Source organism: Anarhichas minor, unplaced genomic scaffold (genome assembly GCF_050575085.1).
Source record: "Anarhichas minor isolate MPS153535 unplaced genomic scaffold, ASM5057508v1 ptg000003l, whole genome shotgun sequence".
NCBI classification, from domain to species: domain Eukaryota; kingdom Metazoa; phylum Chordata; class Actinopteri; order Perciformes; family Anarhichadidae; genus Anarhichas; species Anarhichas minor.
In genome coordinates this window covers 1,428,370-1,482,113 of record NW_027466449.1, presented here as the reverse complement: position 1 = coordinate 1,482,113, position 53,744 = coordinate 1,428,370, and the positions used below count along the sequence as shown (strand labels likewise).

General features: G+C 41.8%; 1 protein-coding gene across 1 annotated transcript; it reads left to right on the top strand.

The window, feature by feature from the left end:
- The first annotated feature begins 2,481 nt into the window (after positions 1 to 2,481).
- On the top strand, positions 2,482 to 49,429 carry cfap74 (cilia and flagella associated protein 74). Its single transcript, XM_076090617.1, has 38 exons — positions 2,482 to 2,575; positions 2,723 to 2,807; positions 3,073 to 3,237; positions 5,795 to 5,893; positions 5,987 to 6,091; positions 6,825 to 6,998; positions 7,446 to 7,556; positions 8,717 to 8,819; positions 9,711 to 9,868; positions 9,999 to 10,212; positions 10,322 to 10,477; positions 12,009 to 12,167; positions 12,324 to 12,442; positions 18,144 to 18,210; positions 18,911 to 19,000; positions 19,286 to 19,482; positions 19,692 to 19,788; positions 21,142 to 21,249; positions 23,230 to 23,352; positions 23,459 to 23,580; positions 29,603 to 29,731; positions 35,065 to 35,152; positions 37,872 to 38,045; positions 39,177 to 39,310; positions 39,453 to 39,729; positions 40,898 to 41,032; positions 41,366 to 41,499; positions 41,990 to 42,124; positions 44,114 to 44,223; positions 44,339 to 44,394; positions 45,158 to 45,277; positions 45,480 to 45,635; positions 45,817 to 45,955; positions 46,278 to 46,432; positions 46,636 to 46,768; positions 48,508 to 48,644; positions 48,868 to 49,002; positions 49,325 to 49,429. The coding sequence occupies exons 1-38, from the start codon at positions 2,482 to 2,484 to the stop codon at positions 49,427 to 49,429; spliced, it is 4,998 nt and encodes a 1,665-aa protein (XP_075946732.1).
- The last annotated feature ends 4,315 nt before the right edge of the window (positions 49,430 to 53,744 follow it).

The following is a 53,744-nucleotide window of genomic DNA, read 5'->3' as shown; positions in this document are numbered from 1 at the left end:
AGGAAAAGAAAAACTCCCGATCCGACCGCAACAACGAGCCGATCCAACGCTGCCGCCGCCGCCGTCTGTCCGCCGGCAACAGAGCAGAGAGAGGAGGGGGGGTGAGAGGGAGGGATGGAGGGATGGAGAGAGAGTTACTAATCTGTCAATTTCCTCCGTTGCTTGGCTTCTAAGCGTCAGATTCAATCTGGCCAGGGGAGGGAGGGGCCACGAACACTATATTATATAATGTTAAACACATTCGAATCAACCCATTAGGTAATTACTGTCTCCAATAAAGTCGTATTTCACTCTGGTGGAGAAGAAAAGCATAGTGAGGGACCCAATGGGGCCCAAAGGGTCACTCAGAGGTAATTGAGTTGGTCTGGGGGACAGTAGCACTCCCACTCCCAAATATATAATAGATTATGAAGCAAAAGGAAAAACAAGGTAAAGTCATAAACCCATCTCACATCTCCGCACGTTCATTTTTCTATGAATTTCCAAGTGAATTATTTCACTATAGAGATATAATGAGTCCCAGAGGTAAGCCTAAATCTCCTTTCACATTGATTAAAAAAACATATATAGGATTGATAGGAAATGTATCCTCCATTCTATCAAAATGTGCAGGCTTTTATTTTCTCCTTATTAAAAGTAACCTCTTTTATGTGCTGTGTGGAGAGTGCGTGTTGCAGGAGTGCACCTGCCCTGATTTCTGCTGCCTCTCCCTGGGGAGCAGAGGCAGGCCTGGAGTCGGTGGTGGTGGTGGATTCAAACCACAGTCTCTCTCTCTCCCACCGGACCTTCCAGTTGGATTTGCACTGCAAGCTCTTTTGATATAAGATACCAGAATACGGTGCACACTACAATGCACTGCATGGGACTTTATTCTGTGTGTCTCTCCAACACCATTTCTCATTCCTTTTATTCCTCTCACCCTCATGTATTCTCTTTCTCCATCTCTATCTGCTCTCCTCCAGTTGATGCATCCTTCATGTTAGCTGGAGTCTTTGTTTCGCTCGCAGTGCCTTGTCTTTGTCTTTCCAACAAAGCATGCCCTCTATTATACATCACACTCTCACACACACATACACTCATACTTTTTATTTATTCAGTCTCCCTTGGTGATCCAAAATATTCATGTATCACAAGTTTTTAATATGTTACGACACACTTCTGTCCTTCTTCTTCTTCTCATTTCCTCTTCAACATTATGATGAATTGAGCTTTAGTGTGTCAAATAAAAGAGAATCTTTCCAGTAAAAAGCCCATTGTGCCGGTGCAATACTGATCAACTACAAATCAACGTCTTTTCCCGTGTAAATCAGATAGCAGCCTTGCATGCTTGACAAAAGATTTTGCATAACTCACAGATTATCATTGTTCTTTCTGAACCAGCTGAGACATTTTCTGCTGAGTCTGGCATGACTGATATTAATCAGATGAAATAAACTAGTGTTTGTGAAGGAAATTATATTAAGAAGGTAACAGCAGACAGGAAGTCACAAAATGCAATTTTAAAGAATCATTTTAGAAGAACAACAGCATTGTAGCCTTATACTCAACCACTTATTCCTACTCAAACATGAGTAGGAGTGGCCCACAGTGTGATTTTAAAATAATAAAAACTCTTTTAACGTCCTTTTGGGTCATTTCAGTGGATTTATGGATCAGAATGACACGATATGTTGTCACCACAGTAGTCTTTCATGGTCATTTTTCTACTAGTAGGTTCCAGTTGAAAGTTCATTTGACAGACGTCCTTAACAGTCGTCTCGAGGGACTGCAAGGCCTCGCCCCTTGCGTCCCGTCTCCTTGGAAACACTAACAAACATGGCGGAGTAACTTTTGTAGTGAGAAAAAGTAATTTTGAGAAGATGTCTTACCAAGAGGTGGAAACCCTAGACAAGCGAGGTAACGGCTTAATGTTCGTTAAATGAAGTTGTTAACTCTAAATGTTGTACAGCCTAAATGTAGCATTAATTGTGCATTAACGTAGCTAGCTAACGGCTAAACTGTCTAGCTTCCCAAGCTATAGCTAGCCACTGTAGGGAAACGACACGCCAAATTCCATTCATAAATCTGGTCATTGAATGTTGTCTTACTCAGTGACAATGTCACACACCTCAAACATACGACTTAACATCTGCTGCAAATCACTAAGAGTCCATCTTTGAATCGGCCGACATAGCTAATCCACTAAACAACATTTCAAAATGACATTTCAGCTTTTTAACGAGACCAGCGGCCGTTGTGGACAAGCAATTAAGAGCAAAACGTCGAAATGATCCTAAAATTCAATAGCGTTACTGATAATTAATAAACTTAATTAAGTCTGCCGGATAAAAGCAGTTGCTTACAACAATTCAATGAGCAATGCCACGTTCAATTGCTGGATAACTGAAGAGGTTTGTTAGCCTTCAGCCCATTCTTGGGGACATGTTGAAGTTCTAGGTTTGTCTGCTAATATGCACCTGTGTCATTCATAAATCAGGTGAAATGTACGTCGAAGACAGGGACAGTCCATTTGATGTGGCGCCAGACAGATATGGACTGCTGAGTGTCCACCTCAGCACTGATGAGGACAGCGATGGTGAGTGACAACCCCTGTTGCTGCCTTGTTGTTGCTCAAATGCAGCTTGTAGTCTCAACTTGTAAGATGTGTACATATAACTGTCTATTTTACCAGGGTTTTAAGAGACTGGGATCCCTCACTATAATAAATACATGTTTATTTCAGAAGATGCTCCGGACCAGGAGACCTTTAACGATGAAGAGCCAGCCCTTCCTCCTCCTGATTTGAAGTGGTTAGAAGAGTTGTATGAGTGAGTGTTTCTTGCTTTTCTGTGGATCATATCATAAAAATATATTGTATATCAATCCTGTTGACTTAATGTGATTCTCAATATGATATTTTAATAGAAAATAGCAAAGTTAATTATGATTATGATAGTTTTTACATCGTAAAACCTCAGTACAAACACATCCAGGCATAATAGTGGTCTAATTTTATGCATGTACATAACGCATGACCAGATTTTGCATTAAACATGCAATCTTTCCAAAATGTCGTTTTCCATCTGCCCGTAGAGATGACCATGGTGATGTTGACCGTGATGGTGACCTTGCGGTTGCGGCCGTGAATGGTAAGAAGAGGCGTTGTGCCGAGACAGCACGGATGTTCAAGCTGAGACGAAACCTGGACCAGCTGGACCGCTTTCACCGACAGAAGGAGGATGACGTGCTGAAAGCCAGGTCTGGACCTGGCAATCAACAGACCTCTCGAGCCACAGTAGCACTAAGAAAAAGCAAACAATTTCCCACAATCTTTTCCGTTTCTGAAAAAGATCTTATTTTTCGGTTTTATTCCACTTTCCCAGGTCATTCCACTCTTGCCCTCTTCACTCAGAGCCAATCATTTCTATACCAATTGATTCAGCTATTTGCAGGAAATCATTTCAGCTGCGGAGAGAACAATTTCCCATAATGTCCTCTCCTGCACTGCGAGCCATTAAGCACCCGATGAAGTGTGATGCGGTCCCCAGCAAAATAAAATGTCTGTCATTTTCCTTTAGCAGAAAACATCAAAGGTCAGAGTAGAGCTGTACTGCGCTGTGATCAAACACAAGTTTAATGGAACCTAAGCACACCTGGCTTTTAACCAGTGGTGTATAAAGTACTCAAAAGCCATACTTGAGTAAAAGTAAAGATACCTTACTGGAAAATTACTCCAGTAAAAGTAAAAGTCACCTATTAGAATACTACTTGAGTAAAAGTCTTAAAGTATCTGATATTTATTGTACTTAAGTATCAAAAGTAATTTTCTGATATTAAATGTACTTAAGTATTGAAAGTAAAAGTACAAGTAAATGCTGTTAATAAAAAAGCAAAGGGTCAGAATTTTGAGAATTATGAAGTTTATTCTTTTAAGTGCTGTGGCCACCATGACCAAGGACATGGAGCTGTGTTGAAAATAATTGTGTTGGCTGTGATCCATCCAGGAGCAACAATGTTCAACATAATATATTGTACATAAGTATACTTTTGCATCTACTATGAACTTATCATCATAATTCTCCGAAAAGCAATATGACACTATGAAGGAGTTGTAACAGTGCGTTTATAAGTATGCTCATTCCGACTAGAGGATGTAGAGGGCAAATGCATAATATTGTGTTCAGCAAAAAATATCCACTTGATGCATCAGGTCAGTGTTTTGAGAAAGGACACCTGCCTTGTAAACTCCTATGGGCCTGATTTGATCACAATAGGCAAAGGTTTTGCTCAAGCTGAATCTGCTACCATCATAACTCCATCTGATCATCCACAAAATGACTCAAATATCAAAACATGATCAATACTAAAGCAGCACCGAAAGTAACAACCCAGTCATTACTGGAAACTGAAAAATGTCCTGTTCATCTTCAAAAGACAATTCTAATACAATGTAGCTTATTTACATTCTATGTAAAGAAGCTACATTATATTAGAATGTAAAGAAGCTACATTGTATAGAATGATTCTATTGAAGTTATTCCTTTTTTAAATGTTTTAGACGATCACTAATCACTTTAAAAGAGTGATTATAGCTGATTTAACTTACAGACATGAGATTGATCTTCTCATGTCACTCTCTTTATACAATGATATAAATTCATCCCCGTTTTATTGATATCTTACGAAATATTACTCCTCACTTTTCGTGCGTTTTTCCTGCAAAAGTCCAGCAACATGAGTCTGTTTTCGCTTGTTACATGCATACTGTCTTTTCAAAATAAACTTCCATCTTCACAGGAAACAACTAAGGTTTAGGCGATGAAACTACTTAGTTAGGTTTAGGAAAAGATCGTGGTTTGCGTTAAAATATCTACGGAAGTCACGTCACAAATAAATCAACATTGGCTTCTCGTTTCACGCACGGCACAAACTGCGGCCTCCTGGAGGAAACACCAGTGTTTGTTTGACCCATCCACCTCTCCTCATCCCACCCGTCCTGTGTGGAATTCTACTGGTGTTGTCGCTCGCTAGCTATAGCATGTAGCATCCTGGGCATCACTGGGAATCAAAACACCGCGGCTTTGAGGGCACTTGTTTGCAATTGCGCATTAACGTGATTAACCAATGATTTAACTTGCAAGCTAGGACCACTGATTCACCAAACCTGCTTGCTTGCAGTCTGTGTTCCACCACAGTCCCCGACGCTGGTCTCATGATTCATTTTGTTTCTAAAGATAGATTTAATTTTGTAACGAGTAACGAAGGTTTCAGGGGAAATATATCGGAGTAAAAGTATCAGTTTTCTTTGCAAAATGTAGTGAAGTAAAAGTAAAAGTCAACAGAAATATAAATAGTAAAGTAAAGTACAGATATCCAAAAAAACGACTTAAGTACAGTAACGAAGTATTTCTACTTCGTTACTACACACCACTGCTTTTAACCAATCTGCCGCTCTTGCTGTACCATGTGCCGTGATTTTCCTTTCCCCCGCTCACAGATCGTTCTTTTGCACACCATTAAACTGCAAAAATAAACATTAGGCAATTCAAAGCTGTTGAGGTGTGTGTGTGTGTGTGTGTGTGCCCACTCTCAGCTTTTAAATATCTTCATTAGATTACTTTGTTAGCCCACAGAATTGCCTTCCTTTTATTGCAATGGCCACAAGGAAATCCATTAGCTTGATGCTTTGTGTACATTGCACTTTCACAGCCTTGAAAAAGTTCTTTCTGATTGGCTTTGATCTGGGAAGTTTTCTATGTCTATGACACTTGAACTGGTCTGTGTAATTTCATGTTTCCTTTTTTTTTTTTTCTAGAGAAGAGCTTCAACTCTGTCATCAGAACATTGGAAGTTTGGTGGAGGACAGGGAGAACTTGGAGGACGAGATCGAGCGACAGAGAGCAGCAGACAACAGGTGAGTTGGTGACTGGCCTGTTCTTTATATTCATACATGAGATGTTTGTCCAACCCCCTGTGTGTTCCGCTCGTTGTTTGTTTTAATCTGCAGTGTGGCAGTGTTTCGTTTGCGAGCCCAACACAAGCATCTGTGTCAGAAGCTGCAGAGTGAGGAGGAGCTGGAGGGCCACATCAACACTGGGCTGAAGCAACAAGAGTGAGTCCGAGAGGGAAACAGTTTGACACTAGCACATTTATCTCAATGGGACCACTGCATTAACACTGGGGGAGCAAACACAGGGGGCTAAAAATAAAACCTGCATGGTAATACAGCCCAAACGTTTCAATGTGACGTCACCTGGCAACAAAGCAAACCACCAGGCAGCGTTTAGGTGTCTGATAAACCTTCAAACCCATGGATCTATTTCTCAAAACAGACTTCCTGGATTGTATTTCAGCATCTCGACGGTACTTGAAACAACACGCCTACACCAGTGCAGCCCCTTGTGTTTTTTTCTAAAACAGTGCTCTTTTTAGTCAGGAAGCCTGTTCATTTGACATTTTGTGCAGCTGCATCACAGTGATTATAAACGCTGCAAACCATCATCTTCTAGCTCGATGTGCAAGAAAAGCGGCCTCATTCTGTTTTAAGGAACTGCTTGTTTTTCTAAAGGAAATTGATATCCTCTAATAGTCGGAATGCTGTTTTGTAGGCGTTTCCAATTATCACCCGCTAAGTGTTTGCCTCCTCGACCATTTGATTCAGTTGATTGATCTCATTAATAAACTAAAAACTACAAAATAAAAGCCGCATTGCGCATCAAAACCCTAATATAGTTAGTTTCCTACCTCTGCTACAGTAAGTGACTTCTGCAAGATAATATACACCACCAGTCAGCGTTTTTAACTACATGTTACATCCACCTCATTCTACATCTTCTGCTTCTCAGACTGTTGCTGAGTGAGGTGGAGGTGGAGCTTGGCAGGTTCTCCTCGCTCCGGCAGGAGGTGCAGGAGGAGGAGCGGGTCTTCCAGGTCCTTCAGGACCAGAAGGCAGCGACAAGGCTGCAGCACCAGAGCAAAGCCAACCAGCACCTGCAGTTCAAGATGCAGCATCACAGGGAGTAGGGAAAACCACCGTCTTTTACGTACACACTGTATTTCTACGTGTGTGTGTGTGTGTGTGTGTGTGTGTGTGTGTGTGTGTGTGTGTGTGTGTGTGTGTGTGTGTGTGTGTGTGTGTGTGTGTGTGTGTGTGATAGCTACTGCTCTGCTGAGCATACAAAATTATTCTCTCAGTACATTAACAAGTAAGTAGAAGACATCTGATTTCAGCAAATTATCACTGATATGCACATGGTAAATGATTATAATTGGAAAAAAAGTGCCTTGAAGTATGTCCAAAGTATCACGGCCCTATGGAGGTCATGTTTGTCCTGTGACATTGTGCTGTAGCATTTTGTTATTGATTCTGTTATGAGAAGCCTGTATGGAGAATCAGTTATATCAACCTTGAAAAGGCCTGTGATGACTGATATGTTACATAAGTGTTTGGGATTGTGTTCTGATAGTAAACAGGCAGCCATGCTGAAGAAAGTGGAGGCTGAATGTCAGAAGAAAATTGAAGAGGGCCAGGCGAACCGCAAGATAGCTGCCAAGTACCTGAAAGAGACCATTAAAAGGTAATCAGCCTTAAAGCCAATGAGCAGGGCTTGGACTAGAACAAGAATATGGTGTTACTCAGAGGACTCTTTGGAGAGTTGACACATCCTATTGATCATTTGCTCACACTGGCAAAATATATTACAAGTGGGCCAGGCAGGAAACTTGAAAGCGCTAAAATACGTACAGAAAAGTCCTTGTTGCCAAATGCAAGAGTTTTTTTAAATCGGATACAGTCACCATAGTCCACCTCGAAGCCTAAAAGGATAAGGTCTTGCAATATTGTGTATTTTCTTATTGTTAAAAATACCCATTAGACCAAAACCAACAACAAACTGATCACTGCTAGTGTTCCCTGAGTAGCCCAGTCCTGATGTACTGTAGTTTATTGAGCGCCATTTTGGTGAAACAACTATTAAAAACACATCGATGAGCCACAACGCAGCAACGGGTCACATGTTCCTTCATTACCAAGACCATACGCACTAGTTTATTATGAGTCTACATGCATCGCACCATGCAGACAAATGCAAACACCAAATGTGTATTAATCAGCGGCTGAAAATAGTCCGCGACACAATCACTGTACACTCCTGTTTGAATAATGTTCACTGTACGCTACAATGCCCAGCTGTTTTGGGAAATTACTTGACCTTTAAAAAAATGAATGAATGAAGCTATATATTTTTAGGATTTACATTTTCATGAGGAACAATGGGCTTTGGGCTGAGTGCCACGAGTCAAATGATCAAGCAAAGACTGGTAACTAAAACCCTGCCTATATAACATGCCAATAAATATAATTTGTCTATTTATATAACGATACTCTAATTTTGATTAACATTCATTTCCTGCTTCGAACAGTGAAAGAAGCTATCAGCCAATCAGACGCCTTTCCTTCTGTCTCATTACTTCATCTGCTTGCCATACATAGATGTATATTTGTATGTATTTATTTTTATAAATGCATTTACGTATCTGGAACCTGGAACAGTGTTTTCTAACAGTATGCCACATAGAAAGCTTAAGTGAACGTTATTTTTTCGTATGATACTCATTTCTTCATGATAATTAACCGCAATGACGCGTGTCAATCCCAAGCAGTGACAGCCGATTAGTTTTTCTGTCTGTCCTGTATTTGAGCGTTCACGTGCTTTGGGTTTGTCCCCGTTTCATTCAGGATGCATCGGCAAGAGGCTGAGAAGGAGCAGCAGAGCAGGGAGCTACTGGAAAAGAGGATACAGGCTGTCAAGTCACTGAAATCTAACATAGCAGCCACCCAAGTGAGCAATACTGAAACTGTAGCATTCTTCTTCTTATTTTCGTAGTGATGAGAAACAAAATAATGTAATATTGCTTTTTTCTATAGCTACCATGTCTATAGTGTTATATAAGAAAGATTAAATCCAAAGGGAATGAGTAAACAACCTTTCAGTACAAACTATATTTAGTGATGCATTATGAGCTCATGAAGCTTTAACGACATAGTAGACAGATATACAACTTCGCTTTATTTTACTTGTGCTGAAATGTCAACGTAAGCACACATGTAACACGATGCGTGTATGAACCTGATGTTTGTCTGACAATTATTATGACAGCCAAGGGTCATAATTCATTTTAAGCAAAGCACCGCCATTAGTCCTGTGTTAACAAAATCTATTTGTTCTTCCCATGACACCCACTGGGCTCTGTATTTGTTCAGTATGAATAGCACTGTTTAAAAGGGAGACATGGCCGTGTCGTATGCATGATAATGCATTAATGTCATTCAAACAAGACTATCATTTGGTCAACTGCATTAGGAAGCCAAAGGAAATCATCGTACATTGTTTCGCCATTAGGACCTGGATTTATTTATTCCATCCACTCTGACCACGTTCTCCTCTTAGCAGGGAGAGATGTGAGAGACATTTTCATTTTATTGTCATTACTACACCCCCTCATGGATCCCAGAATGCAGTAAATTCAGCTCTGGGCTGTGTACGCTGTTTTCGCCAGTACTCGCATGCTCATCATCATGATCTACCAATGTTGTCGTCATCGTGCTGAGCGCTGTATTTTACAATTTCACCATTCAACAGGTGCATTTCATAGTTTAGGAGAAAGTAGCTCTGAGAGATTCATATGACACAATGTGGTCAAATGTAGCTTCATTAATCTGATTTCTTTAGGAGAGCTTACGGGTCCAACAAAGCAGAGCCAAAGCGAGTGCCCAGAAGAAAGAGCAGCGACAGAGACAACTGAAAGAATCTCTGGAGGCCCAAGGAATCAACAGTATCAAGCATATGTACCAACAGAAACAACTAGAGGAGATAAAACGAAAACAAGCGTACGTCCTCTCTCCTCTCCTCTCCTCTCCCACATGCATGTCCTCCACTCCCACTCCATGCAGCAGTGTGTGGGTGTTTTCTCGCGCTGCGAGGAGTATAATGCGGTGTTGTTGATTTGCCTTTTTTCAGGGAATTCGAGGAGAGGCAGAAGTCAAAGAGAGTGGAGATCGTGGAAAAAATGCTTCAGGAGGGACAGCAGGAAAAGAGCAGAAAGAGGCACCAGGCACTGCCGCCTAAGCCCTCGGCCACTGACAAGTTCCCATCTCTGGGGAGAGCAAGAGAGAAGCTCCTGCGCTACCTGGAACCCGGGCCCCCATCGGCCACCAAAGAGAGAGCCGCAATCGTGAGTGGTTCGAAACATCCCGGATGACATCTGTGGAATGACTGTTAAAGTCAAGTGTCAAGTGAATTTAAACAATTACGACCCACTGTGTATGTGCATTTTTTTTCAGCAGTTGAGACAGCTCAGTGACATCAGCAGCTCATCGTCAGCCTCCTCTGATGTTGAGGACCTGGAGGAAACCTTGCACCAGGAAGTGGACCGCCAGAGCCTTGCTGACAGCCTGGCTGAGCCTGAGTTCTCTGGGCTGTGGGACCAGAACTACAAGGTGCACTAAAACAAGCCACTGCCAACCAAAAGCAAAATCTTGCAAGCTGCTAAGTTTAAACACTCATAAATCATATCCCATTCACAGCAGCCACATCCTTTTTTTTCTTCATATTTTCCAACACTGAATTCCCCACCAACAAACTGACCGCACGTTGTATAGATAATTCCACTAAAAGCCATATTTTCGACGATTTCAAAATAGGTGCTGATTCGTCTGAGTTCTTCTTCACTGATTTAATCAGGCTGGCTGGAAATTGGGGTTGAGGTTGCATGCTTTGTTAGTGTGTCCCAATAAACACAGCTGTCAGTGTTTACGCCTGGGGAAACCAGTGAGGATAACGATGATACTTCTACTGATGATGACAGTGATGAAGACGATACAATAACAGTGGTGATCATCACCATCGTTGTCATCATCATATTAGAATCTGGTTAATGGGTACCAAACAGTTACTGGTCAATTTGTTTCACAAACAAAGCATCACACTGATATCTGTGTCCAGAGTACCGTATTTTCCGCACTATAAAGCGCACCGGATTATAAGGCGCACCTTCAATGAATGGCCTATTTTAGAACCGTTTTTATATATAGGGCGCACCGGATTATAAGGCGCATAGAATAGAAGCTACTACAGTCAAACGGCGAGTACGGCATCCAACATGCCCGGCTCCCTCTCGTCATTATCCGAGTCAGTGTCGCTGCTATTGCCTGGCAGTTCAGTGATTATTCCTGCCTTCGTGAAAGCTCGGACCACAGTTGAGACTGATATATCAGCCCAGGCATCCACGATCCATTGGCAAATAGTGGCATAAATCGCTCGGCGCTGTCTCCCCGTCTTGGTGAACGTGTGTTCGCCTTCTGTCATCCACTGCTCCCACGCAGCTCGCAGTCTAGCTTTGAACGGCCTGTTGACACCAATATCTAGCGGCTGGAGTTCTTTAGTTAATCCACCCGGAATGACGGAACCAATTGATCCATATATAAGGCGCTCCGGATTACAAGGCGCACTGTCGTTTTTTGAGAAAATTAAAGGCTTTTAAGTGCGCCTTATAGTGCGGAAAATACGGTAATACGAACACATTAGTATACAGTAGACTGAGTGCCTGTAGGCTACTGGAGCTGACTTTCTAACACAGTTTGAGAACACTGCACATTTAGAAATCCAAAGCTGGTATTGTTTTATTATTTCTCTCAACACATATAGGCTTAGTTGACCAATAGCCATATTTCCTAAAAATGCGGTGTAATTAAGAGCTTCCTCTATAGACGTAGTGTAGAATTGATAAGTTACAATAGTTACAATAAATATATAATCAATTTAACTCCATAACAACATAGTTTTACCGCCGCGACAGCATCAAATTCTGACCTTTCTTGAATCTGGAGATGAAGTGCCTTGCTCAAGGGCTGCTCCGTGGCCGTTGTTGATAGAGTGTGTCTAGCTGGCTGCCGTGGAGGTGAGTTGGGAGTCTTAGTATGTGATTGTGTGTAAATACTCAACCAGCTGTGCTTCCCTTTGTGGTTACAGACGCTCCTGAAAGAGAAAACAACATCGGTGCAGACAGACGTAAAGCAGGAAGAACCGGCAATGGCCAGTGGAAAGCTGAACATTCCTGCTAAAAAGGTTCATGGGAAAGAGTTGAAAGGGCCTCCATTCATCAGCAAACCAGAGGTCATCCTCTTCAAGGTACCTCACCACTGGTCTAAAAAGAATATTAATGAACTTGCGTGTGCATTTTTCCTCTTTAAAACTATGTATATCTAATTGACAGCTGATTTTTGATCTTTTGTTGATGAAGTTTAATAGTGACATACTGACATTACAGTGAATGTTCTTTGTTAGGACTTTGAAGTTGGCACAATGTATAAGAAGAAAGTTGTCCTGACTAACATCAGCTACGTCACCAACCACTGCAAGCTCCTTGGGGTCTCCGCCCAACTGAAGGATTTCCTCTCTATCAAGTAAGATTTTACATTGTCAACACATTACGGTAGTGGCCACGGTTACAGAGGTCTGGAACACTCTTTGTAACCCTGGAATCTGGCAACGGTAGTACTCCCCAAGACCTGTAAACCGACTTTGATGCATTGAATTGGTGTCCCCCTTTAATAGGCTATAATATAAAAGGGACTTTCAATTCTTCTTTTGCTACCTAAACCTTAACTTCTCCATCCAAATTCCATGAAAGTCTGGATGGAGGTATGCAGTTCCCCCCCTGCCTCCAGACTTTGCGATCACGTGACTTGGATCTAACTCTACTGGATGCACAGGGATTAAATTGATCTTTATTCTCTGAGTAAATACCACAGAGAGGGGCCAAAATTATTGAACTGTCCCTTTTTAAAGTGTCAATGTACCATCCTTACAGAGCTACCCATCGCTCCAAATGCCATAAGGAAGTTGCTTCTACATCGAAATTAACAGACTAGACTTTGAAAGAAGCCAGCAACTCCAGGTTGGCTCTGTGTATCACTGTGGGGCAAATCAATCTCTGTGGGGGCAAAACAACACACATACCATTGCATGAAGCAGCCTACCAGAACCTAAAATGAATCCCATCTGAGGAAAATATTGAAATACTGATCTTACAGAGATAAAATAGACACCCGAATAAACACAATTAAGCACAGTTGTTCAGTGTATTGCGACAACACTCGAGCTGGAGGTGTGTGCAACAACGAATGTTAAAGCTCACTATGATGCCACTATATGTTTGGTCGCTTCAATTATCACATGGAAACATCTGTCGATGTATCACCACGTAGGACTTCAATACAACCGCTTCTTGTCATTTTAAAAGATGTTGGAGTGGACGTGAAAGCAGAGCCTGTCCTCCCACATATTGACACCAGCTTGTATCACCACGATCGCAGCTCCTCTTATGAGACTCAGCGCAGTGAGTCAGTCTACGTCTCTGCTATCTCCTCTCTCGCTCTCAGGCTGCCACCGGCCCACAGGCCAAACAGAGATGCATTGTTCTCCGGGTCACTCACTGTGTATCACTTTCCCATCAGCTCCCCCGTGACTTGATGTGGTTTCTTCGTCTCTCTTCTTTCTGCCTGACTGAGTGAAGAGTCTCCCAGGCTACAGCAGGGTCAGCTGGAAACTACCGATGCTGCTCTTGAGCCTTCGTGCTGGACCACTTGTCTGAACACATCACCTTTAGTCCTCTGATCTGAGTGTACATTATACCCACTCAACTCCCTATTTCTTCCGTTGTTGTTAGGCGGGTGTTAAATAATAACAAAGACAAATAACGAAGCCAAAACAAGTTTTCTTCCTTTAAGGCATGCATCAATACAAACCATGTACAGTCGAAGATGGTGCAGTATTTATTCCTCACCCACGACTTCAGTGCTGCTCAGCAGCAGCAAAGAAGACTACAGTTGTATTGAGTATTATTGTTCAATACAGCACATTGTTAATTTGAATGGAAAGTAACTTTTTTAGTTTCTGTATTTCCGCCTGAGTGGTAGTCTAATCCTAAAAGTCTGTTGGAATAAATGCTAACCAACACATTTTATGAGCCGCTGAGTGACTCAAATATCTAAATTAGGATGATCCAGCACCATGATAGTACGTACTACTTCTGGGTCAGATTTAGTGGTTAATGTTAGAAAAACTTTAAAACGAGTAAACAGACCGTGCAGTACCTCACCGGGAGACATGTTTGTTGTTTCCTGCTTGTCATGCCGTTCCACTCGCTCACAGACAGGTCAACAACTGATGCTGTCAGGTTCACCTGACTTCTGCCAACACATTGGGTCCATCATACAGTCTATCTACTATTCAATTATGTCGTGTTTACATACATCTGACTGATTATTGACACAATATTAGAAGGAGTCGTGACCAATGGATTCAGCTAAAGAACAATAAAAAACAATTTCATTTATTTTCTTGAATAAAAACTCTCGCTACAAAAATCCCTGGGTTCAAAATAAGACCACTGCAGTACTGGTACTACTTAAATTGAATTGAATTGAAACAACCCCTTGTATGGTAAGGTTTTCCACCAATGGTGTAGTGGGTAAAGTTAACCCATTATTCCATTGGTGCTATATTGACTCACACTGGGCCTATTTCTAACCCAGTACGTTTAAGTGGGTTAGTAATAAGCCCAGCGAAAGATTGATTAAAAAAGAGTAAAAATAAGGATTCAATAAATGTTGTATCATGTTTACAGAATACTACTGTAAACCGTACATATTTAACTATTGTAACTGTAACCACCACCATATCTGCAACAGGATAACAGACAATAGTGGAGGAATCATATAGTTTGGTTTCTATTCTAGTCAGGAAGACTAACTAATTAATATTACTTACATCACATTTGATAGAGCAGGTGTCACTTCCTCGCATGTATTGCAAATGCTGAGAGTTAGACACTCTTCTGTCGTCTGTTTTCTCCTGAGCTGTGTTGTGAAATAAAAACTGTAGACTGTAGAAATGGTGGTACTTGACAAAATCTGAGGCTGCCCTCACACCTACAATTTTGTTTAGTTTGATCCAAATCCCGCAGCACATGGGAGAATTACCCCGACGTCTCTGAATTGTTCAGTTAATGGCCTTTCTTGCACGCTTGGGCTGCTGAATAAAAGTTTTGAATTCGATATGACCCCCTTGATTAACAAATTAATTTAACATATACAGCCTGTCTTCTCAATATCGGCCGACATTGTAGGCTAGTTAACTTTCTCTTTTAACCCCGGAGGGATATCTATTGTGAAATAAGTTGGACTATTAAGAATTGTGAGCTCGCAGACGGAGATTTGTAAACACCGATCAAATCCTGAGAGTGAGCAATGACTGAATTTCCATCAAAATAACTGTTTCAATCTCACAAAAGGAAACAAATCTCTAGAATTGAGTGGCAGCAGAGCTTTCTTTGCTTGCTATGCAAAACTGGTTGATCTCCGATTTGGAAGTCTGAATGCCTTGCATGCAAACTCCAACTGAGATCAGAGCAAACCCCACTTAACTTTGCCTCGAGTAAAGTTCCAGCCTTTTAGAACCATCTTCAAAGTGGCCTGTCAGCCTTTTGATTTGTCTAAAAGACTTTGTGACTGTCAAATAGATACAAACCTGACAGCCACAGTATGTTATAGCTGTGCCCCGGTGAAACATGTCAGCTAAAAAAAAAGTTGGTAAGGGCCTTTTCATTCATTCTCAAGTGCTTGTAATCTGTCAAAGGAAATTCCAATGACTGACATCAGAAAGCCGTGCTGCACTTAACTGTGCTTGTTGTTGTATTCATCGTCTCTGGTCGTCTGACTAAGAATCCACAAAGAAATAATTCAACAGGAGAATCAGTCAAAACTGCAGTGGAGCTCAATATTCTTTTTAATCTAAAATAATGGTAACTCAATGGCAGCTCATATACCACAGTTTGCTTAAAGATCCACCAGAAAGAAAACAATAAATCTCTGATTGGATGAATTGACCTAAAATGCTGCTCTTTGAAACACTTCGTTGTCAATACTTCATTGATTTCATATAATTGCTAAAACTACGGTGCAGAAATGTGCATAATATTGTAGCCACTCGATGTAACGAGAGCAAGATCTCACTTCTGTGAAATAAGTACGACAGCAAGATTATTCGAGTAATGTTCTCACATGTCGTCGGGGTTTTGATGCTTCGCTGTAAAGCGCTTTCAGAGTGTGAAGATGTTTAAGCTCTGTTGAGCTGAATAATAAACTGAGAGGGCTTATTGATTTACTGTACGAGAAGCCAATCGGCCTGAACTTAAAATAGAGCACGGCATAGTCAGTAACACCATACAGCCGCGGTCTCAGCTTCATCACTTCAGTCTGCTGCGATAGATATACTGTACAGTATGGCCTCGTTTGCAGCACTCTAAATAGGGCTCTAGCAGGCGTTTTCAAACTCTGCCTCACTCAGCATTTAATCCCAAGTGAACTGTTCTATTTTTATTTATTTTTTCTCTTCACACTCTTTTCATACCACCTGTCTTGAAGCTAGGAAAGAAGAGTTGTACCGATAAGGAAGGGAATTAACCAAATGAAAAATAAATTCTGATGAAAGTGCAGTGTGACGTTCATAATTACCACCAGACTTCATACACGTCCAGGTCACAGTGGTGAGCTGGATACCAGCTTCAGCCAGCCATCCTGACAGCTGCACCAGCAACTTCAAACAGTTAACTCTCAAGCCAAACATAATGGTCCATTGCACACGGGTGTTTATGATAGTATGCACAGATTGCTAATTATGTCACCGTTTTCAAGGTTACAAATATTATTATTTATTACAGCAATCTAACAATGGCACATAATGCACCTTTCAGGTTCAGCAAATGGTGCTATGTATATATCTGTATATCCTTGATTGTGAATTAAAGCTTGTGAATGTGTAATATTGGAGGAACCAGGAAGAGTACGCTAGATTTTAAAATGTATCGAACCGGAAAAAAACCCAGCCCAGAGCTACCAACTCTTTTCCGGTGACAGTAGCTGGCAGCACTAGCTCCAAAGGTTGCTAAATCTAGCGAGAGAGGCCTCCCTCCATCCGGGGATGTAAAGCAAATTTCAACCCACTAGCTTCAACAGAAGCAAAAACATAGAAATTGTGCTCTTTCACAGAGTTTGAAAAGTTAACATAAGAAAGAAAAACCAGAAGGGCACTCGGAGAGCGCACGTAAATCCGCTCCAAAATGTAAATGGCTTCTTGCTTGGCCCATGCTACACCCTCCCATGCTACACCCTCCCACCACACACCTCACTCCTTAGCGGAGGTAAATAGTATGAACCCTTCCCATTTCCGACGCTCGGCTTTCGTCTTCTTCCATCTGAAGGCTAAAATGTCAACTTTGGCACAAAAGATATCTCATAATCTACAAACGAGCTAACGCATGATTGCCATCAGATTAAAATCTGTCCAATTTGGTAACAAGATAATATCATTACCAAGACCTTATAACATGCTCGTTTGGTATACTTGATGTTCTGTGACTGTAGCCGCTTCCTAATTATGCTTATAGTTGCATGCTTTTTTGTTTATCTATTGAATTTATGACCATCCTCCCTCCTTCTCTGGCTGCCTGCTACATTCATATCGATCGGCTCTCTTCTTGTGTCTTTTTTGAAGGGCGAGCGAGTTGTGAAGCTCCTCGGGGGCAGCATCAGGGTCGGTGTAAACATGTGCTGTGAGATACACATGTTTTCTTTGAAATAGCTCCCAGTCCTCGTGTTTCTCTTCTTGTCTGGAAATTAACTTTTGCTTTCTGCTCTGGTTTACATTCCGGGATGATAATGAAATAAATCCATATGGAACAATAGCTTTTTCTTTTCTTTTCTTTCTTTTCTTTCTTTTCTGCGGCGTGCAAACTGAGCAACATGTTGACTCTTGACCTTTGCTTCTTACTTCTGCTTATCTTCTCTCCGGTCTCAGGAGATTCATCACACTTCAGCATTTCATCTGAAGCTGCTGATTCCCTTGTTGAATGCAGCGTCCCTCCTAATGCAAAGGCATGTGCATTCTGTGGTGCTTTACAACCAACGTGTTTCCACCGAGCCTTTTTTTTATGTCATTAATCTACCCACGTGTAAGGCCGTGCGAAGACCAAAATACACACTGCTTTTACATTATAATAATGCTGATTTTGTTACTCATAACTCATTGTGATTTGTGTTTCAGCTTTGAGTCTCCTGTTTCTTTATCCACCGGGATGTCCTGTGACATGCAGGCTGTTTTTCAACCTCTGGTTAGTGACGTCACCCCTCCTTTTAGACATATACAGTGCATACATCTTTGTCTCCAATTGGAGTAAAGCATGGTGCAGACTTTTAGTGTCGTTGCATAAACACATGTCTGTAACTGCATGTACATAAATGGTCATAATACTGAACACCACTCTGCTTCATTTCTGCTTTATTCTTCCTATAGCAAAGTTTATATAGCTTCGCAATGCACCTTTTAATGTGTTCTTTTCAAGATATTTAATACAGTGCAGTCAGTGGCACCTTTTTTCTTGAGTCTGCTATGTTCATTGGATTTAAAATGAAGTAATGCCTACACGGTCAAGGTTCTGGCTTTCAGCTTTAATTTGAGGGTTTTCACATCCACCTCAGATGAGCAGTGTAAGAATCACACAATGGAATATCTGCTTAATTATGTGCCTTTGTGTATTACCTAGTCTTTGACTGATCTGCTCCTTGCCATTATGAGCAGTGGAAGGCAACGAGAGGTACAGAGGCCTGAGATATTCCCCGCAGTGTTTGTTAACAAATCAGACATACGATGATAGTCAAATCCAAAAAACGTTACATATATATATATATATATATATATATACATCTTTCTACATATTCTCATCAGCCAAGTCAAAACTCATTCTCTGCTCGATGTCATTTCACTCTTTTTTTATAAAGCAACACATTGTCCCATTGTTCAATTCCTCTCAGATCAACGAGGACGTGGAAGGTGAGCTCCAGTTTGCGTCAGCAGTGGGTCGCTTCTCTGTGCCCGTCAGATGCACCATAAAGAAATGTGATGTGAGTAGTGTGCTGTAGCCAACCTAGAGAGAATTAGTGTTCCAAATGATTACCAATGTAATTGCAATATAAACATGCTATAGTTTGGGAGCGTATGAGTATATACAACATGGAGTTTGTTGGCCCATATAGCTGTAGCTTTAGATTGCTATAGTCATAATGATATATGAAGAATAGGAGCAATAATTATTGAATTGATGTGTAATCCCCGCATCGCGGATAAACAACCAAGTAGCTCTTCTTTGCTGCTGCTTTTTGCTGTATGTCAATGTATCCTCTCTCTAGCTGGAGGTAGACAGACAGTTCATTGACTTCGGTTCGCACGTGGTGGGCCAGACTATTTCATGGACTATCACCTTGACCAACAAGGGTGCACTACCCACCCTCTTCAGCCTGGACACCTCCACATGTCTCAGTCCAGAAACCAGCCAGGCCCAGACGGCTTCACAGGTCTCTGCCGACGCCTGCCGCCAGGTCAGACTGTAGAGCCGGACCTCAAAGAGTTGCCGGTCCTTTGGTTGCCTGATGGAGCAAATTTACAGCTACAAATGAGTTTAGAATTAGAGCATTTTACAGCACACACGATGAATGTGTAGTCAATTGACATTACCAGGTCAAAAGACATTTGAATAAAGTCTCATGTATAAGAATCCGATGTGTGTGTTGTTGTTGGCTGACAGGAGAAAAGAAGTCAAAACACAACGTCTGACGACCAGAGCAGCCTTGTTTCCATGGGCACCGGAGAACTCCAACCGAAGCAAGAGAGTCAGGAGCACCCAGGTAAAGCTGTGATACGTATGTACACATAATGCCAATTTTAACGACGCTACTGCCTAATTTTGGTACCATTTCTTTACTTTTTCCTGAACCCAAGTCCCCATCCTAAAAGAACCCTGTCCCCAGCAAAATATCTTTAAATGAAACTGTGTGGCAGTTTTCTTCTGCATTATGTTCTCTAGCAGTGCTTTGATAGAGGAGAATATTTTTCAAACATTTTTGTGAGCATTTAGCTCAGGTAGAGCCTCACAGAGCAGCTAGCATGGCTGTAGAGTCCTAGTCTTGTTTCATAATGCAGTAGGATGTAGTGACCTTTTCAATATCAACCAACACCCACAATCTTTCCCTAGTCTTAGCAAAGTGTTTTGAGTTGACTAAACAGAGCCATAATCATGCTTTAGTTACAAGAAGCGGTGTTGTAGGGGGAAATAATATATATAAATGAAAAGTCAGTATATACTTTTTGCTGCCATGCTGATGAAAATATAATCTGAGCAGCATTTCATTTCCTGCTACACATATTAACCAATGCAGTTGTGAATGAACATCGTTTGTAAAGGACAGTGTTTCCTAAAACAGCCTCTGAAATACAGGAAGTGAGGACTGACAAAATCTCCTCATTGTTGAGGATTTCTCTCATCTTTCTATTCCTGTTAGTACATTTGGTCCTGGTAAGAACAAAAGAAAAGAAAGGAAAGCGCACGCAGAAAGCGAAGGGTTCACCTTGCTCTCACAGCTGATTCCTCTCATCAAAGAGATGCATCTTCTCTTTAGTGTTCTCTCAGATCAGAAGTCTTCATCGCTGCACTCAGCACTTTTCCCCACTGATGCTTTGATAAGCTGTTCAGTCTTTTGCCTCTGCTCTGCTGGTTTGGAAAAGACTGTGTCTGTTTCTTCTATTCGCCAGTGTTGGGAGAGGCTGTCTGATTTAGGGCAAATGTTTAGGCTGCTGGCAGTAGTTGATGTTGTTTATTTTTTTAACCTTATTTGCTTTTTATGTCACCGATATCTCCTGAACTACTGGCCAGATTGCAGATTGATTTGATGTGCCCATTCATGCTCCGAAGCATAAGTGGTACTTTTATTTTCTCGGTCAAACTGTCAGGATTTTGATGATGAGATTTCCCTTAGTGCCACCATGAGGCCAAATTTTGGCTTATGGAACAATTATTTAATTCGACCACTGAACCACACAACAGTAGAAATGACCTAAGATCAGGTTTTGCCGTGTGTGTGTGTGTGTGTGTGTGTGTGTGTGTGTGTGTGTGTGTGTGTGTGTGTGTGTGTGTGTGTGTGTGTGTGTGTGTGTGTGTGTGTGTGTGTGTGTGTGTGTGTGTGTGTGTGTGTGTGTGTGTGTGTCAGAGGCTTCAGCTACAGGTCCAGACGTTATTCCTGAGACTTGTGTGTCCACCGATGTGCATGTCCAGATGGACCAGAGCCACTCAGACTCCGGTGACATAAGTCTAGGAAATGTAAGTATTTGGTCCTATTGTAAAATACTCAGTTACAGTAACACAATTGATTTGGTGATCCCCCTGACCTTTCATCTACTAACATTATTATTGTCCAAGAATTTAGTTAATGACCAAATCCCTGCAAAACTAATGACAGCCTCAGCTGTACTTTGTGTTTAGTGCTAATTTACAAATGGTCGCGTGCTAACATGCTAAAATAAGAAGGTGATCATGGTCAACTTAATACATGCCAAATATTAGCATGTTAGCATGCTGATTTTAGCATTCAGCTAACGGTACTTTGGCAAGTACAGTCTCACAGAGCTGTCAGCATGGCTGTAGACGAGGATTGACAACTTTCTCACTGCCAAATAAGGGACAAAAGGGAGCGAGCCACGGTGCTGCTCTTGACTGACTCAAGCAGTCCGTTGTCCTTTTTTTCACGGCCAGAGAGAAGTCCCTCGATGACAAGTCAGGGTTCACATATATTTAAAGTTCCTTTTTCTCGAGTCTGACCATTTGAGAGAAAATCTTCTCTAAAAAGGCATTTGAGCCTGGCATGCTGAGGACAAAATCCTGGACATGATGATCAAGTTGGTGTTCCCTATGCTTTGGAAAAATGACCATCCACCCAACAAAGCACTGTTGAGCTTAACAAGACACTCATTGCTGTTGTAGCTGAGTCCGTGTTTAATCATATGGTACATATTGGAGGCTTCGTTTTCCTTTGTAGATGTCATAAAGAACGCACCGATATTGCTTGCTTCTTCAGCTAGTGTGGCCTCTTTGTACATTTCTGAGGAAGCATATTAGGTCATGCTCACCTTGATGGCTAATTGAAAATTCTCGTTAACATAAAGTACTGAAGGCTTTCTACCAGTCACTGCTGACGGGTTTAACCCACGTTTCTTTTGGATTCCTATTATTTGTTGTAGCTGCACAGTCTTTTCTTTTGTTCGTTTTTTTCCATATTGGCACATGCCAAATCGCCATTATCATTTTGCAGGAATACATATGTAAATACTGTATATACGACTGAATGATCTCTCACCTGTGACGTGATTAACACATGATCTGCTACTGCTGTTGTACCAGATCTAGGATCTATAAGAGTGTCGGCTGCTGATCAGAGTAGAGTAGCAGTCAGTACGGAACAAGGAAGGTCCAATATGGGACAAACCAATCTAGCCCAACATAGGGGACGCTGCTAGCTGTTGGTATGCCAATGATCCTATTTGGAGATATTGGCTAGATGAATGTCTTTTAACAGATCTAACACAACAATATCATTATCAACCTGGACTAGCAGAGAGACGCTCGGTCTGTTTCTGAAGAGACAGACTATTACTGTAGACGATTTTTTCGCCTCTCTGTCTCGTTTTCAGCATCGATGCTGTGTGTGCCTTGTGGCCCATGTGAAGTTCTGGAGTTGTTCAGGGTTCATTACGTCTCTCTGGTGGGGGGCTAATGGTGCAACGCCTCTCCCTCTGTGCTTGTTCTGGCTGTGTTTGTGTGCTGCATGTCTCCCTGGATGCCTTCCGCTCGGTTATTGTCAATTTGATTGATACTTTCAAATCGTGCGGTTGAAGGCTTGTGTTTTAAATGGCAGATTATCCATCAAGCTATTACGGTGCTACAGTGTTGAGGCAGTGGCTGCACGAATGGCTTCCTCCTCTCTTTAAAGGCTCCCACCACCTTGGTGCTTTTGCAGCTGAGCAGACAATCCACACCGCTTTTCGGTGTAGTTTGATTGCATGCCATTTAAAGTTGCACTTCTGAGAGATTTCCACTTCCCCTACATGGGTAGAAATAGTTTTGTGTCGTGGAGAAAAAACGGTTAAACTAAAGTGTGTCCTGGTCTGACTTTGTGTTTATTGGGAATGTCCTGTAGATATTACTGGTCATTTTACTTTGTTTTGTAGAATTCTTTTAGAATGCACCAATTATTATTGACAAAATCCAATGTTTCCTGGTCCTGTTTGATGTGCCCTCCCTCAGGTTAGAGAAGGGGAGATTGGACCCTTTGAAAGCCTCAAACTGGAAGTTGTTTTCACTCCAACAATTCCAGGAGAGGCCAAACTGGACTTCCATGTCAAATTCTCCGACTTAACCTGCAAACCAGTAAGACACAATATCATATCAGGGTAGTGGTTTTAAAAGTTTACAGTGCAATAAATTTCATATTAGCGTCATTTCATGCAAACCATTTGTTATTACAAACAAACAGATACCCATCCAGGCGAGGGGTGTCGCAGTCAGTGTCCCTGTATGTGTGGTTCAGCCGTGCATTGACCTGAAGATCTGCATGTTCGACCGCCTCTATCAAGACAGTATCATGGTCCAAAGCAGGTTGGTCCCAGAACCTGAGATGGCTGACGGATTTGTCATATATGTAGACACCCTTGATGCAGAAATGTTGCTGCACAGCTGCACTGTGGTTCTTAGAAGTGTATTCATGTTTCGTGGTCGGCTCGAAATCAAAACCCAGAATGTAACGCGCGAGGCGTCTTAGAGAATCCACTCAACAATTCACTGATTGTGTCACTTAATTAAGTCTGTACAAACAGCACTTACAAACCTAACACGTTGCACTACTGTTTGTGTTCTTGATGAAGCAAGAAATCCTTACAGTACAGTAATAACACCTTTGTCAAATAAAACACAAGTTTTTATTCTTTAAATCTGAAGTAAATTAGGATGCAAAAAACACAAGCAAAAAACAATTATCTGCATACCTCGTTAGCTCATTTTCTATGACTTACTAAACACCAACAATACGTGTAACTCAATAGAGAAAAGTCCCTCTGCACCTATAATTGAACTAAACTAGTGTTCCATCCCTTGTTGATGTCCAATTGGTTTACACTTCAGAGTAGAGTGAGCCACTCGAACAAATGTCTTGTTAAACGACCTTGTTTGAACAGGCAACGCATCAAATTAAGAGACGCGAGACGTCATTTAATACCATATTAGTGTCACATTAAGTAATCGTCTGGTACTGTTGGAGACATTGGATCAAGGACGAACATAGTGTGCCAAGAAACTGTACAACGCCTTATTTCAATTCCATTAGTTCTCAAGGTGATGTGCACGTTGCAATTAAAAACGCATTGGCATCGGTATTATTAAAGGACTAGTCCCAGATTATGAGACCTGGGGGTAACCCCTTTATTTTACAGGTCCCTTCTTTCCTAATCATTTCCTTTAAATTAATCAAAATCCCTTTTTTTATTTTAGGATCTTGGACAAGCGTACTAATTTGGTACTGATTATAACAAAATGGAATAGGTGCACTTGGGGAGTGCCACCTCATTTATTTGAATTTGTAAGAGTGAACCAGGGAGTTCTATAGTGGTTGCATAATATAATCTTTGTTTAAACATTTTTATGTTCAACTGTTCATATTAATTATAAATAAGTTACTTTTGTGGAAGTTATTAGGAAATCGTATTCGCTGCAAGGTGCCCATAAAAGAAAGTTGTATCTTTGTAATCAGTGTTTATGAGTTGTAGTCATGCTAAAGATGAGTTCATGTTCACCTGCATGAACGTTGACAGCAAGGACACAAGAAAAAGAGTCGCTGTCAGTTTGGAATGGGCTGTTTTTTCATGTACAATTGGAGCAGATGGTCCACAACGCACACACACACACACACACACGTATGATCGTTTCCCAAAGGAAACAGCACAGTATCCACCAATTGTTCATTTTTCCAGGACTAGTTTTATCTTTTACAGGCAATTTACTAAAATGAGACCGACACATTTTCCACCACAGGTGCAGATTCAGACCTCTCTATTGTAGTCGGCCTCCAGGTACAATTTAGCCTTTGTAGACAGACAGTTGGGGCATAGCCATGTATTGTAAACCATTGGGGGAAACAAATACCAAAGCAAAGTTTCCATACGATACCTACCACCACCACCCAACTATGAATTTGTTTTTATTTCTATGCCAGTGAACAATGTCATTGTGACAATCATTACCAATGGTTTGTCAGAGCAACATGAGGCATTTTAAAGAGATCTAATAGCTGCTGTATTATTTGTGGAAGCATCACAAATATAAACTGTAATGTAGCAATGTGTAATGTGTGACTGCACATGCCAAACAAATGGATGGTATTGGCAAAGGGGGAAAGCGGTCACAAATCCAAGCTCATTAGAAGGGACAGAGAGGCCAAAAATAACTGCAGACTTGTTTCTGCTTAAACGTCTTGAACCAATACATCTCGTGAGAAAAGTAAAAAAACGATATCACCTTTTCAAGATGTACTGTATTTACTCTATTATAAAATATTGTCAATGTCTGTAAACATCTTCTATCCACAACCTTCTGGATATATGACAGCAACAATACTGAGGTAGTTTAAAGGCAAGAGTCCCTTGTGACTCTGGTCCACCCCGATTTGAGATGTCAGAGTACTTCTTAGTGCCTCTCTGACATCATGCTGGCATTTAATGTCGTCAATCTCAAAAAGTTTTTTTTTTTTTTTAAAACAGACAGACCTTTTACTTTTAAAGTTGTAATACTTTAAAAGCAGTGGCATCTAGTGGCGAGGTTGCATATTGCAACCAACTGAATGCCCCTCCGCTCAGTCCTTCCTTTCAAAGACTGCGGTAACGTGAGCCGCTGAGTGGTATCGCCATTCGCCTCGCTCAGATCGCGTCGAGAGCTACGGTGGCCTTCAGGTAGAGCAAAAACGTGAAAGGCTCTTGCTCGAGCCAGTGTTTGGTTTGTGCGTTCTGGGCTTCTGTAGAAACATGGTGGTGCAACATGGCGGACTCGGTGAAGAGAACCCACTCCCCATGTAGAGAACGGCTCATTTTAAGCTAACGAAAACACAACAATTTAAAGTTTCAGGTGATCATACGCTGATGAAAACATAATTATGAATATTATATTCCATTTCTGCTAACAGATCTCCTTCAATGCAACACACTGTATCTTTAAGAGTAAATGCTTTACCATGTATTGGTGTTATGTAATGTTGTAATATTGAAAACTCTACAGCCCAATTTTCACAGATAAAGACGTGAAAAACAAAACGTGGGCAAACTAAAAGCATGTCAGAATAGGCCAAGTCAGTATATGTCATTACCACAGAGTGCGTATTAAACAGTCTATTTATTATAAAGTCATTGTGGGTATTGTCTAATGCACCACACCTGGTAGAAAGTAGAAGAAGAGGATAGTGAACTTTGCAGTGTCAGCGCTTTTCACAAGTTTACTGAAAACGCAGTGTTTCAGTCATAGACCTTCATCAGGCATATTGACAACAAATTGCTAGGTTATTATAATGAGCTACACATTAGGCTGTTAATATTTAAGAGGCCGCCTTGAACCCCTCAGCCCAATGAGATTGCTGCAGAAGTGTGCGGTGCTTGTCATAATTCCATTTTATTTGTTGTCATGCTTGGAAACATCCTTGGAATAGAGTTTGGAAAGTGGCACGGACTGCTGATGTAGCACGCTGGCTTATCTGAATGCAATACTAAAACTCCCTCACGTACTCCGTCTCAGCCAAAACAGACATTTTCACAGAAAACCTGCTCATGGAAAATCCCTTAAAAGTGACAGGGCCAGCTTACTTTTCAGCTGGCCCAACATCAAAGTGTCCTAACTGCGCTCGGAGCCAAGTATTGAGAGATTCAACAAATGTGTGGACATAATAAAATAGAGATGCGTTGGCTGATGAATGTTCGTAAACATCCAGATGATGCAAGGGGCCAAAGCAGTAAGCCCACATCCCCACAATCCTCTTTGGTCCATACAATAACGCAGGACAAACGGTAAATCCCATTGTGATTATGGATGTGATACATTATGATGCACACACTCTGTAACATTTGCAGGCGTGCCGGCCACCACATAGCCAGTCATTGTGTCCCATGAGGGGGGAGGGAGTACACGTGTGGGGGTGAGGGATTTGTGACAACTGCCATCTGGTGCGCTGGCACACCAGCACATGTGACAAGATGACGATGACAGCATCAGTGTTAACGGCAGCTTTTAAAGTAAAAAATAAATAAAAAATGTTGTTTGCAACAGCAAACCATGCAACATGTCACTCTGCCTCCAAGACAGTAATTTGAACACAAAATAGCTTGGCAGGCTTTTTTTGGGGGGGGGGGGGGACAACAAGAGAGCCGCTGCTTTCATCACGCAATTTGTCACTTTTCCCTTTGAGTAGATGAGTAGATATCCCACAAGTCCTCCTTAGTCTCTGACAGATTTTTCAAGAGACCAGCACAAAGCATAATTGAATGTCTCTCTTGTCTCTGAGCCAGTGATTTGCATATTACTCCTACTAATTGAAAGATTTTTTTTAAGAGACTTTAAAATGCGCAGTGTTTTGTTTTTTTTAGCTTGTGAGCCAATGATTGGAATATTCTGCAGACGGTTGGCAGGGTTTTTCTTCTTTTTTTTTTAGTTCATTTCAAACAGGGAGCCTGGACTTTTTAAACCCTCCTCCACTGGCTCCTGCTGGGGAGTTGAGCATTCCTGCCCAAATTCTGGCCACAAAAACACATTCAACCAGCTTTTGTTCCTTCACAAAGCCTTCTGTCCTTGGTTTCTCTCTGTTCACTGTATTTCTAAAATGCCTACCGTGCATAATGTGCCGTCCAACCTGTGTCCTGTGTTGTTTTGGCAAGAGGGAATGTGAGTTTGTTGTCGTCGTTGTTCGGGGCCGTTTCTTCTTTTTTATTTTGGGGATAATAGAACCATAGTTGCTAATTAATAACCTTGGTCTTCCAGCTGGTTATTTTGAAATATCTATCGTATAAAGCAGACAGTGCTGCATTGTGGGGGACGGTTAGAAGGCTTGGTGTCCCATGAGGCTTTGCAATACAATATGTGGAGTAAGCAAGCACAGTCACCTGGCCCGTCTAAGAAAAGGGAAGAGGCGCTGCTGCTGCCGTGGGCATTCAGCGTGTAGACTCAACATGAGCAATTTCTCTGGAACATGTGCTGACACAATTGCCAAGAAACCTCAATGATGATTATGAGTGTCATTATCAATGTTGCTCTGACAAAGGTTTTTTTTAGGAATATTACAGAGGCAGTGTAATAGAGAGAAAGGGGGATGAAATGCAGCAAATGCTCCAAAGTCTGTCACAGTGAAACTCAAACGAACCCAGGAAGGGAATCACGTCAAGCTCAAGGCTTTGTGAATTGGGGGCATTGTCATGTTGTAACAGGAAAGAGGCCTTGCATTAAAATGGCACTAAAATGGCCCTTAATTGGAACCCTCGTTCAAAAGTAGACAAAAGGGTGTTAAGGGCTTAAAAATACAACATATAAACTGTAAGACAATCTTCTTTGAGATCCATTTCTTTAATCATCTAACACTTTGAGAAATTGTTTTCCTGAAACCGTCTTTTAACATGTCTACGACCAAATGAAACAAAAATATTAGTAAAATGTGATGGTTACATAGTCATGATTATTACCCTGAGGAAGCAAATTATGTGAATTACTGTGAAGTGACCTTTAAATCATTAAACATTGCTTCAGTAATAAACTGGTCGCAGGCAAAAAAAAAGGATCAGTTAAATGCCCCCGTTAATTAAAATGCCTAATTTCCCTAAATGATTATGTACCCATGAATACTCCTCCGAGAGCGATTTGAAGGTTATCATTTGGCCGGAATAAAGATAGCGGCTTAATATCCCCGAGTGTCCCTGAGAGTCCTTGCCTCGGGGAAACAACCATCTGGTTGACCTCGCTGTTCAAAGTGGGTCATTCCATTTGAGAGGGGAATCGAAAGGGTTCCCTCAATCTATTTGGCCACAGCTCGCTCATCGCTCACCTTTGTATCGTTTGAGGATGAAAGCAGACATGGCAAAATGTTATCGCTGTATGCGCATATCACCTCCAGCAAACAGACGGACTTTTTTTTTTCCAGCGTGTTTGTACTGTCATCGTTTTATGAAGCTGTTATGAGTGTGGGCTGTGGTTGGACGTGTTGGAGAATTCCCAAGGTGAAGAGCCATTTATATCACAAGCTTCGGCTGTAACTGAGGCTCGTGGCCTCAGGCGCGACCATCTGTCGAAGCTCCTGGAAAATTGGGTCACCGGATTGAATTGGACTTGGGGTACATCACTCCATACGAGGCAATTTCTGTGTCACTCAAACAAAAGTATTGTCTGTACCGCGTTTACCGTTTGAGATTGTCATCGTGTCTTTTGCGCCACCTGATAGACTGCTAGTGTCGGCATCATTTCCTGTGCATTATTATTCCCTCAGCGATATACTGCTTGTGAATTATTTAACAGGGCGGATCGCCCTGGATTAGGCGCATTTTTAAAGGAATGTACTGGGTGTGTTTAGTAGTAAGCTAATACAACCATATCTTTTGCATGACAGAGCCAGCACAGCCCTGAAGCTGACCTTTGAGGTGTGCCCGGAAATGAGGAAACACATGGAGATCCTTCCAAAGACGGGCTTCGTCCAGGCCCAATCAAGCTTCAACGCCCAACTCAAGTTCCTGCCGAGGTAAGAAGGGACACACAGAGGATGCAATGATAATGGAATCACTGGAGCATTCATCATCTATTTCGGACCATAACCTTGTTAAGATTCGATCAACCTTCTGTGAAAGTGCAAACTGTTTCAGAGACTTGTCATATGTTTTGAGCCAGGCTTGCGGTTTTGTGACTTCCCAGCCTCTTCTTCTTCTTCAGCAGAGAAGAAACATACAGTTTTCCTGTTGAGCAAAAACTGCTCTAGATTGTAAACACTATTCACAGAACAGTCTGGTTAAAGTGCTGATGGCGGTAGATAGAGATGTAGTAGTACACAATACACCATTATACCACATTCTTTGAAATATAGGTGTTAACTAGAACCATAAAGGGTTCTTTGGCTTGTTCCCATGGGAGAACCAAACTTAAAGGGTTATACCAAGAACCTTCTGGAAAAGGTTCCACCCAGAACCCCCAATGAGAAGTTCTTCAGAAAAACCTTCTATGGTGTAATGGTTTTGCCCACAACCCTCTTTGGAAGTTCCATCCAGAACTTTTCCACCTCCTCAGGGTACCAATAAGAACCCACCCAGGAACTCTCCCGTGAGCCCTTTAGTATTCAAAGGGTTTCATCTAGAAACCCCCCCAGGGTTCCTCATGAGGCTCCTAAAGGGCTGGGACTGATGTGGTGCAGCTAATCCCACAACAATCATGGTTTGAAATCACACTTTTTTTTGGGAGTGTGTGTGGGCTGGAACACCCACGCTTTTAACAATCCTTGAAGAACTCTCTCTTCCAAAACGAGCTCTTTGGATGAAAAGTCTTACAAAGAACCCTTAAAGGAAAACCCTTTAAACTAACTATTCAATTTCTGATCAAAAGGATATTATCGGCTGGATATATCTTTCACTAGTTCACTACAACTGATAGCTTACGCTTTTTAATAGAGGCGAGCTGTAGAGTCCTACAGATGTACAAATGGCAACGATCTATAGCCAGTCAACGGCCAGCGGGTATATAAGTGTCGCTTCCACATACCTGCACTCTGAGCGCGATGGTAATGGTTTCTAATGACTTTTAAGGACACGGTAATTCTTTCCACAACAACACAGGCTCTATATTTAGACGGAGAGGCAGGAGTTGAACCGCAGTGTGAATGCCAGGAGAGCGGACGGGGGACCCCCAGGGCAGATATGAGAGGCGTGCAGTATGTAAAAACCCAGCGTGGGCGCTAGTATTCTTCTGCCCACCCTCCTGTTATTTTCTCCCTTCACAGTTCAGCTTTGCGTATTGATGGCTGAGAGGATATTGATGTAAAGCAATAATAATAATGACAACAGGAGGATATTTTTATTCACACATGACAAAGGTTGGGGGCATGCAGTGGTCATCGTTCAGCAGGGGGGAAAGTGGGGAAATGTCAGTAATCTGCCTTAGTGAATCAGCAGAGGTTTTAATGCGAGGATTAGAGTACAGCATTACTCGCACTGCTGCTGAGATGGTGCAGCGTTCGCAAGCACTAACGCAGCTACAGCTACCACCCCCTCCCTACTCTCTCCCTATCACAGTTTTCCTCTCCGTCTCTCTCTCTCTCTCTCTCTCTCTCTCTCTCTCTCTCTCTCCCCCTCTCTCTCTCTCTCTCCTGCGCTGTCTTCTCCCACTCTCTCACACATACTTTCTCGTTTGCTTGGCCTCTCACCTCCTTGCTTAACTATACTTCTCTCTCTTTGCCTTTCTCAAATTATCTCCACAGCACTCTTATCTCCGGGCTCCTCCACTTCCCCTCTAACTCTGCATCCATTCTGCCTCTCTCCGTTACTCTCAAACTCCTCTCAGCCCTCTATGCATCCACCAGCCACCGCTGCTTATATGCTGACCCCGATTCCGCTTACGTAACCCGAGACACCAGACCCAGTTCCCCGCGCTCTCATTATTTGCTCTGAAGTTTATCTTATCTTGATCTTATTTTGTAGATTAGATCTATAGATTACGATGACGTCGGACTCACCGAGTTGGCCGAAGAGTTGCTTTTTATTGTGCTGGTGATGGAATCTTTCAGGCTTTGAGGATGCTGTAAATACCTTCCGAACAGAATGGTTGTTTAAATCCATTCTGTGTTATTAAAACATCATCAGGGATTATTTTTCAGACAAAACTAATGCTTTGCTCAGCGACTCGAGTGTAAGGATAATACTGAGAGACTCATGCTGGGGCTAGGTGAGCACAGTGCTGTCAAAACCAATAGAAATAGTGGCCAAAAGCTACGAATAAAAAGATCAGAATTATGCTTAAAGATGCCCTAAGTGTCCTCCACCTGTCCTCCACCTTCACGGAAGAATTCACACCATGGCCATGTTTCCTGCACGTCAGCAAGCTTGGTTCCTGCATGTCTCGTCTCTGTTTGCTTTTGTTTTATGCAGTGACAGTGTGTCATTTAAATTGGCACTGCCAAGTCCTCCTAGCCAAAGCCTGTGATTGGATTTCCAAATCCTCATTAGCAGCACTGCCTTCACTCACTGTTTCATCCACACACACACACACACACGGGCGCGCGCACACACACTGTTAAATCTGGATTCAAAATGACTCACAGCTTTCATTCTTTACACAGGTGTTTCGCTTCTTGCCTTCCCTCCTCTGGCTTTTGGGAGAGGGTGAGCACACTCTTGCTTCGAGCTCTGAAGGATTGTGCGCAACCTGCCCACATCTTTCACCATCTTCCCTTTGCTTCATCCCTCTCTGCCCATCTTCCTCCACTTTTATTTGTCACCGTGCAACCCACATGTTTCTCTCCCATATCCAGAGCAGTGTTCTATTCACTGCATAATCCCCCTCTCTCAACAACATCAAGGCCAGTGGTTCACACGTTTCAGATCCTGTGTAGCCAAGAGGAATTATATGAATTAAAATGGACACTGACAGGCTAATATTCTAAGTGAGTTGCCGTTGCCTACATTTAGCCCGATACTGTGTTCGTGTCAGCCAGTTTCTGTTTTAGAAACGGGGTTATTCTGTTATTTTGCCCTTCTCAGTCGACACTGAAGTTGTGCTGGTGGTCGCTTCGAGTGTTTTTCATGATAACATGAAGAAACGTGGCACTTTAAATGTCGTCGGCTTACAACAACCTCTACAGTTGAGTTGTGCTCATCCGCACTTGTCCGTCACTTTTTCATGGCTGTTCGGTAGCTAGCTATGGAGAAAGGTTACGTGGCTTTAGAATGTATTAACTTCTGAGACAATAGAGAAAGACGTACTTTACTTTCGAGGAACAATAGATCAGCTTCTTGGGTCAAGTGAAACAGTCGGCATGTAGACAGTTTCAATCTGGCACACAAGACCAGACGAATCATTTTAACCTGATGACATGATTATTTGGATAGGATTGCTTGAATGAACGGTTTTAGGTGTAATCCCTGAAGAGCGAGGCAATGTGACCCCACCCCCCCCCCCCCCCCGGCAGTTCAGGCTGATAAAAGGGAGATTACAAGGATGATTTACTACAGATTACACCAGACAGCTCGACCAGTACTTTCAATTGATAGTTCACTACTCACAGTAACGGGAACTTTAATAATGCTATGAGTCGCAAACATTTTTTTTCTGATTACCATGATTTTAAAAACATTTTTTCACAGTAATTTATTGTGTTTTTTGCCAATACATTTCCCCATATAGTGGAAAATCCCTAAGCCTCTTAGTCTGTTTTGTAATCCTTTTCATCATCACTTTTTAATGGTGATGAAATCCAAGCAGCAGTCCATACCGAAAAGGAATATGTACTTATATATTGAATTTGACCCCATCGGGTAAAAGGAACTACTACAGCAGCCACTTTCCTAAAATTAAACGCTCTTAAAGTTTCCTGATAAATATGTCTGAGTTTTTTTTTTTTAATCCTTGCCCTCGTCCTTTCGTCTCGTATCTTTTCTTTGACTTTCCAGGTTTTTAAGGAATGCACACCGAGATAAAATAGATATCTCGGTGTGCATTCGAGACACAGAGAGCAAATTGTACTCTGTCCTCTACTAATCTCAGAAGTGTCATTAAAGTCTACGAGTGCAGTGTCCCTTTGGCCGATTGCTTGGCCTCTGGTGTTGCTTGCAACTTTCTCCAGAACCGCTCATATAAACAACTTCACACTCAACAGTGCACTTCCTCGGGCCCTCAGTAATACATCCTGCAAGTTTCAAGTCATTCAGATTGTCAGTTGTCGAGAGACTCAAAGGACAGACAGACAGATTGACAGAGGCTCTTTTCATTTTAGTTAGATGGAGGAGAATTGCTTTCGGTCGAGGCTGTGCGGATAATCTGGCTCCAGAGAAGAAAAGCACCCAAGTAAATCTGTGCAGGACACCGACAAATCTGAAACCCCATCCATCCGCAAAATTCATCCCGAGCATATGGTCCTGGCGACGTCCCACCACGCTTTACCACTCTGCCCTGCCAAGCTCAATCAAGAGTGACTCTCCAGCAGCGACGTGTTCATTGGTGTTCATTGGTCAAGCTGAAGCTGCGGGGGGGGGGGAATATATATAATATTTTTTGTTTTGTTAGTCCTCATAGCAAATGAGGAGATTTAATGTTGACTTGAGTTCTAGCTTTTGAGTCATGAAGGGTGTTTGAGTAGAACGGCGCGTGCTTTGGAAGAAGTCTGGAGAGCCTTAAAAACCGCTGACATTTACAGCATTAGCTCTCAAGCCTTCAACCGGCATTAGGATCGTCGAGGAGGAAAGACAGAGAAGACAGTTGATCCTGTAGGAGGGAAACGGGGGAAGGAAGAGCAACGGGATAGCAGGGGAACAAGAGAAAGGTGTTGGGAGAAGGAGAGAGAGAAAGGGAGGAGGCGGGGGCGGATCTGAGACATTTGACCACTGTTTACATGATAATTAACTATACATGCGGTGTCTGTGCTATATTGAAGGACCTGGAGTTTTTACATAAGCCTGTGCATGACTACCGGGCCTCTTCGAATCACACTTACGTCTCCCATCACCATGGCTACAACCTACAGTAGTGTGGAGGCGCGCTCTGCATCTCTTCCTCTGCTTTCCCTGGCGAGCCGATCCTACAGCCGTGGGTTAAAGTGAAGCAATGGTTCTTCAGGGTCTGAATCTCACTCTGTCTTTGAAGAGCTCGACAGTGGCTCGTGGCTTTTGACTGATGTATTGAGAAAGGAAAAAAGAAAAATCGCAATTGTTAAAATCACTGATGCGGTCGTGTGTTTGTCGCAAAACCCCCTAATTGCTGCCTCTGCTCTTCTCTGTTCCTGAGCAAGATGCAAAACATCAAATATTTTTTACGTGTAACTTTGCATAATATAGCGTGTGTTCTCACAGTGTACCGGCCTGTTCTGCTCTCTCACAGAAGCTCCTTATCCAAAGATGCCAAGAAGCTGTTTGACAGCGACACGGGAGTCCTGGAGGTTCCTATGACGGTTCAAGTTGCAGGCCAGGTTTGTATTATATAGTAACACACTGCAGTCTGTTTCGCAGTAAACCTCCCTGTGATCCCGAAAACACACTGTCGTTATCGTGCATTACGGGGCTCGTGCCCTACTTTGTGTCTCTCACAGAAGCAGAGCCGCTGAAGGTTGTAACCTATTTTGCTGGTAACAAGCTAAAATTATCTCCCACCCCCCCAAAGGCCTAGTTACTCCATGGGCGCTAATACGCCAAGCATAAAGGTTATCCCAACTTGTTTCACTGAGAATCTCTCTGGAAGACGCTCAAAAAGGGAAAGCAAAAATCTATGTGCTCCCTTCTTATTCCAAGGAGTACATATTAAGTGCTAACATTCATTTTTATCATATATTTATTTATGGATGTAATTATTTGTATTATATCCCATCCCTTTCAACATGGTGTTATGCTTACAATCGCTTACCGAATAAAGAAAGCAATTACTGGTCCCTTCATTTATGGCATATAACGTACCGCATAACATTTTTCATATTTGACATGTGCTTAACAGAATATAACACGTAAAACATGGCTACACTCACATACTTTAAGTTATTCATGGATTCAAGGGTAATTTTCAGCATGTACATGAGCTGCCGTTGCCAGAGATAATACGTAAACAAACAACAAAGTGGGAAGAGTTATCACATCCTGGGTGTCTCTGGTTCCCAGGAATACAGGTCTGGATCATTTGCAGCACAGATGATGTGAGATGTTGAATCATCAGTACAAAAGATGAGCAGCTGCGTTCTTTGATAAATGACAAAGGCCTGTGTGCGTGAAAATGTAAATGAGGAAGATAACTGCTGCTCTCGCGGTGCGTTTTATGGACCAATTTAGTTACCTGCACTGCTAAGGACCGGTGGAAGCTGAGGATGACACATTTTTAGAAAACTGATGAATTCGATTTTAGATTCTGTGTTACTTTAGAACTTTTTGGAATCAGCTGATTCCACTTGATACAATCTTACAAATTGAATGTTGTCTTGATGTGATCGTCAAATCTCAATATCCTCTTCACAAGGTCCAATTTGCAAATTGAAAACTTTTGAAATATGAAAATATGGAGCCCTTAAAGTGGAAATTAAATTCCGCACAGCAACTGAATCCACGTCAGCTTGTCAGCAGCAGCCTTCATTAAAAACCACAGAGCAGCTGCTTAGACATTGGTGTTGCACTGATGCCAGTCCTCTTTCTAAATAAATCTAAATCTGGTCCGTCTTCTTGCCAAATCATCACCTTCCTCTCCCTCGTTATCCAGACTCTATACAAGGAGAAGTGTGTGTGTGTGTGTGTGTGTGCGTGTGTGTGTGTGTGTGTGTGTGTGTGTGTGTGTGTGTGTGTGTGTGTGTGTGTGTGCGTGCGTGCGTGCACATGCCAGGAGCACAGGGCCTCCGGCTGGGGGCAACAGCTTTGGTGCACCACAGGAGCATCCTGGCCCAGTCTTTGGCCCAACACACACACACTGTCGTTTGGCCACCAGACGTCACAGCAGCCAGGAAAGCGATGGTGCAGAGACCAATAAACAAGGTCATCTGCTGAGCACTGACATGATTCAAGATGACATTATCTTGAGGAAGAGAAAAACACTGCTCACAAGTATACTTAGTTTTCTAATCGCACATGATAAAGGAGTGTGAAGGCTGATGATACTCTATATTTGAATGTTCCATAGAAAGACCAAAATCAACGAATGAATTGATTCTACCAATAAGTGTTCTCTGTGCATCCAGAGATCGATTGAGCTTATTCCTCTGTGACATAGGCCTTTAATTGTAAACAATTACAAACGCTTAATGACCGTTAGCACAGACACACAGTCAATCTCACCTACATTATGCTGCAGTAAATACTCACTAGCACAACATATGTAGTAATTAACAGAGTCCTCAAGAAATGCACAACTGTATGAGTAATGTTTGCTAAAATCAATACAATACAACACCCTGCTGTTTTAAAGAATTATTTCGCCTTTTTTTTGAATGAAATCCTATTTGTTTAGGTGTTTAAAGAGTTACCTCTTGGCTGAGGGAAGAACATATCGTTGGTGGAAGTCATTTCATGGGGCGTGTTGACGATAAGAAAAATAAAGAATAACACCAGCCTTGCATTGCATGATTGATATAAAACTAATGCATTTATAAAAAAAATAATAACTCAGGAGAATGGCAATGTCACCGATAATGAGTTTCTTGGGTTGGTGCTGAGATTTAAATTAGTAAATCTCACTTTGAACGTATACTTTGGAGTGCGTAGTCACACACACACACTTGCATCTCAACTGCTCAGTGATGACTGGTGACTTTATGCATAAAAGCATTGCCCAATTAGGGGACTCAAACATGAATTTCATTCATTAGATGAGCGCATATATTCTATTTTTGAAAACCACAGACTTAAGATGTTTTTTTAAATATATATATATATATATATATATATATATATATATATATATAAAGAAATATATATATACGTACATATATATGTATAAAAGAAACATCTTTCCATGCTAGTCCTGTGTTCATGTTGTCGCAGTCTTTCTTCTACTCAATGTTTTCTTCTTCAATCTGCATATAAACATGTTTAATTAAGTATAAAAGGTGACACCCATCCTGATCCTTATTATTATTATTATTATTATTATTATTATTATTATTATGATGAAGCTCATTTGTCTTCGTTGACGTTGATGCTTCGTGTCTGTGCGTTCAGGTGAAGCCGGCCCATTTTACAGTCCACGCAGTTGTGACCTCCTCAGACCTGCAGTTCGACCGGACTGAGGTGGACTTCGGCTTCTGTTCCATTCACCGGTCGGTCAAGAGCAGCGTTCGCCTCACCAACCTGTCCCTGCTGCCTCAGGACTTTGGCTTCCTGGGTGTTCCAGAGGTACTGCACGAGTAACAACAACTTCTAGGGCGTTAGTTTGCGGTGCTGTGAACGCCTTATCTTCTGTCATGTGTTACTGTGTTTGTAAAGTACAGTTGCTTGGATCCATACAAGCAGAAACTAACCCAGATACTATTAGTCAATGAGAACAATGTTTTTGTCAGTACTGCATCACTAGATGGTGTCAGATGTGTAGGAGACTCATATTTAGTCATTGAAATAAATAGGACTTTCACTGTTCACCGTTTTTCAGCTTCTCCCTTCATTTCACAGGTTTCCCATTTTGTTGAGAGTTGCTCTTTTCGTTCAACCCCTTTAATGTAATCCTGAAGATTTCAGACCTGGTTGATTTGGCGTTCCCATGCAGTTACCGTGGCAACAGCAAATGCAGTTTTAGCACCACAGCAAACACTCGTTGAGGAGCTACTTTGGTTAAAAATACAACAAAAACAATACCAGTTGGCTGTTTTAATGTGAGGCAGCTCTCATACGTGTCAAGAAAGTGAATAATAAACAGGGAGACTGTTGTCAATGAGACAAAGTTATGTTGGATTTCAGGCAAACACTGTTTGCTGTGAATCCCACATGTTCAAGTATGCAATCTGAATCCCACGCGGGAACGGCGTACTCCGCCACTAATAATAGAACAACTATCCTTATGTGCCCTGCCAATTTTGGGGTTTGTTAATTTTCCGGTTTTCACTCTTGACTTCCGCTGTTAACAGCGCTGTTAATAGCACTGACCTAATTAGCGCTGCCATACAAATAGCGCCCTTTGTTTGTCAGGCTGCTGCAGAAGAAAGTCTCTCATTTTTTTCCAGCTCTGGCAGTTCTTAAAGTTGTACGTTCTAGCCTCCCTAGTGTACAACTGTTCAGATATTTGCTGAAGTGGAGGCACCACAAGCAGCAGATGTAAATCCACAATAAACAACACATCCTCACTTCCCATGCAAACAGGAAGTTAAAAGACAAAATTACAGAGTTCGAGCACTTCCTTGTTGCTAAAACGTATGTGGTCAGTCGAGAGATGATTAGTGAATGTAAGTACATTGAATGGCTATTGCCTAAGAAATATCAGGGTTATAACTGTAAATTGTAAATTTGTGTTGTTCTTGTTCTCTCATACTACAGTTTATTGAGCTCCAGCCTGACGATGGCTTTGGCACTCTGCTCCCACAAGAGACCCTGGAGATAGATCTGATGTTCAGTGCCAACAAGGCCAAAGAGTACCATTTCCAGCTCAGCTGCAAATCAGGAATTAACAGGTTATCTTTTTGAATCTTGCATTGTGTGTGAATGGAATTTGATTCATAACACCAGTATATCCATGATTGTTATCATGGTATTTGATTCAATACTTTGTCCATATTTATAATAACCAAACAATCTATTTGTATTTGTCCATAGAGATTTCCCTCTGTCGTGCCGAGCGGTGGGTGTTTGCCCTCCACTGCAGCTCTCCCATTCTCTGGTTCAGTTTGGGGCCACGGCGGTAGGCGACCGCTCCACTGCCGTGCTTTACCTGATCAACCTTCAAACCAACCATAACCAGTCCAAACAACCAGTCCCTCCAGTGGTCAAGGACGCCGTGGCTCCTGTAGCGCCCAGGCTGTTCTCCTTCAGCCTGCCCGAGGATTCAGACATCAGCATCACTCCTTCAGCGGGCGGCCTTCTGCCCGGAGAGGTGGAGTAGCACACCTCTTATGGTTACAGGGGTATTAAAGGGCACGCCACCGTTTTTACACATAATCTGCAGGTTACTAGTCTTTTTAATGGGTTTCTTGTGATTCCCCCACATTTATGGAAGTGCAATACTAAATTGCTGGAGTTTAATATGGACCTGATCAAACCTGGCATGTTTTCAGCACCATCTAATAATATTAACTCGACCCCGTCCTCACCACCCGCTGTTTTAGTATTCCGGTGGAGCCGGATCTCCTGAAGTTGTGTTTCTCATTTTACGCGTGGCCAAAATCTAAATATTACATTGTTGTAAAACCACGATTAAAGTTTTAGACTCTTAGTCCAAACTCTAAACTAATCAAAAATAGTTTGAGTTGAGTTTGTGAACATAACCTTTTATTTTGCTGTGTAAAGAAACCAAACCTGGGACTAGCTAAATACATTTTTACTTTGAATGACAATTTGCAACAAAGACATAATGATACCAGAGCAAAGTGGTGTGAGAGGAAAATCTTTATTTCAACCCAGTTAAATCAGTTATACACAACTACAGCGACAAACAGCCATCATAGCTGCCATTGGCTCACAACAGATCCCTTCACAGTGTAGTGATGCACTCTACTGGACATCTGAAGGATGTGAACAAGTGCTTTTTTAATTTTGCACAGTCAATGCTGCAATATCAATAAGTACAGAACATATTACAAAAAAGAAACAATGAATCTTAATGTTCATTTGGTGATTCATCTCAAAGTGTAGGTGTTTTAAGAAAATCATTGGAGTTTATTGTTTGGGTTGTGACTGGAATTAGAAATCCTCTGGTCTGTCGGTTGACAGTGGAAAACTTTCTTCAAGGCTCTGTTTATAGAAACATTCAAACTGCGTAACAGAGGCATGCTGGGAGAAATCCAGTGAATATTCAGCAATTGGAAAACGGGGATTATCGTCAACGCTAGGAGACTGCCCAAAACGAATTCAGACCTCTGCTTCGTAATAACAGAGGCTTAAATAGAAAAAACGCCGGTGAGGAAGAGCACTGGAATCTGAACGCCACTTTAAAGTTCCCTGTAAATGTGTATAATACAAGGCGTAGTGATAACCGGTGTTACTGCTGGACCCTCTAAATCTGAGAAATTCCTGACACGATACCAATCTCTCCACTCACATAGAGATGTCTGGTCCAAGTGACGTTCAGACCCAGACTGTCAGACCAAGACATCAAAGAGGAGGCGCTGCGTCTCCTCCAGCGAGCCAAGTCGCTCCGTGAGAAGGAGCTGGAAAGGAACAGACACGCTGAACACGAGGTGCGACTATACACACACACACACACACACACACACACACACCTACTCAGGGTCAGCCTGTGCTGCCGCAGGGGCTATAACTGTGAACTCATCCTCACCAGCTTACTGACTTTTTTTTTTTTCTTCACTTTCATGAACATGCTGGTGTTTGTACAGAATGTAGACGCAACATTTGTCTAACCTCTGAACCCATCAATCAACTGTGTGTGTGCGTGTGTGTGTGTGTGTGTGTGTGTGTGTGTGTGTGTGTGTGTGTGTGTGTGTGTGTGTGTGTGTGTGTGTGTGTGTGTGTGTGTGTGTGTGTGTGTGTGTGTGTGTGTGTGTGTGTGTGAGGCTAAAAAGGAGGTCCCAGTGGAAACCGGTCAACAGAAGAAGACATCTCTGACTCCAAAGAGCAGCAAGGCGTCAGATGGCCCAAACTCAGACCAACTCACTGAATCACCAAGTCCTGCCGACATACAGCCATGGTGGGAGGTTTTCATTTCAACAAAGACTGATTGATTTTGTCATCAATGATGTTGTTCGCTTTGTACCACAAAATTACTTTGGAAAACATGTCCTGGACTGAAATGCCAATGAAGCAAATATTCATTTGTAAATATTCTATAACCAAATATCTAAGAAATGTACTGCAAAATTTTTTTGAAACATCTTTCATGTTCTGCCTGAAGGCCTCTTTGTATAGGAGAGTAATTAATAACTTGGACAGAAGTCTGAGATCCAACAGCACTGAAATAAGAAAAATGCAAAGCTTTCCCTTAAACATTTCCTTCTTCTTTCGGTGCTCAAGTGATTTCATTAGTATTGACATTTCTTTGTCATTTGCGGTGATCACACCATACTCCCAGTATTATCTCAACAGAGCTGGAAAAGTCTGAGGAAAACTGTTTTTTATTGTGCTAACATGGAGGAGATGCTGTTGATTAGTTTCATCGTGCCGGGTCTTTCTCTTTGAAGGTCAGAGCAGTACGAGGAGGCCAGGGCCTCTCTGCTGTACGCCTTCACTCAACGCTACAGGGAGTGCACCGTTCCCTGCTTCGTGTCGGACGGAGGCCCCCCAGAGGACGACCGACAGGCCCGGCCGGCATGGAGGTAGCACTGAGTCTACAACATGTCACAACACACAACTTGTTCTTTTGTGTTTTAAATACAAATATACAAATAAGCTTATTTCCCAAAAATGTAAATTATTCCTTTGAGGCCCTTAGCATTTTTAGCTGATATTATGTTTTAATGGTGCACTTTCCAAAATTTTTAATAAACCTGAATCTCTCAGTGGCCTGAGGGTCTGGGTGCCCATCAAGTAATGCTGTCTCGATCTCAATTGGGAATTCTGGCGCTACATTGCATTTCGAGCTTCCTTCCCGTAGTGAAGAAGATGTGTGGGATTGTGCGTGAAATGATCTTGTTGTTTGCTACGTAGCTTATTTTCTTCCTTTTAACGAATAGCCAAGACATCCGCTATAGTGGAAACATCTAGGCTGCCTGGAACAAAACATATCATCACTCTAACACTATGTGTATGGAAGACAGTACTGATAACCCAGTAAATCGAGGACGCCGGTCATTTAACATTAGCCGTGACAGCCACCATGATTGAAGGGGACTGGAGGAACTCACAGATTACAACAGGATTTTACCCATCTAGATAGGGCAAGAGTGTATCTGCACCCTTCCAAGTGACCAAGTGCAATCTGTACAAGGATGACCTATATATAAAGTTTAGAGTGCAAGACTGGATGTATGGTTGGGGCCTAGTCTTATTTCCCAGCTGATGACTTAGCCATCCTGTCTCCTTATAGTCTGCTCAAGTTATGATGTGCAGTACGACATTAAATTCAACTCTAAAAAGAGTGATTGCTAAAACCAAGGAGAGCCAGAAGCTAAATTTTCCTTTCGTTTATTTTTTTTTGTGGCAAGCCAAGCGCTAAATGTGGTGAACAAAGTGAGATATTTGGGTCACATCATCAGGAAGGATCTACATGACGACGACGATGTGCGACACCAGTCTTGCTGACTTTATGCACAAGCCGATATGTGTACAGATGATGTCCAAACGGCTCTCTTTCCAGGCCTGCTGTTGTCTCCGCTCCATTCAGCCCACGCAAAAAATGAAAAAGCTTCAGGTGGCATTTAATGATGCGTTCAGAATCTTGCTGAAGCTCCCGAGATAAACAAGTGCAAGTCACATGTTTGTGCTCAGTAATGTTTCCACCTTTCTTGCAGTATTAAATAAATAACAATTAACAGAGTGATTTTATTTACTGCAATGACTATACCTCTGTGTTGGTGTCCTCATTTTGTATTTATATATATATATATTTTTTATATGGACCCATGTGTCTGAAATAAAGTTGAATTGAATATTCTGGCAGGTGAAAAGAATCCAGTGTCTATGACCTTTCTATGACAAATCAGTATGTAGGAGGGAGGTGTCCCATCTTGTGAGCTGGTATAACCTTTAAAAATCATCTTCAACCTCACATTGGGGAAACTAAAGAGGTGATCTTTGGCTTCAAGAGAGGGGAAGTTGGAAAGAAACGCTTGACTGGGAAACCTCTTTCTTCTTACCATAATCTCAGCATAAACGATACATTTCATGTGAAGCTATGGTGCCGTTTTACACAGCTAAGTGTCTCTATTGCGTCCGTCGCAGTTTGGTGCGGTGACCTGGCCTCTGTTGAAACGAATGCATCTGGAAAAAAACTGACTGTATCCAAACTTGTCGTTCGTCCCTTCTGTCTCTTTCTTCTATTTATAACGTCTGGTTTTATCCAGTGACTCTAAGTGTTGTAGAAAATGCCTTCCGGAAAGAAGAAAGAAAACACCTTTGGTTTAAATCTAAGCAGTTCAAAAGAAGTAGTACACACCCTGAGGCTGTTCCACCTGTGAATGGTAAACATTCTTGTTTGAACTATGAGCTCACCAAAGTGTGTTCCTTACAGCGTTTGTTGAAGTGGCATTAAAATGAACTCTGTGTTATCCTCAAGTATAAAGGATCTACGTCATATTAAGAAAACAAAGAACGGGAGTTCCGCATGCTCTTTATTTCACAGCTTGTCGTGTTCAATATCTCCACAGTCCCTTCAACACGCTGTACTTGAAGCTGCAGTGTCCTGCTGTACAGCCTCCTCTAGTGCTCTTATCCAACAAGGGAAAGAACGTGGTCGACTTCCATCAGCTGGCAGTGGGTGAGTGATTCTGAAAGTTTTATCTTGCTTGATTCTTCTTCCCATACTGTTATGGTGTTATTAATGTTATTATTATGTTATTAATATTAATGTTGTGTGTGTCTTCTGTCTTTAGGAGAAAAAGTGATCAAGAGGTTTACAGTTCAGAACATTTCGAGGGAAGCTTTGGATGTATCCTGTCAAAACACAAACTCTTACAGATAACTAGAAAACTAAGAGTCATGTTGTCAACTGCTAATGTAAATATGTTGTTGATTCTTACAAAAACCCGCTTGATATCTGTAGAAATGTTTTTAACATACTTTATGAAAAACTGATGTGCACGTTCTATATCTTACAGGGACAGTTTACCTCAAAATCTGAAATACATATTTCTCCTCTTGCCTCTGGAAAGAGACATTGCTGTTAAGTTTTTCAAATGTTTTTTTTTTTGTTGGCGCTCTGAGCACCTCATGCCGAGTGCCATATAGTCCCATTATATCCAAGAGAAGACACACATCTCTACAGCCAATATCTCCAAAACGAGGCAACTCACACCAAAACAAGCTAGATTGATAGATAACGTCATCCTTTCACTATGGGAGGTTCTGTCAGCAAAATGAAAGTTACAATATCTCAAAACTTACCATGTTAGATGCATACTTACCCATTGTCTATTTATAAATGTACACCTATGAGATTAATCCGCGGAAAAAGTAATAATCCATATATATATATATATATATATATATATATATATATATATATATATATTTATATTATACACATGGCACTCTTTGTACTAGTTATTTTCATGTCCACATATTAAGTACTTCAATTAAGTTTAGTGCGTCTTAATCCTAAATTGCCACTTTTATTATGGCAGATACTACTACTACAGATAATAATAATATGATCAACTGTTCACCACTGCTTTTCTTTGACCGTTTCCAAGCTGAGGCCGTCGGTGCTGGATGTACACGGTCCTTTTTCCCTTCTGAATGCTCTCAGACACATCAGACCCGGAGAAAAACACACTCTGGTTCTGGCCTTCTGTCCATCTCTGGAGAAAAAGGTCGGTAGAATTTTTCCATGAAGTGCTGCTTTTCGCTCAAACTTAATAAACACGTGAGTGTGTCACACTTTTTCCCGCTATGGAATGAATCCACTGATTTGTCCTCACCAGATTCAGTCATTGTGCCTCTCCATTTTCAAAGATTATGTAGTAACATTACCGATACTGAGCGACACTTTACCCACTCTCTACTGTTCTCTAGTACTGCGAGATTCTGGAGGTGTGCAGCCAGAAGATGACCCTGGAGATGACTCTGTGTGGGGAGGGTCTGGTCCCTGCTGTCACCTCCTCCCACCCTGGAGGTCTCCTTGACTTTGGCTACGTGTTGGAGAAGGAGAGCACCTCGCACGTCCTGAAGGTCAGTCGACAGTGTGCTGATGGCAAAGAGAAGAAGCATGAGACCGAGATTACATCTTGTTAGTTTTGAAGATACTCTCAGATCCGTTCTTAAAACAGTCAGAATCAGACCTGGAGTGCTGTTTGTATGCACAGATTACCTTGAAGTTTGGAACTGACATTGTGTCCTGTTTTGCCTGCAGCTGCAGAACAGCTCAGCGGTGGCCGTGGGTTTTCGGGTGCTGCTGGCCAGCCTCTCTCCCTCAAGGCCTCAGGGTGGAGCTGACAGTGTGGCCTTCCTGCTGCGGAATTACACAGACTCTCAGGTCCAGCCCACTGTGGGTAAGAACAAACTAACACCGCAGGGATTCAGCAGGGAACCTGAAAACTTGAACTACCAGAGATTTACATTCAGATGGGTGGGATAAACCTGAATAAATGAGAGGAGAAACAACAAATGCAAACAACTCCAGGACACATAGTCTCACTGAGAGACACTTATATCATCATCAGATATATTTAACTCCCAATTAATTGATATCCACCACTGGTCGGGCTATAGTACTTTTTTTTGTCATTCTAATCAATGTGGAAGTCTTAATACTGTTCAACCTGAGCATCACAGCTATCATGGTAAGACAAGTATCTTTTGTATCTCGCATAGGAACCCAGAACCACGGTGGGCTGAGTGTGTTCAGTGTGGTGCCAGCAGAGGGCAGCATTGCTCCAGGACAGAGCCTGGACGTCGCTGTCACCTTTAAGCCCGACCACCCGTCTGTCAACTATTCTGACAGACTGACCATAGAGCTCATGAATAAGGTCAGCACAACGCCACGCGCACAGAGACGTGGAGAACAGAACACTCAACTTGAACCTTGATCTTAATCACTGGTTTTGAAAGCATCACATGGTCCAGGCAAAATGCTGCCCTCCAAATGTGCTCATCAGACCATGTATGTCCTCCATTCACTCTGGTTTCCGTGACGAAACAACCTTAACACCGTGCCATTTCTGTCTCTCAGAGTAAAGTGTGTGTGGTGGATCTGAAGGGCGCAGCTTCTTCACACAACATGTATCTGTTTGGAGGAGACCTGCTGTCGGTGCCCATTGAATCCCTCCTCCCTCCACTGATAACCAGTCAACCTCACCTCACAGGTATTCTCTGCCTTCATGTCTTCCTCTGGGTTATCCACTTCTGTTATAATGGACATGATGTAGTTTAATGGCATGTAGTCATTGCAGAAGGGATCAATAGTATCTATGGAAATGATCCATGGAAAGTGATTCAAGTTCAAGCATATTCTCAAAGATGCCCGAAGGCTCAAACCAGGCAGAGAAAATACAGACACTGACACTATGAATATGACTAATAACTCATTGCATAGTTTATGCCAGCAGGGGCAGGGTATGTGTTGTAGTAATCTACGCTAATCATAGGATGCTGACAGCCCATGTGCTTGTCACCAGCATTCAGATCATATTTCAGCACAAGATCCAAAATAGGCACATCTCCTAGACAAGGTTAATGTTCACTAAATCAAAGTGTTAGTTTTGCATTAAAATAACATCAGCAGTCAGAATAGGAAAAAATAAAACTGAAAAAAATGCTCTGAAAGCCTCCCATTGACACCCAGCAAAATGTGCGTATTTGTCCTATCCTTCTAAGCAGCCATTGGTTTTCATTAATTCCCATGAAGTGCAAATCAGCAGACTCTTTAAACTTGCTTGAACTGTGAAAGCCAACATACTGAACGTTTCTTTGGACTACTGTATATCTGCCCTTTTAAAGTAAAGATTAATTTGAAAAGGCTGCAGCACGAAAATCTAAAAATATGTAGCATGTTCTACAAGTTCTACAAATGATTTATAGTTGGATTTGTTGGAACAAACAAATTAAATAAGTGAATGGAAGCCGAAGGATGTCTGGAACGGTAGAGATAAGAGACTTCAACAGCTATGCTAGTAGCTCTGTGAGGCTGTACTTAGGCACAGCTAAATGCTAACGCTAGCATGCTAACATTTGTTAATTAGCGCTAAACACAAAGTACAGCTGGGGCTGATGGGAATGTCATTAGTTTTGCAAGTATTTAGAGCAAAGTATTGAACAAATGAAGATTTTGACCTAATGATCGTGTTATATGGATTAAACCTTAGTTGTTTCCTGTGAAGATGGAAGTTTATTTTGAAAAGACAGTATGCATGTAACAAGCGAAAACAGACTCATGTTGCTGGACTTTTGCAGGAAAAACGCACGAAAAGTGAGGAGTAATATTTCGTAAGATATCAATACAACGGGGATGAATTTATATCATTGTATAAAGAGAGTGACATGAGAAGATCAATCTCATGTCTGTAAGTTAAATCAGCTATAATCACTATTTTAAAGTGATTAGCGACTCGTCTAAAACATTTAAAAAAGGAATAACTTCAATAGAATCATTCTATACACTGTAGCTTCTTTACATTCTAATAGAATGTAAAGAAGCTACATTGTTGCCTTTTCTTTTCTTCCCACAAGAACGTAATTTTGTCAGGTTGATAAAAAAATGTCACTTTACTTCCTGACATTATTGTTACTTTAAGAGGACCATGAATGTCTGTTTCATACAATTTCCATCCAGTAGTTGTTGAGATTTTTCAGTCCAGACCAACGTGGTGGACCGATCGACTAACAGAATAGCAGTACTATTCCTAGAGCCGTGCCGCCAGCATTGTCAACACGCGTTCCGATTTCTAAATCACTACTATCGTTTTTTGCTAAATGAGCTGGGTTGAAAATGAACCGTACCGGCTAATTCCATTGACTCTGGTCTGGTGGGCATTAAAGTGAAGTGAGCGTACGTAGTAAATGGGCTGAATCTTGCAAAACTGCTCATACGGTCCTCTCTGTCTAGCTGAGTCAGAGCTGATGGAGAAGCCCACCAACCCTGTCCTGGTGACCCTGCGGGCCAGCTACAGCGCAGGAGTATTCACACCTGCAGTGAGGGAGCTGCAGGTGGGCTGCATCCGCTCCCCACAGTCCATTAAGAAGGTACTGTGATGTCATCGGATATGGGTACTGCCAAATGTTTCATCAAGCGCATAAGCTATTCGAGGCAGGGGGGGGGGGGGGAATGGCATAAATATGCAGATGCAATATCTAATAGCTGTTTGTACTCCAAACCCACGTTTCAATGATAAGGATTGGTGTGGAGAAATAAAAAGGCAAATGTATCGATTTTGTCTTGAATGTCTTCTTTTCTCTGTTTCCCCAGAGTGGTGAGTTTCACTGGGATAACTTGGCGTGTCTGCAGCAGCTCGGCTTCAGTGTGGAGCCCAGCAAAGGCACCGTGGAGACGGGCCACAGACGCACCATCACTGTCACATGGACTCCCCACAGTGGATACAAGGTGAACACCATTGTTATCGCTGTTACTGAATTGGGGGGGAAACAACCTTTACAGAGGAGGGTGCATAGAAATGTTTGCATAAATGTGTATCAATTTAAATAGATTTTTGTTGAACAGCTAATTTACTTACCATTAGAATTGAATCACTGGTCATTTTAATATAGAAATTGAATTTTAAGGTCATACATATTGACTTATACCAGTACCTTTTATAGCAATACCACCATCTTAACTCGTGTGTGTGTGTGTGTGTGTGTGTGTGTGTGTGTGTGTGTGTGTGTGTGTGTGTGTGTGTGTGTGTGTGTGTGTGTGTGTGTTTCAGCCCTATGAGGTAGTGCAGACATGTTTACCTCTTACCTTGAAGGGGAATGAGACGAATATCTACAGAGTCACCCTGATGGCTTTGGTCTCCACCACAGCTGACTGACCTCTACAGTGTCTGGATGCTGGCCAGTGTGCAATCTGCTCACACACACACACACTGAAAAAAAAGACATGTGATGTACTGTACATTTATGTGGCCAACAGTAACTGACAAGCTGATTATTTATGAATTTAATCTAATTATTAAAGGTGGAATTGAAGTAAGAATTGTTCACAAATCTGATTTGAACCATATTATTCTACAGTGACTGTACAGCTTCCATGTTCCCCGGGTTAAGTTATGTTACCGGCCCATTTCTTTTCATGCACTTTGCTGTAACTTAATTCCACCACCAGGGGGTGTACATAATGCCAACTACGCAGCTGTGTCATATCATGGTTAAGGGTGTGTCAGCTGATGTAAGCAAGCAGATGTATACAGTAGGCTACATACTGTAGCGCTGCTGGCACTAGCGGAAGGAGGGGGGGGGGGGGGGGGGATTTGCAAAGATTGATATAGATAATTTATGGATAACCTTAGTTTGGGATAAAGGCCACTTGTGTACAATTAAAGCCTATTGATCAGGCATAGACTGACATATTGGTTTAGCACATCGGTGTTAATAGCAGAAGTTGGTGCTGTACGCTTGATTGCTCCAACAGTAATAGTGGAAGTATCAATAATAGAGGTACTAAACTTAGTAGTAGGCTGATGAGTCAAATTTCCAGCTCACATGTCTATTCAAAGTTGGTCTTGGATGAATGTTGTTATTAGATGAGGAAACGGTTGTGAAAGCATTCGGGCCGTCACACTGGAACAGGTTCCGTGGCAGCCTCGTTGAAGGGTTTTACAACTTGTAGACAAAACTTACTGGCAGATAACTGATTGTGAATGAAGATCTAAATAGATTTCACCTGATTTTGAACATTAGGGAGATTACTTCGGTCGGTCGTACTCCCATCCAGAAGACCCGTGGACTGGGCCCAGGCCAGTACTGAACCAGATAGTTGCACTTACAAGTACCTGCCACTAGGAGCCCCCTAATGTCCCCACTGGCCCTCCACTAGTTATGGAATTCATGGAATTTCATGGAATTTAAAGTGCTGTGGTGTATTTGAAATAGTGAAAGTGAGGGAAGTTGACCTTCCACTCTGGGGAAAGTCACGCATTATCAGCGTGTATTATCAAAGGGTCGCTTTAAGAACTCTTTTTAGCAACTAGTTTAGTAACAATATTCTGCACAAAATGTGAAAACATACCTGCACAGTTGTTTACAGTTCTTCTTTTATTCTAAATGGACTTTCAAAAATGTTCTTTCTATACAGCTCACTGGATAACATTTGTTTTAAAAAAGACAGGAATTAAATATACTTTAGTAAAGGAGGTATGTTTTGAGTATCTGATACTACTGAAATGTAGTGTTTCTAGATTTTTTTTAAATATTTATTTCTTTATGTTAACATCATTTAAAGAAAACATTTCATTTCCTTAGGGTGTTTTATATGCACTGTGTATTATATGTTTGTTTTTTTTTAAAATAAATTTAACTTTTTGGCACAACGACAAAATGTGTAAAAAGATCAAAAGGTGACAAACAAATATTTTGTCAATGGTTATGAAATGTATAAACTACTCTTTCATATAGGCTTAGACCTTTCTAAAGCTAAAACAATAAAGAGGGGGCTTTGCACAGACCAAAATGTATTGATATTTATTCAAACATTAGACTCAGATCCTGTGATCGCTTTGCATATACATAACTGTGTCGTGAAACAATTCCAATCACATTGGACATTTAGGTTAACATTTCCCTTCAGATTATTTGATATAACGAATGATCCAGTCCTCACAACAGTACCAACGGACAATCTCTCTCATCCAGATCTTTTTTACAACATTGCTCTGTCACATTTTAATTGCTCATTCCAAAGCTGGGCACTCACTTGCTAATCTCCTGACGGGTGTCCAACTCTATGTGAACCAGGCCCCTGAGCATGTGAACAGCAGATGTCAGTAATGCCTCCGAACGGACCAATAGGATCTGACCTCTCTCAGAGATACATGCTGTAAGCATTTATCAGAGATTGGAGGAGATTATGCTAAATCAGATTACTGTACCCCAACCTGCCTATAAAAAGCAAGGTCATTATGAGCTTAGCCTCGTATAATGTCACTCGTTGTATGAAACGTATGAGATCATATTAGGTAATATTTGTGTTGCCATTTTGCCTCTTTTTTTTTCTAATCTGATTTTCTCCTCTGATCTCTCGCTAATACTGTGAGATAGTGCTACTTACGATCCCTGCTCTGTATGCGTGTGTTTGTGTGTCTCTGGCCGCCTGAATACAACCCACTGAGTTAGTGAATGTGTCGTTATAAAATAATGCAGGAGATTAAAAAAAAGCTCATAAAAAGTAAACCTTCTTGGAGGCCTTGACCGTGTGAAGTATTTCAATTACACACAATTACTATTAAAACATATAGGCTGGTATATTCATTATTATCATGCCATTGATGCTATAAATATAATTAAGTCGTGTTTCTTACAGAATAAAATGGCCCAATTGTTGAAATCTCCTTTTTTTTAATGGTTTGCCTCCCGACGACCATCACTGTCTGACATAGTTTGACTACTTTATTTAGCGCAACTAAATCAGAGCATGTGTTGACACCAAAAGCACACATCGAGGAGGTGGATTGTTGTCTTTTTCCACTCTCCTCATCAACAGGCTCAAGGCAGACAGTAAGCATTCTCCCCTGGGTGGTCTGAAGGCTCCGCTGAAGCAGCTTCACAACACATGAATGCAGACAGGCCGGGGTGTATCCAGGGGCAACTGAGTCTCACCAGTATTAACCTGAGCAGATGAGTCCCGGTGGAAAGCCACACCCAGAACACACACACACACACACACAGGGGCAGTGCTTTCAACACACAGTACCTATCTGTTTTTTTTTTTTAAATAAAGTTAAATTCTGGTTTCTAATCTACCACCAACATCTACTATTTCCTTATTCTATGCCGAAATGTGAGTGAATGAGTGGTTTTCACTCTCTTACTCAAATCCAAGTGTGCACACACTCCTCCATACAGTACTGTACAGTCACTATAAGGAAGGTATCTCTTGCCAGTGATGTGTGGTTACAGAGCTGACCGTCCCACAGCAGAGGCTTGTTCATACAGGATAGCTGGGCCAGTTTCCTCCTACAGGTTTGAGATTTAAAGAACTGGCAGGAGCACAACCGTGTGGTTATTGAAATGACTGAGACAGAAAATATATATCGACGAATGATTTTTATTTGGACACATGCTTATTCGGAGTGTATTTATCGACCATTTCGACTGCAACTTGGGACTGTCAGGAGACGACATGAAAAACAGATCTGACACAAACAGTGCATCCCCAAATGCTGCAGCAGAGAGAAGAGCGCTCTCTCAGGAGCGGTTTTCATGCAAACCGTAGCTGATGATGCTTTTGTCTTCCCCCATCACACCAAGCCCCATACACACTTTGTTGTCCCGGCGGACGGCAAAGTGTTCCACGTCTCCAAGTAACGCCTTACCCCGCTGAGCATTATCCCCTCCTCTGAGCACTCTACCAAGACTGCTGGTGATAATGATCAAGTCATCTCTGTGCTGCAGTGAGGGCCCACCCTCAAACACTCAGCGCAGGAGGTAAATCCCCACTGATTTCTGGTCTCGAACTCGGGCACATCAGTTCATACAAATAAAGTATGGCGAAGTTAATATCGCTTGTCAACAAAAACTTCCATTGCCAGCCTGTGTTGACAAATGTCTGGGGACAGTGGGAGCGACGAATGTATGAATTTATGAATTCAGTATGAATTATGTGACATGGATCATTAAACCATCCGTTTTATATTAGATATATATTAGATTTACTGTACATGTAGTAAAGGGTGTTTTGGATTCGTGCCTGCTGGCAGGAAAGAACATGCAGTGCTGTAGTCAAATTTGTGTCACAGTTGGTTTTGGTTTGCAAATGAGACTGTGTTATTGGCTTGAGGTAGCGGTTGTTGCACTGACATGAAAGTCATACATTGTTATGTTGTACCAACATAACAATCCCTTTTTTTAAAGTTCCAAAACTTGTTCATGTCACAGGTTCACAGAAAGCCAAAGGTCTCATGTGTAACATGGATTTGGGATTTTATACTGTATATACTGGAGTATATACTGTGTGTGGAGAGATATGATTGGCAAAATACACTAGGATACAAAAGCAATTTGTTCCTAAATATTTAAATCAATTATTCCTGGTGAATGATAATGAAAGTACCTCACAGAACCTATGGAGTTGTGTAGGCCACATTTCAGAACCACTGGCTTAAACCAGGGCTGTATAGAAAGGGTGTTGTT

What these genes read in the sequence shown, in the direction of transcription:
- cfap74 (XM_076090617.1), top strand. Translation starts at nt 2,482, where the DNA reads ATGTACGTCGAAGACAGGGACAGTCCATTTGATGTGGCGCCAGACAGA. An exon ending in AAGATGCAGCATCACAGGGA is followed by an intron (nt 6,999 to 7,445) that starts GTAGGGAAAACC and finishes GTGTTCTGATAG; the next exon opens with TAAACAGGCAGCCATGCTGA. An exon ending in TGCAAATCAGGAATTAACAG is followed by an intron (nt 39,311 to 39,452) that starts GTTATCTTTTTG and finishes ATTTGTCCATAG; the next exon opens with AGATTTCCCTCTGTCGTGCC.